The following is a 72,089-nucleotide window of genomic DNA, read 5'->3' as shown; positions in this document are numbered from 1 at the left end:
TTTCTAGGCGCACTACCCACGACCACCATTGACGGGGCCAGCCAAGGCGACACGGAGGCAGAGGATGCGACAGTTGCTGAGGATACCAATGGAGCGGTAGGAGGAGTGCCAGCACCAGTGGCGGGCGGTGGTAAGTTAGATTCATAATACTTATCTATTGTGGACATTACACTCACTGCAAGGGTTGCCCCCGCCAGGCCGCCGACCCTCGTAGGGGCAAACCTCCCATCAACCCTGTAGAAAAGACCCCCGCCATATTACAATGGCTGGGGGGTCCGCGGCGGATAGAAACCGTCCGCCGATTTTCCGCACAGTTGACATGTCGACCGGGCGGAAAAGGTTTCAATATGGTGGCAGTGTCTGAACACACCGCCAGCCATATAATCTGCATTTTGGAATGCCTTTCCGTGGCGGCATTGCCGCCATGGAAAGGCATGCGGAGTATGCTTGGGGTGCCCGTTGCGGGCCCCCATTGAGGGTACCTACCTATGCTATGGTAATCCCTGCCTTTCAAAGCACAATGTGGCAGGCTCCGCGCGGGGCCTGTCATGTTGTGCTTGGAAAAGCACAACATGTATTTTTAGCATTGCGGTGGGCGGTGCTTACGGCACCGCCCACCACAATGTTAAAAATACGGGATATGCCCGCCACTGTGGCAGGCGCATCCTAATTTTCCCCACGGGACCCCCGCCCTTATGGCTGGTGGTCCCTTTTTAGCGTGAGTCCGCCTGCCATCAGATGTCCGAAGTAAGTAAGAATTGTTGTGAACATTTAAAGAGTGAAGAAGACACACTTTAATTGGCATAGGGGCGGGAGTATTGAGTAACCAATGGCCTCATCTATCTTTGTTTTTCAACTCCGCTTTGACAGTTTTATGGAGAAGACTAAAAGTCAGATCAGATCACCAGGTGTTCAACTACAAAGTGAAAGACGGGTGGAAGGAAGAACGGGCGAGATTTCATAAATGTTATGTACTTACTGTGCTTATAGAGCTACCATGCCACTATGTATATAACTATAACTTGTCTTACTGTTTTCCTAAGAGTATATTTTACAATTGTCTTGTTTCGTTTTGATATACAGCTACTCCTTCCAAGGTTGATAGGAAGGAGTTGGCCGCCAAAGCATGCCGCCGGAAACTGGAGGCAATACAGCGGGAATACCGGCAGCTGGTGGTCTTGACAGAGGAGAAGGAGGAGACTGCTGCAACACTTGAAGCCTCCTCCATGCCCCAGGCCCCAGCCATCGTCCTCTAGCAGTACGGCGCCACCGTCTGGTGGCCGCCCGCTGCCCTAGCCACAACACCATCTCTGGTGCCCTCCACCCCTGTTGCTCCTGCTGCCGCATTGTCAAGCTCCGTGTCCGCCGTCTAGAGGGGCAAATGCGTGTCGTCAATTCATGTACCCTAGCACAACGTAAAGTTAATACAGTCTAATTCATTGGATCCCTGGGGGGGGGGAAGCACAGCCTCTAGTAGCGCTACCCAAGATGACTGTTCTATATCATCTACACCCCTAAATTCTTCGATTGCCCTGGTAGAGGCTCTATTGGGACCCTCGATTGAGGCTTCTACAGAATGTAACATCGTTTCGGGGTCCTCTACTCCGTTAATCGCTGTCTCATCCACTCTTTCACCTACTGGTGTGTGTAGCAGGGCAAGCACGGAGCAAGGTCAAGTAGATCAGGGGGAGGTGCAAATACGGGAGGATCCTGGTAGCTTACTGCAGATATCCCTTGATATACCTCCTACAATCGATAGTGGGAGTAAGGCTACATCCACTCCCACTCCCACTCAAACTCTCACTCCAATTCCTTCCTCAGCAGCATGCATCACAGTAGCATCATTGCAGCTTATGTTCTCTACCCTTTCGGCTGACATCAAAAGGGGGTTTGAGGAGTCAGCATTAAACCAAAAAGAAATAGGAAACTACTGTGAATCCTTAGATAGTAAAATAGACGGGCTTACCTCAAGAACTGAAGTCTTGGAAGGGGCAGTCGGCGGGTTTACTCAGGATCTTGAAAAAGTAAAAGACAACATACAGAAAGTCAAGAGGGAGGAATTGGCAATTGCCGAAAGAATGGAGATTTTGGAAAATAATGCAAGGCGCAACAACATCCGAATTTTGAATGTTCCGGAGGGGAGCGAGTGTACCGACATTAAAAGCTTCATCATTCCGCTCTTAAAGCAGTCTCTGAACCTGGATCAGCTTGAGGACGAGATAGCTAAGGACATCCAACGGACACATAGGGATCCTTTCAAGCGGAACCCCCAGAGGACAAAGCCAAGGAAGATCTTAGTGAACTTCCATACGTACACTCTTAAAGAGCAAATCCTCAACCTAGCCCTTAGGCAAAAATCCTTAGCAGGTAAGGGGTTTACCTTTCAAATAAGATCTGACTTATCAAGGGTAACGCTGGAAAAACAATGGGAGCTGGGAAGGAGGATGGATGCCTTTCGGAAGCTTGGCGCTACGGTCCAGATGGGCTTTCCTGCCACCTTAAAAATCATGTTTAAAAACAAGATGCACAATATTCGTTCTGTTCAGGCGGCAGATGAGTTGCTGATGTCTCTTGGGGGGGACAAAGAGGGCTCTGGGTAGAGGGTAGCCATCTCGCCTTAATAGATTAAGGCCTCTCTATTCTAATTTCTTTGTTTGAGGTCTTTTAGCTCTCGGCTCTCCAGTTTTTTCTCTTTTTTTAAATAACTAGGGTGCACTGGAGGGGATTTACTGAGTAAAGTAAAATAAGTTAGACTAACGAATACGAGTCTACATAATAAGGGTAGCTCTCGCATAAGTAAAAAATAAATAAATAAATAAATAAATAAAATGTAAAAATAAAAAATAAAAAGTTTGAGAAAGCACATATAAAAAATAAATAAAATAAATAAATAAATAATAAATGAATAAAGGAAAGAAAAAAAAACTTCAACATGCACTCTACGAGGGCTTGGGTAGGGTAAGGGGTACCATCAACCGGCTCTGCCCCGGTTAGATTGTACATGGGTTTCCTGCGAGCGGGAGGGGGGGTCACAGGGGTGTAGGGGGTAGGGTAAAAAAGCATAAAATATTCCTCATTGCCGTTCTGGGTACTGACAATTGTTTAGATAAAACAAGGGTAGTATATTTAAATTGGAGTGTTCTTTTCCAAGTAGCTAGACTCGGTGTTTTATAGGGTCAAATAGGTTGGCCGACCAATGAGTAACCTTAGGATTCTTTCCTGGAACGTAAATGGCCTGCGCACCAAACCAAGAGCTAATAAGATCATGCAATATTTACGCGATGCGGATGCGCAGGTCATTATACTCAAGGAGACACACCTAATTGAGGCAGAAATGCTCGAGTTGGTCAAGAGGAATAGGTGGATAGACATCTCAATTTCTACCTCCCAAACACTAAATATAAGGGGTGTGACTATTTTTTTTTTTAAAACCTATGAATGTAAGGGTTGTTATGCAAGAGGTGGATCCCGGGGGAAGATGGGTAATCGTCGCGGTTGACATAAGCGGAGTACGATTGACTTTAGTAGGTTATTATGGGCCTAATCGTGACGACCCCACAGCTCTAGAACTTCTTTTTTCTCACCTTTTGCATTTTCCCGAGCCAACTATTATAGCCGGGGACTTTAATATCGTGCTTGATCCCAAGCTAGATAAGACTCCTAGTAGCAGGCAACAAGTTTTTTCAAGGACGAGAGCTTTCTTACTCAATTGTATGAATCAGTATGGATACATAGACATATGGAGGGCAAGAGCAGGATCAGATTCTGGATTTTCTTTTCGTAATTATAAATATCTTCACCAATCCAGAATCGATTTCATTTTAATAAGTCGTAACCTGGTAGACTCTGTAAAAAATGTAAGTTATTTGCCATCACACTTGTCTGATCATTCATCAGTATCCTTGGACCTTGCCGGGGTTATTAAACCTCCCTCTAGATCCTGGTCTTTTGATAGATCTTTCCTCTCGTCATTGGAAGACGTCTCATTTATCAAATCTGAAGCACGGGAGTTCATGCAAGTAAATATAGGCTCTGCTGCGCCCGGCATAGTATGGGATGCATTCAAGTGCTCTCTCCGTGGTATAATCAAGAGTAAGGTAGTGTTTCGAAGGAGGCAGTATACGCAAGAAATAGAGTCCATCGAATCTAATCTGCTTGCAGCACAAGCTAAAATAGATGCTAGCAGCAATGATCCTACTTGCGATGAATCATTGTTATATAGGAATTGGCTTGCATTAAAGGAGAACTTGGCTTCCGTCTTAAATCAAAGTATCCTCCAGAGGTGGGAGGCGAGTAAGCTGGCTCACTTCGAATACGGCGAAGGCGCCGGTAAATTATTGGCCTGGAAATCAAAAAGAGACAGGGCACGTAACACCATAGATTCGGTTACAACTAGCCATGGCACCTTCCGCTCGGACGAGGACATCAGGTCAGCCTTTAAAGACTTCTTCCAGAACATATATCAGGAGGATAGGAACATCACAGAGGATAGTATAGATAGGTGGCTCGACGGTATTTCCCTTCCGTCGCTATCCTCCGAACAGAAGGTCTTCTTAGACAAAGTGATTACTGAGGAAGAGGTCGTGTTGGCTCTTCAGGGCAGTAAGGGGGGTAAGGCTACCGGTCCAGAGGGTTTGCCAGCAGAACTTTATAAAATGTTGGTAACAGAGATCTCTCCCTCTCTTGCTGTCCTGTTCAATCAGATACTACAGGAGGGGGCGCTCCCACCATCATCCTGAAATAGCGCATCTATTTCGCTAATTTTGAAACCGGGTAAGCCTGCTAACAACTGTGGCTCTTATCGTCCCATATCAATCCTCAACGCAGACTATAAAATCTTTGCATCCCTTTTAGCAAATAGATTGGGTCAGGTCGCCCCCGATATTTTGCATCTTAACCATAAGGGTTTCATTAGGGGTCGTCAACTTTACGAATTAACTTACGATCTTATAGGGGCTATGGACATTGCGACTAAGGACTCCATTCCATTGAGCATCCTCACGTTGGATGCCACCAAGGCCTTCGACAGGGTCAATTGGATGTACCTGTTGGAGGCCTTGACTAAGTTCAACTTGGGTGAGGGTTTTCGCAGAGCGGTAAAGCTCTTTTACCATAGCCCAACCGCTTCTGTATTGGTGAACGGGGGTCTCTCAGAATCATTCGCAATCACGAGAGGAACACGGCAGGGCTGCCCATTATCACCTCTGCTTTTCGAACTCTATATTGAGCCGTTTGCTCAAAGATTAAGAGAGGATGATTCCATCAAGCCTTTCATCTATGGAGATTGGGAAAAGAAGGTTGCTCTCTACGCGGACGACGTCATGATAATGACATCGGAGATTAGTACCGCGTTCCCTGCCACCATAAAGCTGGCCTTGGATTTTGGGGAAGTCTCGGGCTACGAGGTGAATGCCTCAAAGACGGAGATAATGGTATGGAACGATGAGGTGAGCGGTTTTAATGAGCAACTGTGTACATCTTTGCGCTACCTAGGGCTAAACATTGTTAAGGATATTAGCCTGATCGCCCCTTCGAACTTTGCATTGGTAGCAAAGGAATGTCGGAAGCTGATGAGAGCATGGCAGCACCTCCCCTTGTCTTTACTAGGTAGAGTCAATCTAGTAAAGATGTCTATCTTACTGAAGATTTCTTTCTTGTTTAATACAATTCCTTTATTTTTTGACCCTACCTTGTTGATTAAATTACAGGGCGAAATCACTTCTTTTATTTGGAACAATAAAAATCCAAGGATAGCCTGGAAAAAGATCAGGCGTCGCATGGAGAAGGGGGGACTGGCAGGCCCAGACTTGCAGATGTATGCGTGGGCATTTCAACTCTCACACGCTAGAATGCTGCTAAAGATGCCAGTACATGGGGGCATTGGAAGTATGTTTGCGGCTTTATTGAATAATGAAGGAATTGCGCAGTCTGGTTACCTGTTTAAATTTGGAGATCCCAAATTTAAAAAAATAAATAAAACTGAAGGTCTTGCAGGGCTTAGCGAGAACATGGGCCAAGGTGAGGTCTTCAATAAAATTGGGATACTACTCCAGCAGATCCCCAATATGGGACCTTCCCTTGGCTCCAGGTTGGGTGGGCGACAGCTTAGCGCTGCCACTTAGAGAGGCCGGGTTAACAGTATGGGGGGATCTATTTACGGAGGGGACCCTGCTCCCATGGGAATATCTGGTACATAAGGTGGGGCCCGGTCTTTCGAGATTTAAATACTTGCAAATATCAAGTTGGGCCCAAGCTGCAACCACTCGAACCCCACGTCGAAACCACTTGCCAATAGGGGGAGGCAGCGAACTTGAATCTCTTCTGCTAGATAAACCACCAGCAAATAAAGAGATATCCCTTTGGTACAATTTGATACTGGAAGAGACTGACGGTGATTTTCATCTTCCTGAATTACTGTGGGGTGACCTGACGCCAAGTTTGAACGTGAAAGATCTTTGGCTAATGTCTTGCAGCGTAATGTGGGACCTAGTCACACCAGCCTGGCTTCGCAGAAACCATCTTTTTACCCTGCACAGGGCGTATTACTCCCCTCAGAGGCTGTCTAAATTTACCCCGGGGGGCCTGGTGGCTTGCCCACGTTGTGGTCTGAAGGAAGCCCCGGACACACATATGTTCTTTCACTGTCCTCACCTAGCACCTTTTTGGGATTCAATCAGCTGTGAACTTTCATCTTCCCTAGGCTTTACAGTAATGATTGACCTATGCCTTGTTATTTTTGGAGTTGGGGACCAGATTCGCAGTCCCGCAAAGAATCTTTTGTTTTATTCTATACTGGCAGCTCATAGAGAAATCTGCAAGCGGTGGTAGGACGTCTCCCCCCCGACTTTCTACGACTGGCTCTCTTCAATCCTTCAAATTTCGAAACTAGATCTCGCCAGGGTTGAAAAGCCAGATAAAAGAGCGTTTTGGCATATGCTTGATTGGCCCCAATGAATGATTGAGCCAGGGTTTTTTTTTCTTTTTTTCCCCGGTTCCAATGATTACGTAGCCATGGTTTACTCTCCTTGCTATACCAGCCTTCTTCTTCTTCGCTCCTTGACTTTTGGCCTGGCAATAGCTATATGGTAATTGGCTATCTGGTTATTATCCGTCTTCTGTGTAACAGGCTGTGAGGATAGGTGTGGATCCAGTCGTTGTTGTTGGGAACGGGTTGCCATCTCCATATCCTCTCCATCCCGACCAGTCTAGGCTGAGGCAGCACGACTGTATTCCATTGCACCCTTCTCCCTTGTTTCACTGTATGGCAGTTGGAAACCAGGAACGTATATGAGGAATCAAAAAAAGAAGAAAAACAAAAAACAAACCCGAGATCACATACAGGAGGGGTTTGTGCCTTAGAAATATCTTGAGTCCTAGTTATTCCACTCCAACTAGGGACCTTGACTGGCTGACAAATCTTTCATTAGATTTTTACAGATGTGGTCGATGCTCAATGTGTAAATGGGCGCAAAACAGAACATTGGAATTTACAGGCCCCATGGGTAAACGATATTCCATCATGACCAATATTAACTGTAGTACAAATGTTGTTGTCTACATATTAGTATGTAGGTGTAAGAAAATGTATGTTGGTAGTACCATTAGACCACTACGAGACAGAATTGGAGAGCACATGAGGGCTGTTAAGCAGAGTGATGTGAGATATCCCATCTCGACACATACCACTGAATACCAATCCCAGGGACTACATAAAGATTTTATGTTTTTTGGCATCGAACACGTGCCAAGACACTCGAGGGGCGGCAACAGGGAGTTACAGTTACAGAGAACGGAAGCAACCTGGATACTCAAACTGTGAGCTACTGAACTGGGGATAAATATTGACCACGAGATGCATTATTTCCTGGGAAAGTAAAGATTTTAGTGGTTATATGCTGCAGGAAAAGTTTGCTGATAATAAGAATGTTGAGATTGGCAAAAATAATCTTCAGTAGATGACTATTTATGAATATAATGAAAGTATAGAGCTTCTGTCATAAATGTATATTTTGGCACAACTGTGGGAATGTCACTTACATATCATAGTCACTGATTGCCTTAGATTCCTAATATAAAGACACACATAGAGACTGAATAATTACTTCGATTTTTTATATCCTTTTCTGTGTGTATATATATGACCTTATTTTAGGTCTCAGATATAAAACAGATATCTAGGAAGGGCAGTCGTTTTTATTAAACAGGCGAATGTGTGGGTTCACCTCTCCTTAGGGGTGTGTCTACACACATGAAATTTGAAATGGAGCGCAACTAAACTAGTTGACCCAATCAAGTTTTAATTAGAACACTATTCAAAGTTTATTATCTTTATTTTATAAATTCTGGACAAATTTACGAGAGCACAGTAAATTATAACTTTACTACGAGAATAAATACACCTCTTTAAGATGGCGCCCTTTTTCTCTACACACACGTGACCACGTATCTGAAGTCACGTGTGTTTTACTGGAGGACTTCATATCCTGCACTTTGGCGCCATCGGGATACTCGCACTTGAGTTTCCGGGCGTGGATGAGAGACAACGCGGATTTGGCATTTGTCCGAGCGTAAACAGGTATGGGGCTGGGGAGCAAAGGGGTTATTTTTCCCACTAGAAACCGAACACCGTATCCGACTGTCCACTGCTTTGAAAACTATTTGTTTGCTTACTTGCCGGGTCGGCTTTCACCTGTAACTATCGCTGACCTTTTGACGAGAACTTCCCGAATTATTATTATTTCGGTTTCTGTGTATCCATGGAAGACAATTGGTTTTTAATTGAAACCATCTATATTTAACTGAATATGTAACTATTCAAGTGTGGGGTTGTGTATGCTATTTTATAACTATGGATTTGGTCATGTCACCTAAACTTAGATCCCCTTTTTAGCTCACCAACTTTTTTAATAGTACTAACAGCTAGAAACCTGGATATTGAACTTGGGGCATTCATTCCATTTTAGATTTTGGAGTGCTGACAGTTGGCCAGTGATTATCATCGCAACATCCTATAAGGATTTAGTGTTTACATGCCACGGGACCGTGTGGCCTGGAATTATCGCCACATGAAAGATAATTTCAACCTTTTTAATAGCTGTCCCAATATATATGAATTGATAGGAAATGTGTTGGCATACTAATTTTAGAATGTGACCAACACAAGTTATTTGTCCTTTTCTCGATACGTTTGCAGAAATATATCAAAGACCTCATATTCAGGTCAGTGTGTGTCTTTTTCTGTTTGGTTTGGGGAATTCTTACATTCCATTCACTGTACTTGGGTTGCTCAAACAACCTAGGGAATCTAAGGTTACTTTGTCTCGTCTATGGAGACGTTGGTCCCCTTTAAGCATGACTCGCTTTTGATCTGCATGACAGGGAGGCTAACATGTATTGTCAATATGGTGTAAACATAATACACATATATATTTTTTCAAAAGCACGTGGTGATTTTCCATGTTATTACTTTAATCATCCTTTAATGCTGCAATATTTGTATTTCTGACCCGTCCTAAGGCCCCCATTTTTGACTATGTTAACTATGAGACAATTAAGGACAACACTGGGTGTTGTGTTTTGCTGCTGGGGCGCACATTATTTGGAACTACTCACAAATGTGCATATCCAAATGAGAAAACTGAATTTCTGACAATGTATCATATATGTTTTAAACCTAGCCGTGAACAAGTCGCATGTTCTAATGTGTACAAAAGGCGACGAAACACGTGTTGGCTTGGCTTGAAAATACATCGACCGAACTCTGGGATGTCAGATTAAACAAAAAAGAAGAGAAAAGAATAAGACTCATCGCTTTTTGTTGTATCTACTTTGTCTGAATTAGACTGTGTTAACTTTACGTTGTGCCAGGGTACATGAATTGTACTTTGTTCTGTTGGTTTCCAATCAGAGGTTTTCGGAGGCAGGTGGTTCTCCTCTACCCTATAGCACCGTTAACAAATAGTATCAGAATACAAGAATAATGATTAGTGTACTGCCCATCAGCGCCTAGCAACGTATCGAATATACCACCCATTTCTGCCAGAATTTAAATGCGTGTCGTCTTCCAATCCCGCCGCCAGTCCCTGTCCTAGTTCTGCCCCTTTTTTAATTCTTGTTTGGGTGTGTGGGAATTGGGCGTTGGGGATTGTTGGACATTTGGACTTCAGTTTCTTTCTTACCGACATTGTTTGGGGTTAGGGAGGGGGTGGGTCAGCTTTTGTGGGTTTCCGTTTTACATAGTTTATTTTTGTTAGTGTAAATTAAATCTATATTTATACTATACATGCAATGTTGTTCATGTTTTGTAGGTGGGGTTAATGTTTTACATCACACTGTTTCCTTGCTGGTGCAGGTCCGCCCATAGCCAGTGTTTGATTTCAATAATTGGCTGACTGTGTAAGACACAAACAGATAGATGCGACACCCCTCACTGATTGAGTTGTCCTACCAGTACTTTGTCTCTCTCTTCTAGTCTATGCATTCTTTATCTGGACTCAAAGGGGTATGTGAATTCATTGAAAACATGTCCATTAATAATTATGCCTCCCCCAAACTTCTCTTACCTTTGCTTGATGTTTAACTTAGGCACAGCGATGGCTGCATGGTGAAGATGGTTTCCTTTTTCTAATCTAACATGCTATGATGGTGGTGGTAGTAGTAGTAGTAGTAGACACTAGCAGGGCAGCAGCATTTACAAAAAAAGAAAATGATACAGTCAGACTGTTCGATGAGTAGACAAGTAGTAGAATGAAGTACAGTACAGAACTTACCGAGCAACAATAATATGCTAAATATTTTACAACTAACCCTAATGGTGGTGGGGATAGCCTACTAGACTTACAAAAACTATAGTTGTGTCGAGTCACTTGACTAGGCCTACAGCGTAACAGTTAGTGCTGTGTATGAGGAAAGCCAACAAATCCAATCACTGCTGAGGTATATGTTCCTTTGTTAAATAAAAACCACCTCTAAAATATACTGATCATGGGTGGGCAAGCAGAAGAAGATCATCGAACTGCCTTGAAATTGAAGTACTGTTGCTTTCGCCACATCCGCCCCAGCAAGCGTGTGATTAATTATTGGTGTCCATTTAATTTAGTCACACCTCAATAAGTCACACAGACCGGGTGAAGAGGGTTAGGGTTTGTTGAATGGATGGGAAGGGGGTTTGGGGGAAGGTTTGACAGGGAAAAACAGTACGCATGGACAAACAAACAACAATCTTTGAAGACTACCATATCCATATCAATATGTTAAGGGAGAAAAAGGAAATGCATGCATGATGATGATTGAAAAGAAGACCCGAATTACATACACTTCTTGTTCAGATGTTCCGGGCTAAATACTTTTACGAATAGCAAATAGTATTTTTAAATATTGGCAGGGATGAATCATAAACAGAGAGCAAACATAATGATAATAACATCAACAAGAAGAACACACTGTTGTAAAGATTGTAGACAAAAAAACGAATCAAGTTATTTAAAAGAAGGTGAAAGTTGATACTGTAACTGTGTTATCCTGGTCAAAAATGTGGACAGGATTTGCATCTCGGCATTCCTCTTGGTCCTCCCGTCCATCAATCTTGGGTGTCGCCACTCGCCACTCGCCAGTCGCCACTGCCCGCCTGGAAAAAAGTTTAGATTTATTGGTAAGGTAAGTGTGCATTGTAATGTTTTCCCAAGTATAGGGCAAGGCCCGGCCTGTAACTGTAGATGGAAACACAAAGGGGATATTGAGAAACAAAGTTGAAACAAATGCTCAAGTTATGGTGTAGTCATAGTGCGACACAAGAACACTTTCCGAGCCGGCATGTATGCATCATTTCTACTCTAGTCTGTTCTGTTTCCAGCATTGACCTTCGACAACAACAGGACAGAACAGGCCCACAGCGACAGGCCTGACGGCACGTTGCTTAGCACATCCTCCATTTAGAGTATTTTTTTTAAGAGTTGGACAAAGGCAAAGCACATATCCATTCCAAACATAGCATTTTACAATTTAGGTTAGTTAATTAAAAGCACCGCAGTCATCCCACCGCTACACTCGACTCCTCTTCTACACAAACATTTGGGTCTGCTGTGGTTGTTGTTGACGAGTTTACCTTTAGGCTTTTATGCCACGCATGAAACGTCCTCCTGGCTTGTTATTATTCCATCAATGATGTCTGATACTTGTACTGACTGACTGTGAAGGTCGGCCTGCAGTAGAAGTAACATTTTGTTATTACACAACAAAAGTAGAACTATTATTGACTTGAGTCACTCTTTAGTGTGTACAGTAAGACTACTAGTACACTTTGACTTCACTTCCTGCACAACAAACAACAAAAAAAAACAATCTCTCAGAGTCAGGTGTCCAATGCATGCCATTCATTTTCATTACCTGTTCCTCCTCATCTAGTTAACAGGCCGTCTTTTTCGCTGTCATCATCATGGACGGTGTTATTGTCATACTCAGTGTGCAGATTGAGTCCCCTTCCTGTATTCAATCAAAAGCAATGTATCAAGCAGAAGTAGAAGTAAAAATTTCTTATTTGCAATAAGGGGAAAATTCACCTTGAGTTACGTTTAGTGTGTAATGTAGAAAGATGATTAGTGCACAATGACATAACTTCATGCACAACAAAAAACAACAAAATCACGCAGTCAGCAACTCTGCTTCCAATGCATGGCATCAATCATCATTACCTGTTCCATCTCATTTTCATGGGCAGTCTCTCTCGGCTCTGAAAGGACGATAGCTATAGTAATCATCATGTTCCACTTCTTTTGGCGGGACTAGGAAAGTTTTTATTTTTTCTTCTATTTTCCATCATCCAATCATCATGAGGGCAATGGATTTAGGCGGGAGATTCAGTATGATGGAGCAGAGGAGCTGGATTTGGAGGACTGTACTGTCAAATGCAGACACCTGAAAGTTGTATATTGAAATAAGAAGAGTAGAAGACGGTGGTAATGGAATGGATTTGTTGTGATTCACAAGTTTGTAACCGGAACGACAGACACACAAAACAAAGGAAAAAAAGGGAGGAAAACAGTAAGTGCAAGCCTAATATTCAGGGAAGTATAGCTCGTCCTCAAACTATGGGGGTTCAGCCAGTAGTAGGTAATCATCATGTGACACACTACTTCCGCTGTCCTCCTCATCTCCGTCCCTTGCTTCATGTATTGTGTAATTCGGTGGTATGAAGTGCTGATTCAGTTTGATCAATGTTAACCTCTCCACGTTTTTGGCGAGAGACTTGTCCTTCTCACTGTTACAATGGAACCAGCAGCACTGAAAAGCCGTTCGGAAGAGACACTTGCGACTGGGCAGGCCAGATAGATTATCGCCAGCCTGCTGAGCAGTGGCCATTCCGACCTTTTCCTATACCAATACTGCAATGGGTTTTGATCAATGTACACCTCTGTTGGGTCGTCCAGATAGACCTGGACCATCCGCTCAATGTTCAGGTGTGCTGCTGCTAACCTTTCGGGCTCTTTTCTCTGTGCATCAGCACTGCGCTTATTAATGCTTAACGGTAAATTCCAATCATCTAACGATTCTACTGGGCCTAATGATGATCCAGGTATTGTTGCTGTTGTCAATAGTGATGGTGAGTGTTGTGATCCAAACGCACCGCCCTCAGCCTCGAAAGTTGCACTTGATGCCTCATGCCCTTCTGCAGTACTTCTTGTGGGTTTATCTTGCGGGCTTTTAATTAACAGCCGTTCATTTTCCAACTTACTCACTGCCTCAGCTATCCAAGTTTTGTAGCGGGCAACATGTATCTCTGAAAAAGAAAGAATGTCTTCAGTCCCAATTTTATCAGTGGATCTAGAATTGTGGCAGAAATGTAATGTTCTTGTGATAAAATTCTATTTTCTATCCTTTTATTTTCCGTTAAGAGACGGACTAAGCTCTCCACCAAGTCAAAGGCTACCTTTTTATCCTCTACACCTTTGTATGATTCAGACACCTTCTTCAGCTGATGGTCTAGCATTTGCAATGATGGGATAGCTTGGCTCATTGTACAGTCGTCCTTTAGGCCTTCTCGTGTGAAGACCTCCAAAGGACGAAGCATCTCAGTCGATCATTTAACTAGGCCCCATTGCTCCAGCTGAAGGGTCATGCCTTTCACAGTAGCATCCCCTCTTTGCATTACATATTCATTGAGTGGCCTGTACTGCTCAAACAGAGGATCAGGCATGTAATACGTTGAGTTCCAACGTGTTGCCACCTCCTGGATGAGTGCTTTGACTGGCATCCTATATTCACGTTGAATGATCCTCAGCTGCTTCCGAGCTTTAAAAGAATGGCTGAAATGAGTGCATATTCTTCGGCAGATGCTCAGTAAGTTGCCGACTATGGGTTCTTTTTTCAGAAAGTCTTGAACTATAATGTTTATGCAGTGCGCCATACACGGAACACTGAAATAGGAACCAAGATCCATGGCCTTAAGTACATTACTGTCATTATCTGTGGCAACAAAATGAATAGTAAGCCCTCTTGGGCACAGCCATTCAGAAACCTTGCTGCAAAACTCTTGCAAAATGTTTACAGCAGTATGAGATTTCTCCATGGATAACATGGCTACAGTTGCATGTTTCCGAGTAGCTCTAAAAATCTCAGCTGTGTCAACAGCACCTCGTTCAGATACCTTATCTCTAACCCCCACAAAAGAGACCGAGTGTGCAGTGATGCACATGTAATCTGTGGCTTAGCAACTGGTCCACATGTCTGTAGTCAGGTGGATATTGTGAACAGCACTCTGCTGCAAAGCTTGTCCAACCAATTCCAGCACCTCATGATGTAGTGCCGGAACAGCAATTCTTGCGAAATAGGAACGGCTGGGAACCTTTCATTTAGGGCAGATGGCTGACACAAATTCAAGGAAACCCACCCCCTCCACAAATGAAAAAGGGAGAAGGTCCAGTGCTAACATTTTAGTGAGCTTTGCATTGTACAACAGTGCCGTTGGGTGGTTGCGTTGGAACTGCCCCTCCAACCTAAGCATGCTCTCAATGGTTGGCTGGATTACTTTCCTTTGTGGTGCTGTTGTTTTCATTAACCCACTTAGGCTCAACGACGCAGTTTGTCTCATTGCGGTACTCGGACGCCGTGGTGTCTCAGCCTGACTCTGAGTATGGCTCTTACTGCGGTGCCACTCAGTTGTTACTGAGGACGATGTGGGCGGTACCACTACACTACTGGAGACAGGGCTAGAAATGCCTCCCGCTCCACCTTCCACCGCAATAATATAATCCCCTGATTCTTCCTGACCAACTTCAATGGGTTGAGTTTTTCTACTTTCTTTTAACTTAAGTAGGTGATTCTCCCACACAATAGTGTGGTGTATTCTGAGATGACTTGCTTGGCCTCCGGTACCATAGTTTGTACCAAGATTACACCTGAGCGACAAATTGAGCATATTGCAATGTTCTCCTCCTTGGTGCTAACAGAAAAAAAGTCCCAAACTGAGGAGAACTTACTGGCACTGCTGGATGTGCCACTTTCAAAACCAGATGAACTGGAGGGTGTGCTTGGAATGTGGCTCTGTGCAGCTACACTGTGACTTTTACTACTACTACCTTCTAAGATGGTTGAGCTGGATGTAGTTCCTTGCCGGGCCTTGGAAAATATGGCAGCTGGAAGTCGTGGTGGTGTAACCTGCGTTGGTGGTATCCGTGCTACATCCTGCACAGTAGCAGCCCTTCTGGATAGGGTGAGAATGTTTGTCTCCATCCCCTTTGGGGCGGGAGTGATGTGCGTGATGACTGGCTCGTCCTCTTCATCAACATCACCCCCCTCTTCTACATCTACCTCCATAACTGTAAGTTTTTCGGGAACCTTCCTTTTCAGAAGCATTGTCTTGTGGCGTGCATCACTCTCAGACTGAGCTGGTGGCTGCCAAGTGGCATCATGGTCATCAGAAGCGGGGCTTGAAGAAGAAGATGATGGACTAAGCCTCCTTTTCCTTCCCTGGGGGAAATAATGAGTATGGGGGGATGGGCCAAGATAAGGTGGTTAAGGGAAACAAAAAGTCTTTTGGAAAAGATTGGTCTAGGGGACTGTTGGTCAACACGCTCAGCCCCTCCAAAAGAAACTGTTAAAGCGCTTTTTTGGAAATGGACTGTGGAGCGCCTAATTGCAAACTCTAACCACTGTAAGTCAACTGTTGCCTTCTTACAAATCAAGGATGTTGTGGCCTTTGAACCCTACCTAGACTTGATTACTCTCCCCTTTGACCGAGCCCTTTATTTTAAATTTAGAGTTGGATCCCTCCCCCTGGGTGCCTTGGTATCAAAATGGTCATTAGTGGCCCGTACCTCTCCCAATTGTGCATGTTGCCCGAGTAGGGTTGAGTCCATTGCACATGTCTTATTTGAGTGTCCGGATTATGCAAGGCCTAGGGCTTTTTGGTTGAAACCTCTTTGCCGGAATTTGGGCACACGTAGCCACTTGGAAGCATTGCGTATTTTAACTACGGACACTTCCCCCTCTATTGTTTGTGGAACAGCAACATTTTTAAAACAGTTTTGGCTTATTCGTTGTAAGAGATTGTCAGTAGCGGTTTAATTCCTTTTTACTTAAATTATCCTCTGGCATTTTTATGCCCTTTTATTCTTTTTAATGTGTTCTAATACTGACTCTTATAGCTAGCTTTTTTATTGTGTGCATTGTTATGTTTGTATTGTAAATGTGCTTATAAGATATCTCTGCATATCGAATAAAAGCTAAATGCTATGCTATGACAATAGATCTTCCAAAACAATGGTTTGCTCCACTTTGTCTGTAGGAAGCTCGATTTCCTGAAATGCCCCTATGTCAGGAGCAACAACTACTATTGTGGGCTGTTCTTGCGGCTGCTGCTGTTCTTGTTCTTGCGGCTGCTGCTGTTGTTCTTCTTGCGGCTGCTGCTGTTGTTGTTCTAGCAGCTGCTGCTGTTGTTGTTCTTGCGGCTGCTGCTGCTGTTGTTCTTGCGGCTGCTGTTGTTCTTGCGGAAGCTGCTGCTGTTGTTCTTGCGGCTGCTGCTGTTGTTGCGGCTGCTGCTGCGGCTGCTGCTGATGCTGTTGTTGTTGCTGCTGCACACTTAGTTGCTGAGTTGCCTGCGTTGATTGTGTACTACTTTGCGATTAAGACATTTCAACATCGCTGCTCGTTAGTAGACTGGCTACCTCTGCGACACTCAAGGGCTTGGGCCTACGTTGGTGGGATTGGACCGCTGGTGCGGAGGTGCTGCTCCCAGCTTGGTTTCCAGACAACGCTGCTGCAGGTGTAACTTTTTTGCTCCCAAAAAAAACATTGACCGGCACACCAGTTGTGGTTAAAGGCACTTCCTTTTTCTGTTCCTTCTTCTCAACAGTAACTTTCTTGGTACTGGACCTGGTACCTTACTTTGGGGCCATCTTCGTCAGATGTCAGGCAGGACGCAGATGCACAACAAGATTTGTTCACACATGGACATGATGCGCAGCAGGACTTCTGTCTGGCTGGCAGTACAACGGGTGATGATGATGATACCTCCTCCTCTGGCTTTTTGTGCACCTAAAAGCAAATAAACAAGGAGAAGAACATCAGTGAAATGTTGCATTTGTTGTTGTGTGGCTAAGTTACTTACTACTGTACAGAATATATAGTCTAGCCATTTCTGAGCCTTTGTCAACAAGGGCTATGTTATTCTACTGTGTATACACACACTACACTCTCAGGAAGGGTAGGAAAGAGAATAAGAACCACAAAATTAAAAAATGCAATGGAAGTGGGGTGGACCCTATTTGCCATTAAATTATTAGAGCATCACATCATTCATGGAGCTGCTGCTGGCAAAGGGAGTGGATGGATGGAAGCAGTAAGCCAATAGGAAAACCATGCAGGCCTATATGCCAAACGCAGGACACTACTAACTCCTAACACAAAGAAAGGCCACCAGCCACATGGCCAGGCCCAACAACTTCAGAAAGCCTACCCCAAAATAACACACTTCCCACCTCAATCCAGTGCCATCCATGCCCTAAATGATGTCTAAATTCAACAAACCACAGACAGAAACACTTGATTAATAAAACTGTGGCTACCTGCTCTGAGCCTTCTGGATGAAAGCAGGCCTGTTGGCAGACAAGGCCAGACAAGCTTGCAGGCCTAGTCTTCAAAATGCCCACCAGCCACATGGCCAGGCCCAACAACATCAGAAAGCCCACCCCAAAAAAACACACTTCCTTCCTCAATCCAGTGCCATCCATGCCCTAAATGATGTCTAAAATACATTCAACAGACCACACACAAAAACACTTGATTAATAAAGCTGTGGCTACCTGCTCTGAGCCTACTAGATGAAAGCAGGCCTGTTGGCAGACAAGGCCAGACAAGCTTGCAGGCCTAGGCTTCAAAATGGCCACCAGCCACATGGCCAGGCTCAACAACATCAGAAATCCCACCCCAAACAAACACGCTTGCCACCTCAATCCAGTGCAATCCATGCCCTAAATGATGTCTAAATTCAACAGGCCACACACAGAAACACTTGATTAATAAAGCTGTGGATACCTGCTCTAAGCCTACTGGATGAAAGCAAGCCTGTTGGCAGACTAGGCCAGACAAGCTTGCGGGCCTAAGCTTCAAAATGGCCATCAACCACATGGCCAGTCCCAACAACATCAGAAAGCCCTTCCCAAAAAAACACACTTCCCATCTCAATCCAGTGCCATCCATGCCCTAAATGATGTCTAAATTCAACAGACCACACACTTGATTAATAAAGCTGTGGCTACCTGCTCTGAGCCTACTGGATGAAAGCAGGCTTGTTGGCAGATACGGCCAGACAAGCTTGCAGGCCTAGGCTTCAAATGGCCACCAGCCACATGGCCAGGAACAACAACATCAGAAAGCCCAACCCCAAAAACACACTTCCCACCTCAATCCAGTGCCATCCATGCCCTAAATGATGTCTAAATTCAACAGACCACGAAGAAAAACACTTGATTAATGAAGCTGTGGCTACCTGCTCTGAGCCTACTGGATGAAAGCAGACCTGTTGGCAGACCAGGTCAGACAAGCTTGCAGGCCTAGGCTTCTAAATGGCCACCAGCCACAAGGCCAGGCCCAACAACAGAAAGTCCACCTCAAAAAACACATTCCCCAACTCAATCCAGTGCCATCCATGCCCTAAATGATGTCTAAAATACATTCAACAGACCACACACAAAAACACTTGATTAATAAAGCTGTGGCTACCTGCTCTAAACCTACTAGATGAAAGCAGGCCTGTTGGCAGACACGGCCAGACAAGCTTGCAGGCCTAGGCTTCAAAATGGCCACCAGCCACATGGCCAGGCTCAACAACATCAGAAATCCCACCCCAAACAAACACGCTTCCCACCTCAATCCAGTGCTATCCATGCCCTAAATGATGTCTAAATTCAACAGACCACACACAGAAACACTTGATTAATAAAGCTGTGGCTACCTGCTCTGAGCCTACTGGATGAAAGCAGGCCTGTTGGCAGACAAGGTCAGACAAGCTTGCAGGCCTAGGCTTCTAAATGGCCACCAGCCACAAGGCCAGGCCCAACAACATCAGAAAGCCCACCCCAAAAAACACATTCCCCAACTCAATCTAATGCCATCCAGGCCCTAAATCATGCTTGAAAATGAAATATATTAAAAAAAAAACTGTCATATAGTTACTGCTTGCCTATATACCGTGTTAAGTTAGCATGAGCTTATTAAATGTTTAAACGCCATTTTACCTTTGGCTGCTTCTGCACACGACACATAATTGTTGTTTTAGCTTTCAGCCTAGAAGAGCATTGTGATTTACACGAGAATAATATGTTATTGCTCTGATATCAGCTTTGCTTAGTAAACTTTGTCTGTACAGTGAGTGCTGAAGCCTTCAAGGATAACTTGACACAGTGTTGTTGTGAGGTCTGATCTTTGCACCTTCCTAGACATACCATAAATGCAGCTGCTGCCAAAATCTGGCTTTAGGCGCATTTTATATTGCTTTGCATAGAACACACTACACACACTTGATGGTGCTTCGCATGCAGAGAGCTGGAGGAAGATGATGTGACCCTCTGCCACTAGGATCTTGAGGTATGGGGCCACCCTGCTAAAACCCAAAGAGACCTTCTTAGATATAATATATTATGCTAGATAGGGAGGGTTAGAATTAGGTGTTGTTAACCCCTATTCATTACAGCATTTTAGTATGTTGTCACCTTTTGCATTCTATAGACTAGTAACTATGCTGATAACTTTGCTTCTTATAATATGTTTGCTTGTATTAGCTAAGATACTGCATTTGAGAACAAGGCATTAGTAAATAAATATTTCAAATGTGCACGCGTCCTTATTTACTCCACGTTCTGGTTTGAAATGATTGTATATCGAAAGAGTTTTCATGTATTCCACGTGACCTGAGGTATTCTAAGTTCATGTTCTGGTTTGTCTAAACATTGGGAGTTTGTAATGACCAATGAGACACTGTAGCTAGCTCGGTAAGGGGATTTTGGGTACTGAGGTGAGTTTTGGCACACCCTAATTCACTGAGGTTCCCAGTCTCTATGCACAGTTCTGTAGGAGAACGGAATCCCTGCTACACAACAAAGGAACAGTTGCTTCATCATGCACACACCCATGAGGCCATGACTAGCTCTGGCCTACTACTGACTAATACTACCCACAACATTTACAAAAAAAAGGAATGATAGTTACCAAAATTAAATTGTAGTTGCAACAACTGCAATGCCCCCAATCAGACACAACAACCACTTAATTGTAAAATATCCAATTCAAAAATGCTCAAATCCAATTGCAATGATGCAGCAGACAAAATAAGTGATCTTTGTAGCTCAAAATCCAAAGGCAGAATGACCAGGAGATGGACAAAGCACTGGGAGGAGCCTGCTGGACAGGAATAGGAAGTTGGAGATTCTGTGGCACTTCCTCCCTCTCCCCACCTTTTAAAAAAAGGACTCCTTGCACAAAAAAGAACAGCCAAATGTCAATCTGAGGAGTTTTTTTCATCCAAATCATCATTTCCAGAAGGATTCATGCTGCTAGAGCTGATATACTTCTCCAAATTGAAAATTTCACATGTTCGAGTTCTCGAGCTTCACATTACTTCCGCTGGCGCATCCAAAATGACTTGATCGCGTTCTCTCGCTCCCTGTTGCATTGGATATGACGTGTTTGGGTTCTCTCGCTCCTTGTGGCGTTCAATATGACGTGTCCGCGTCCTCACGCTTTCTCTTGCAGTGGAGAATGACGTGTTCGAGAACTCAATCATCTCATACTCTCGCGGTGCATGATCGCAAGAAGAAAGACGTGATCAGGCAACGAATGACGTGATCGCGCAAACAATGACGTTAATGCGGGCACAAACTCTCGAGAGATAGTCCAAAATGGCTACCACAATCCAACATCTCTTGGAGAACGCGACCGGATCGGCAAAACTTGTCGCCGATCACGGGGATTCAGGTAAGGCGATCGCCCGCGCGCAAGAATGTAATTTTTTTTTACAGCGCGAGCAAGACAAAAATTTCCGGTAAGATGCGGTTCGCAGAAATGTTGACATTTTCGCGCTCTCAGTGGAACGCGAAAATGTCAAATTATCGCAATTCCCGCGAGCAGAACGGTATTTGCGCCCAAGCCTAGTGACTGCACACATTCCATGTATAAAACTACTACATTTCAGTGGACAACCCTGACTCAAATACATATGCAATTTGCTACATTATTTTTGCCAACATTACAACAAGAAAGTGGCACAATACAACAACAAAGAGGCACAAGGGGCTTGTAAATCTGCCCCAGAGTGTAAGCAGCAGTGTATGTATACTGACTGGGGAATTGTTAAGGGGGAGGTATGAGGAGAGAGGGAGGAGTAAGAGGAGAGAGGAGGGAGTATGAGGAGAAGGGGGAGTATGAGGAGAGAAGGGGAGAATGAGGAGAGAGGAGGAATATGAGAAGAGACGGGGAGTATGAAGACAGAGAGGGGGAGTATGAGGACAGGGGGAATATGAGGAGAAGGGGGAGTATGAGGAGAGAGGGAGGAGTAAGAGGAGAGAGGGGGGAGTATGGCGACAGGGGGGAGTATAAGGAGTAATCCTGGGCACAGTGCTCCGCTCCGCCTACTTCGCGATTCGCAAAGTAGGCGTAGTAGGCAACACTACGCACACTCCATGGTGGAGCAAAGTTGCCTGCTGCCCGCCTCTCTCCCGCCCTCTTCTACATGGCCAATTTAATGTTAAACAGATTAAAAGTAATTAAAAAGGACTTACTTGACATGCGGCGTCCCAGGGCTCCCTCTTCCTGCTGTTGCGCCGACTTCTTCCAGAAAAATGCGCATGCGCGGGCACATGTGCATTTCTCACAAGAAATGCGCAAGCGCAGGTGCCCACGCATGCGCATTTGCGCAGTATGAGGAGAGAGGGGGAGTATGAGGAGAGTTGAGAGTATGATGAGAGAGGAGGGAGTTTGAGGAGAGAGGTGGGAGTATGAGGAGAGAAGGGAGAGAGAGGGGGAGTGTGAGGAGATAGGGGGAGTATAAGGAGAGAGGGGTGTCTATGAGGAAAAAGGGGGAGTATGAGGGAGGCAGGCGGCGCATTTTGGGGCCACGCGAAGTGTGTGAGTGGGCGAGCTTCCTCCCAACTTCGCGGAGCTTCGCGTAGCCCCACTACGCACACTACGCCCACCCCTAATAAGGAGAGAGAGGGGAGAATGAGGAGAGAGTAGGAATATGAGGAGAGAGGGGGGAGTATGAGGAGAGAGAGGGGGAGTATGAGGACAGGGGGGAATATGAGGAGAAGGGGGAGTATGAGTAGAGAGGGAGGAGTAAGAGGAGAGAGGGGGAGTATGAGGACAGAAAGGAGTATGAGGACAGGGGGAGAATGAGGAGAGAGGGACAGTATGAGGAGAGGAGGAAATATGAGGAGAGGGGGAATATGAGGAGAGGGAGGAGTATGAGGGGAGAGGTGGAGTAAGGGCTAGATGTAGGTACATCTATTTTACCACTTCTTAAATACCGAATTTTACCGATTCGGTATTTAAGAAGTGGTAAAATAGAGGGGGGGAGATGTAGGTAATTCCAGATGTGGAATTACCGAATCGGTAATATTCGGTATTTACCGATTTGGTAAATACCGAATCGGTATTTCCTATTGAATAGCCCATAGGAATCAATGGGAAATACTGATTCTGTAATTACAGAATCGGTAAATACCGATTTTAGCAAGGGTGCAGGGGGTTTTACTTTGACACCCTCTGGCACCCCAAAAATTGACATGTGCGCCATGTGGCACACAGACATGCCCTAAGGGCATGTCTGTCTGTCACATGGCATAGGTGTGCATGCACACATGTGCATGCACACCTGAATTCGGTATTTTAACACCCAATTGGATTGGGTGGTAAAATACAGAATTTGTAGGGCCTGTGGGACTCTGAAGAGTCCCACCTACATCTGAGATTTACCGAATCGGTAAAAATACAGATTCGCTATTTTACAGAATCGGTAAATTTACCGAATCGGTAAATTTACCGATTCTGTAAAAAATTGCCCCTACATACCGAAAACCCATTTACCGGTCCGTAACGGCCGAAATCGCCCGTTACCGGTCGGTAAATGGCTCCTACATCTGGCCCTAAGTGAGTATGAGGAGAGAGACAGCAGTAAGAGGAGAGAGGAGGGAGTATGATGGCAGGGGGAGTATGAGGAGAGAGGGGGGAGAATGAGGAGAGAGGGGGCATATGAGGAGAGGGGGAATATGGGGAAAAAGGAGTAGGAGGAGAGAGGGAACAGTAAGAGGCGAGAGAGGGAAGTATGAGCAGACGGGGGAGTATGAGCAGAGAGAGAGGAATATCCGGAGAGAGGAGGGAGCATAAAGAGAGAGAGTGGCAATGGGAGAAGAGAGGGGGGAGTATGAGGAGAGAGAGGAGGAGTATGAGGAGAGAGGGGGGTATGTGAAAAGAGGGGCGAGTATGAGAAAAAAAGAGGAGTATAAGGAGAGAGGGGTGTGTATGGGAAAAGAAGGGAGAGTATGAGAAGAGAGGGGGGAGAATGTGGACAAAAGAAGAGTATAAAAAGAGATGAGGTGTATGAGGAGAGAGGTGGTACTATGAGGAGAGAGGGAGGAGTATGAGGAAATGGGAGAGTATGAGGAGTGAAGGGGGTATGAGGAGAGAGGGGGAGTATGAGAAAAGGGGGAAATATAAGACGAGGGGGGAGTATGAGGAGACAGGGGAGTATGAGGAGAGAGGGGGAGTATGAGGAGAGTTTAGAGTATGATGAGAGAGGAGGGAGTTTGAGGAGAGAGGTGGGAGGTATGAGGAGAGAAGGGAGAGAGAGGGGGAGTGTGAGGAGATAGGGGGAGTATAAGGAGAGAGGGGTGTGTATGAGGAAAATGGGGTAGTATGAGGAGAATTTGGGGAGAATGTGGAAAAAGGGGCGAGTATAATTGCTAAATGCACACAAACGCACATGTAATTCTAGTAAAAAAAATATAAAACCTTGCATTTTACCAAAACACATTTACTAGTCTAGAAAAGGTTAAGTCACTGCACACATTCCATGTATATAGCTACCTCATTTCACTGGACAACCCTGACTCATTTTCTTTTTTTCTTTTTTTTTATTTTTGTCCTCATACGCCAAAAAAGATATTTTCAGTATTGATTATACCGAGAATCTTTATGGATGCTCTTTTTGCAGACACCCAGTATGTATGTATCTCACGGTACCGCCATGTAAACAGTCAGCTCAGTTTCCCAACTTTCCAGACCCTTAAACTGATCTTAGGGTGGTTCATTCCGCAAAAAGGCATAATCATTGGACAAAGTTGTTCAAAGCATATCGAGCCAATTAATGCAAGGAGTCCAAAAATGCTTCCTACTCTTCCAGACCACTTTATCCAAGCTAAGGGTATACCGAATTGCCTTGATCCAATCTACATATGACGGTGCATTCGTGCTCACCCACAGTTTACATATTTCCCTACGAGCTAAAATAATTAAATAAAGAAATAACTTATTAATGTCTTGAGGTACTTCCTCATAATTAGAAGGGATTCCAAAAAACACTTGTTGCGTACTAACCTGTATATCATACCCAAAGAGGGCTTTCATACCTTCTTGTACTTCAAACCAAAATTCTCTAAGCGCAGGACAGGTCATAAACATGTGGAGGTCATCTGCTTTTCCAGATTGCATTTTGGACAACATGGAGTAGGCCCCTTTGAAAATTTAGCCAGCCTAGCTGGAGACCAGTATACTCTATGGAGAGAAAACAGGTGATTCTGCTTTAAATTGGCAGGTGATACCGTAAGATGTAGTAAGTCAAAAGATACTTGCCATAAATTCTACAAGTCGGCGTCCAAGACTAGGTCCCTCCAAAGTTGTTCCGGAAGACCAAACTCTCCATCTTCTCCCTCCAGAATTGTCCAATAAAGCACTGATGTTTTGAGGTTTCTTGTTTTCTTCAATAAGAGTTCCTCCAAAGCAGCCTTGACGCCTTTATCCTCTGTCACAGCCTGGGCCCAGCTTTTAATTTGTAAATACTTAAATTTAGATACGTTTTTAACCGTAAGAACAGAGATGTCCTCCCAGCACAAAAGGTTCCCTTCCGGCATTAACTGGCCCCATAATCTGATATTTGCGCTCTGAAGTGCTATGGATAATAAGTCTTCAGTCCACTCTGGAGAGCCTGGCGAGTCCCAAATTCGAGCCATAGCAGAATAATATGCAATGTTCAGCGCCTTCCTGACTCTGGCCCAGACATATACCATGTCTCTAAGGACCTTTAATCGCACTTTTTAAAAAAAACGCATATCGCCAAACTTAAACATGAATGCATGAGACCCTCCCTGAATCTCAGATAGCATAGTTTGAAACATAAAGTCTGTTTCTGTCCCCCCTAGGGTATCAAATAACCTTATTCCTGCCTTCAATAGTAGGGTCCAAGCATATACTCTCAGATCTGGTGCACAGAGACCACCCTTGCCTTTCTTTCTGCGGAGCTTTTTCCATGAAATTCTTATGCCTTTTGAGGCCCAAATGAATGAGTTCCATTTAGCTTGGATCTTGATTAATCTGGTTTCTTTGAAAGCAAGTGGAATATTCTGGAATATAAATATTATTTTAGGTAACAGCATCATTTTTACGATGTTGATTCTTCAAATTAAGGTCAAGGGAAGAAATGACCAGCTTTTTAAAGATTCCGCCATTTCCTTCTCCATCTTTGCAAGATTTTTTTCTGCAAGTTGGTTTATATCCTGCGTAATTTGAATTCCCAGATATCTGATTTGGTGTTTCAAAATTGGAATAGAAGTTACCTGGGTTATATTCCTACACATACATTCTGATTTAGATTTGCTAATCAGATATCCAGAGACTTGGCCAAACTGCTCTGCTGCACTATATATGAGAGGAATTGATTTGATAGGGTCTGAAGTATACAACATCAAATCATCCGCATATAGAGAGACTTTTTTCACCCAGTTATTATATTTGAATGGTAGGATATTTTGATCTTGTCTGATCTTTTCTGCGAATGATTCCATGTACAAATCAAAGAGCAAGGGTGAAAGCGGAAACCCTTGTTGTCCCTCTTTGGATTTTTATAGGAGGAGATAGGCTTCCGTTTATTAGTAGTCTAGCTATTGGAGCTTGGTAAAAAGCTGCTATCGCCCTACAAAAGTTCCTATCCAAATGAACCTTTTCTAATACTTTAGCCAGGAATTCCCAATTAACGCGGTCAAAAGCCTTGGCGGCATCTAATGTAATAACCGCCAATGGAATTTTGTATAGAGAGGCAACATCAATTGCTCCCACTAAAGCTTGTGTTAGATCTTGTATGGAGCAACCTCTGACAAAACCCTTTTGATCTAGGTGTAATAGGTGGCCTGCTACCCCATTTAATCTCTCCGCTAGTATTTTTGCCATGAGCTTGTAATCTGAATTAAGAAGAGAGATTGGCCTGTATGAGTCACACTGAGATGCCATCTTCATTGGCTTTAAAATAAGGACCACTATAGCATCATTCCAGGAAACGGGAATTTTGCCTCCTTCCTCGTATATAGATGTAAATAGCAACTGCAGGACCAGTATGATTGCTGATGCTAAAACTTTGTAAACCTCAGAAGGTAGCCCATCCGGACCTGGGGCCTTACTTCTCTTAGCGGAATCTATCGCCGAGGCTATTTCAGTCGAGCTAATCTCTCTATTAAGATTGTCCGAGGCCTGGTCATCCAAAGCTTGAACCTGATATTGGTTGAGCCATGACTAAATTAATTCTTGATGTGGAACTAACTCCTCTTTGTAAACTTCATCAAAGTGATGGGAAAAAGCCTGTTCGATATCTGCACTGTTCTCTGAGATCACATCCGTATTCGTCATCTGTACATCTTTAATATCACTCTTCTTAATTTCCTTTTTGTTTTCCAGGCTAAGAGTTATCCACTAGCCTCTCCATATTCAAAGTGAGCCAGTGAGCTTGCCTGCCATCGTTTCCTCAGCCTTCCATCTAATACCTGCTCCATCTGTGATTTGCAAATTATCAGATCTTCTTTACTGTTATCTCTATCTGCGAGACTGGGATCAAATACAGCTCATCAAGGACCTTAATTCTTGCTTCGATCTGTGAGATTTGCGCCTTATATGCTTTATGTTTTGCAACCTGAAATGCTAATAGCCGCCCTCTCAAAAAAGCTTTATATGTATCCCAGACAACCGGGAGTGTAGCTGTACCTAAATTAAGTTTAAAGAACTCATTCGATTCCTCGAGCAATTTTTCTGTTACTTCTTCTTCCAACAGAATGCTCCTATCTATAGTCCATCTCTTGGCCAACTGTGGACCTGACAATTTTAAGGTTAGAGTAACCGCAGAGTGATCAGAAATGTGAGCACCAAGATGTTTTATCTCCTCCACTTGCTGACCTAAGTGTTCTGCAATTTAAAAAACAATCTAATCTAGATTTATGCCGTGATTTCTTGTTGTGGAATGTAAATTCTCTTTCTGTGGCATTTTTTTTCCGCCAGATATCCTTCCAACCAAACTGGTTGATCGCATTAAGTAATACTGCTCTGGTTTTAGGGTTGTGAGAGAACTTTACAGTGGATGACTTATCCATCTGTGGGTCAAGTACTAAATTAAAATCCCCCGCAAAAATCACCGGGTCCTCAAAATCCAAAAGCTCAACAAAAAGTTCTTTGAGAGGAAGTGTGTCATCCAGATTTGGACCGTAATACCCTACGATCGTAAATTTATACGAATAGTGCTTTATTTTTGCTATTACTCATCTCCCCTTTTTATGAGACTTTGACTGTAACAACGTAATCTCAGAATTGGATTTAATCAATATAGCCACCCCTTTAGTAGAGGTTTGTTGCGAGGTAGTTATCACCTGCTGGATCCGTTTTTTCTTTGTACAAATGTCTTTTAACTCTTGTTCGGTGGAGTGGGTCTCTTGTAAAATAAAAATGTTCTCAGGTGTATCCTTTAAAAACTGAAGTATTCTCTCTCTTCTATGCTTAACCCGTAAACCATTTACATTCCACGACAAAATCTTGATATATGATGTAAGAGCTATCCTACCTTGCGCAATTTCTCCTTCCAAAAATATGAACAACTAAATATATGATTTGGCGATTTGGACATTTTTTTTGTTTTTTTTCCCGATGCTCCCCACCCAGTGCCCTTACCTCCCCCCCCCCCGTCCTGACCCTCCCGTGCTCCCCTGGAGAACCCCCGCCTTTTTCTTGGCCTAACTTAGGCCATTGAGCCTCCTCCCCGAGCGTCTGATCAGCGTATGTTAAGAGCGCTAGAAATATGTAGCAGAGAATGTTAATAATGAATAGTAGATAAACTACAATATTTAATAACCTTAATGTTTATTGGCTTGCTCTCTTTTGTTTTCATCAGTGAGTAATTGAAGATATTCTTCTGCCTCATCCAGCCTTTTTAAGACTCTCATTTTATTTTTATACATCACTTTTAATGATGCCGGAAACTTGAGCTGGGCAGTAGCACCAAGTTGTTTGAAAGGCTCAAGTAGTTTACCAAGCTCCCACTGCCTAGACTCAGTAATTGAGGACACACCAGATCAAATCTGATAAGAAAAACCGTCTACCGACAGATCACTGCTTCTTAAAGCTCTATTAAGTATCTCTTCTTTTAAGGTATAAGTCAGAAAATGCACTAAGATCTTCCTAGGTCCGCTTTTATTTGGATTCAGCCTAAATGGGTCCCTGTGAACTCGTTGGATGTCTTTTGTTATTTCTTCTTCTGACATATCAAGCTCATTGGTTTGTTTAATTAGTTTGACCACAAACTCTTTAATATTTCCCCCCTCGGCCCCTTCGGGGACTTTCAAGAGGCGCAAGTTATTTCTCCTCTGTGCATTTTCTAAAGACTCAATTTTTTCTTGAAATCCTTGTTCCCGCTGTCTGAGATCCTCAAGCTTCTTAATGTGTTGAGTGGTCAACACTTTTAAATCCGCTACGGAGGACTCCAGTTCGGTGGTTCTGCCCGCTAGTCAATCAAATTTTTCCTTTATCTCTTGCTGATTGATTAGTGTCGCTTCAAAACCACTTTTTACCTCATGACTCAGGGCTTGTAGCATTAGTATGACGAACTGATCTGTGGCTGATATATTTGAGGGAGTTGCAGATATGTCATCCTCCCTATTAGTATTCATTGGTGGAGTTGATACTACCCCTTCCAACTCAGATTCCTTAGTCTCAAAACTTTGCATTGTATTATATTTTAAAGTTTTTACCAGCTCAAGACCTTGCTCCACCTCAAAGTCCGCCTCTAAGCCATCCAGAGGATGAAATTTATTGGCAATTTGTAGCCCCCTTAAAGACACTCCGGCAGAGGACCCCTCCGACAATTTAAGTTCCAAAACTGAAGGCACAATTTTAAAATAAGCCTTCAGAGACGGAGGTGGTTTAGCCTTTGCAACTTGCTTCTGTGCTTTAGTGGGTTTTTTGCCGGTTTTCTTTAAAGATTTTGCCTTGGATTTAGCTGAAAAAGGGGTATCTATGGAACCATTTAATGCAGGTTGCTTTCCTCCCTTGCTTCTGAGCATATACCCGGAAGCCTGGGTCCCTTGAGCCTCTCTTTCTGACATACGCGATGAAGGAACTGAGGGCACTATTTCAGCAAAAGTCTTTCTTAGCCCATTGCATTGTGGTTTAGGTGGTTTTGATTGAGTAATTTCTAAATCTCCCCTTCAACAGAAAAACCTGTATCCGGCTCTTCTCCCTTTCCTAAGCTCATACGCTGCTTTTGTCCATCGAGTCAGCCCCTGTCCTAAGACATTTTGCAGTCCTACCTTGGGAATGCAGAGAGAAGTTCGTGGTATAAGGGAAGTTACGGCTTCCGCCGTCTCTATGCAGGTATTATGCTCCAGACTGCCTTGGCCACAGGATATTAACTAGAAAAATATGGAGCGCCAAACAGCCGGGACCTGTCTCCCTCCATCTTTACACCGCAACGCTGGTACTCAGCCCGCTGCCGCTGCCGCCGTGAACTGCTTGTACTACGGGCTAACAGCCCCACCTTCCTTCCTCCTCCTCGGATTGTTTGCTGCCGTGGCAGCCGATTACACTGTAGATCACCTGCGTTGAAACGAAAACGAACAGGTATCTAATAGCTATCTGCTCGTGCTATTCTCCTGCCCTCAATGAAAAGTATTAAAGGCTTTTCGAGGCATATTCCGTTTTGCCACTGCACTCACATCCCGCGAAGTCGACCAGACACCCGAGTCTCCGGAGCCTCCCGACTAGCCACGCCTGCTAGCCGCCATGTTCTCCCCTGACTCATTTTGCAAATACATAAGCAATTTGCTGCATTTATTTTGGTAACATTACATCAAAAAAGTGACACAATAGAACAGCAAAAAGGCGCAAGGGGCTTGTAAATCTGCCCCAGAGTGTACGCAGCAGTGTATGTATACTAACTGGTAAATTGTAGATTTAGAACACAAATCTGATTCTAGACAAACAACACTATTAATTACTCTTGAAGGGCTAATATCACTGCACGCATTACAGAAATATAATTATTGCATTTTATTGTACAGCCATGAGTCATTTTGCAAATACAAAACCAATAACCAGTTTTTAATTCTATCAAAAACTAGAAAAAAGGATAGCTTTATAAGCACTTTTGTATCTGTAAACACAAAACATACAAAAATGCTTCTCTCAGAACAATTCCTAAATGCACACAGACGCACAGTGTGATTCTGGACAAAAAAATATTACACCTTGCATTTTACCAAAACACATTTACTAGTCTAGAAACAGTTAAGTGACTGCACACATTCCATGTATATAACTACTACATTTCCGTGGACAACCCTGACTCATTTTGCAAATACATAAGCAAATTGATGCATTTCTTGTGCCAACATTACATCACAAAAGTGACACAATTCAAAAACAAAGAGGCACAAGAGGATTGTAAATCTGTCCCAGAGTGCATGCAGCACTGTATGTATTCTGAATGGGAAATTGTAGATTTAAAAAACAAGTCTGATTCTAGACAAAACGCACAATTAACCCCTCCCACGCTCATGACGAGCTCAGCTCATCATGAGCCACGGTTCTCATGTGCTCATGACGAGCTGAGATCGTCATGACCGTTAGAACGATCGCACGCTGGGCAAATTCCCCTGCTGTGCGAGCGTTCTAATTAAACGGGTGTGGTCATGACGAGCTGAGCTCGTCATGAGCACACGACCACCGTGGCTCATGACGAGCTGAGCTCATAATGAGCACCGGGGCGCTGTGCGCGTCCCCCCTCCCCCCAGCACGGCAGGGGAATGACCCCAGCAGCCAAGGGGTTAATTACTCTTGAAGGGCTAATATGACTGCACACATTACAGAAATATAACTACTGAATTGTACTGCACAACCATAAATCATTTTGCAAATATATAAACAATTTGCTGCATTATTTGTGTGAACATTGCATCATAAAAGTAACGCAATGGCAGCACAAAGACGCACAAGAGGCTTGTAAATATATCAGAGAATTTACAGTAGTGTATGTATACTGACTAGAAAACTGCAGATTTAAAACACAAGCTTAATTCTAAACAAGCAACACTATTAACTACTCTACAACTGAAAAAGTGACTGCACATATTCTAAATTTTTTAGTACTGCACTTCACTGCACAAAGCTGATTCACTAAACACATTAACTTACCAAATGGTTTTATCACAATATTTATCCAAATGCAGAGAAACTCAGAATGTGATTCTACACACTTTAGAAGGACAAACACATTACTCGTACTAAAAACAAAATGCATCACATACATTCCCTTACAAGTTATCAACTCACCTTTCAAATTGATTTGTAGATTAAGAAAAATGCCACTCACACAGCAGATATTCTTATACAGAATCTCTCTACTTCAGTGTTCAGCAAAACCAGAAAATGGCACAGTTTCCCTCTCAATTTACACATATATACATGGTAATAACAAATCCAATAGCTTCACACATTATTTCAAAACCAAACACACATTTCTATTGGTTGAACATTTGAACCCTTTCCAACTGATATAACTTTGAACCCTACCCGCAACAGATCATGCAAAAGTCAACTGTCCACAGAGGTCAAAAGTTCAGCACACTGTAAAACACTCCTCCTCAACAAGTTTAGACTCTGCAAATGATAATTACTTATAAGTACCAATAAAGAGAAAACCTCTTGTTAGAACCAACCAACATCTAAACACATAAGCTTGATAGATATCTGTAAAACATATTTTTTTATTCTTTTTTTCTTGCTTAGGTACGCGTACGGGATGACTTAGGAACCTCGCACCATATGTTGTACGACCGCGCTTGGTACGCGTACTGTAAATTTACCGTAAAAAAAATAGCCCCTATCGCTAATTTTTATTATCCCCAGGGACCCCATCCCCGGGGCTCAAATACAACGATGGGGACTGTGGGGGGAGCCCCAATGCCCCCACAGTCCCATCCGGCTCCCCGAATCCTTCGGGAGCAGGCATTGCTTTTCGTCAGAGAGAGCAGCCTAAATGCTGCTCCCCCTGGCGAAAAGCAATATGCTTTCCTATTTGAAAGAGAGAGCAGGTTTCCTGCTCTCTCTTCCACATAGGGAAGCAGTTTGCTATGATAGGGCAGGAACTGCGAGGCTCCCGCCCTACCATAGCAAACTACAGTGTCCCAGGGTAGGCACCCCGGGACACTGCAGGAGCCAGCCCTGGGGGGTGATGGTCTCCAGGGCCACCACAAGTCTCCAGGAGGGGGGCCGCGCAGCCCCCCTCCCAACATTTAAAAGCCCCAGGGGGTGGTTGTCCCCGGGGCTGGGGGGTTCATCACAGACCCCCTATTTTGAATATTAGAGCCCCGGGAGGTGGCGGTCCCCGGGGCGTGTGGGGGGGTTTAAGCCCCCACACAGGGTTTTAAAAAAACATTTTTTTAAAAAGAAGCCCCGGGGGGTGGCAGTCCCCGGGGCTGCGGGGGGGCCGGGAGCCCCCCGCATACATATTGTTAAAGTCCCAGGGGTGGCGGTCCCCAGGGCTCCCCATTATGAATCAAAACATTGCCCCCGGGATTTGGCCCCCCGACGGCTAATTAACAATAAAGCGGGCTTCATTTTGTTTCTTTTTCACAGCGTACACTTACCCTACGCGTATCCGGCAATTCTAAAAAAAAATGTCCTGAGCAGCCCTTGGGAGTCAGGAAGTCCTATGGCAAATAGCTAACTTTTCCTGTCAATCTACACACATATACATATAAATAACAAATCACATTTCTTCCCACATTAATTCAAAAGCAAACACACATTTCTATTGCTTGAACATTTGAACCCTTTCCATCTGACATAACTTTCTACCCTACCCCCATTCTGCCTTCTGCCTGTTACCATAGAAACACTTCATGAAACACCTAACTGAGAACACAGGTCAAAAGTTCATCAAACATCGTTGCAAATCAAAACAGCAAGTGTGCTTGACTTGTCAATATACCAGCTAATCTTATGTAACGTTCTTTTCTATCAGTTTTGGTTAACCAATAAAAATCAGGCTTCCAAAAACCAGAAACATGCACCCTAGTTTTCAGTGTAGAATGTTCTCAAACAACCAATCATTTATTTTATTTTTTCAAAACTGCATGTTATCCACCATTTTAGAAAAATCTTACTTTTGAAACTGCCACTTAATTTACAGAGACCATCTGAGTACATTCAGACCTCCCTCCAAGATGCTTAGAGTGTGGATTGTGGGACACGGCTATATTTTCTTATTTTCTGCAGCCAAAGGTATGCAGAACAGAAAGGAAATCACAAAGACCTAGGTTTACAAAATGCAGACATTAAATGGATTGGACAGAGAGGGTTAAAGTGCACCAATTGATTCCATTGATGACATTCTTTTTGCATCTCCAACACCCTGACCTCATAATTGTGCACTGTGGTGGCAATGACCTAGGCACTTTGACAGGGGTAGGTCTGGAAATGTTTATGAAGGACACCTTTACACAACTGATGTCACCTTTCCCCTAACTACCTTTGTCTGTTCTAATATATGCCAAAGGCAGAAATGGAACTGGTCCAATCAATTTTGACCACAGATTGAGAAATCTAGGAAACATATGAATAACTTTGTTTCTGCTTTTCTCCGAGTCTATAGAATGGGGTCCATTTACCACAACAATCTGGTTTCAATATGCATGGCATCTATAGGAGAGATGGTGTACATTTTACAGATAAGGGGAGGGGAGTCTTCCTCTTGAAATTTAGACTCTGCATCGGTACTTACTTGTGTAGGTACTAAAATCTCCCAATAAACACATGGGCACTTTTTAGAGCAATCCCACATCTAAACACATGAACTTGATAGATATCTGAAAAATATTTTTCTTTTTCGTGTACAGGACGACTTAGGCAACTCGCACCATATGTCGTACGGCCGCGCTTCGTACGCGTACTGGAAATTTAACGTAAAAATGAAATAGCCCCTATCACTAATTTTTCACTAATTTTTATTATCCCCTGGGACCCCATCCCCCGGGGCTCAAATACAACATTGGGGACCGTGGGGGGGGAGCCCCAATGCCCCCACAGTCCCAGCCGGCTCCCCGAATCCTTCGGGAGCAGGCATTGCTTTTCATCAGAGAGAGCAGCCTAAATGCTGCTCCCCCTGGCGAAAAGCAATATGCTTTCCTATTTGAAAGAGAGAGCAGGTTTCCTGCTCTCTCTTCCAAATAGCAAAGCAGTTTGCTATGGTAGGGTGGGAACCACGAGCCTCCCACCCTACAATAGCAAACTACAGTGTCCCAGGGCCACCACAAGGCTCCAGGCGGCCCCCCTCCCAACATTTAAAAGCCCTAGGGGTGGTGGTCCCCGGGGCTGGGGGGTCCGTCACGGATCTCCCTATTCTCAATATTAGAGCCGTGGGGAGGTGGCAGTCCCCGGGGCATGTGGGGGGGGCTTGAGACCCCCCCACACAGGTTTTTTAAAAAAAAATTGGCCCCCTCGGGGGCTAATTAACAAAAAAATCGGCTTTGGGGTATTTGTTTTCACGGGACACGTGTACCGATGTGTATCGTGCAATTTGTTTGGCCTTGGGGGTCCTTGTGGGACCCCCTAAACAGGCCTTGCGGGTCAAGGTGTTTCTACCCTGCCCCCTTTGCGTGTTGTTCACGGTTCTTTCACTGCTTTCTTGTGCCTCGGTTCTACTGAGGCACAAGATGGCTGCCAACACTTCCTGATTTGGAGTGTTGACAGCCAATTAGCATTCAGCTCGTCCATGGGAGGGTACGCGTACCATACGCGTACCGTACTATGTCTATAGATATATTTATGATTTTACTTTTGATTTTATCAGGGACTACTGAACGGATTTACACCATTTAACAAAAAGCCTAATCTGCAAACCAAACTCTACCTTTTTGGCAATTTTGGTGTAATTCCGTTCAGCAGTTCGGGCTGTAGCCTCACCTAAAGGTCCCTATGGACAATTGCATGGGAAAAACACGATTTGGGACTCCCTTTTTTCTCAGCCCCCGCTTCACGAATCACCCCAAAACTTTCGGTCCTAATTATAACTACCTACTGGCAACCGCCAGTAGGTAATATATATATATATATATATATATATATATATATATATATATATATATGTATATATATTACCTACTGGCGGTCGCCAGTAGGTATATATAGTTAGGATTTTTTCTCTATGGGATTTTTGAAAATTCTATGTCTAATAACTTTGGCGTTTGTGGACGGAATTGGCTGAAACTTTCAGGAAAATGGCACATTTTGTTTCTGAGCAGCCCCTGAAAATTTTGGGGGGGTTCGTCAAGGGGGGGCCGAGAAAAAAGGGGGGTCCCAAAACGCGTTTTTCCCATGTTAATTTCCATAGGGCGGTTGGCCTCACTTTTAGCCCGAACGGCTGAATGGATTTGCACGAAACTTGGCAAAATTGTAGGGACTGGTAGCCCGATGTGCCTTTTGTAGGTCTCAATATATGTGCTACAGTGGATTTTGAGAAATTAACATTTAAAAAAAGATATATATCTGTAACAGCGGACCGGGCAGCGCTCCAGTACGCGTACTTTTTGGGCAACGGAGCTTTGTGAAGCGAAGCTGATTGGTTCTCCGGCGTCTGTAAACATTCCAAACAGTCCGTAGCGGCCGCCATCTTGTCTCTCGGTAGGATCGAGAGACAAGAGGAGGCCAAAGCGAAGGGGCAAATGACCATAAGGGGGTATAGTAGATTGTCGCTGACCCCCTCGGTTTGATGTGGAGGTTTTAAAAGGGCCCCGCGGGGCAAAAAAAAAAATAATAATAATAATCGAACGGCTGAATGGATTTGCACGAAACTTGGCAAAATTGTAGGGACTGGTAGCCCGATGTGCCTTTGCTAGGTCTCAATATATGTGCTCCAGTGGATTTTGAGAAATTAACGTTCAAAAAAAGATATATATCTGTAACAGCGCTCCGCTTCGCGTACTTTTCGCGTTACGGAGGTTTGCGAAGCTGATTGGTTCTTCGGCGTCTGTAAACATTCCAAACAGTCCGTAGCGGCCACCATCTTGTCTCTCGGTAGGATCGAGAGACAAGAGGAGGCCAAAGCGAAGGGGCAAATGACCATAAGGGGGCATAGTAGATCGTCCCTGACCCCCTAGGTTTGATGTGGAGGCTTTGAAAGGGTCTCGCAGGGCAAAAAAAAATATACAGTTTTTTTAGTTTTTTTGCGTGGAGTGCGCCCGGTTCGCGAACCGGGAAGCGTTCTGGGGAGCGTACTTTCTTGAAAATTAGTGAAAAAAGTTAGAGTAAAATAATAATTGTGAGTGATCAGATGTAGGGTAGCTCTGAGAAGAGCTTTTGGGTTTATGGTACATTTAGGTACTTATAAGTAGGTACCAATGCACAGTCTTAAATTCAAAATGAAAACTCTGTTGCCCTCATCTGAGAAGTGAACTCCATCTCCTCTGTAGATATCTTGCATGTAGTAACGCAAGTTATTGTTGTACAGGGAGCCCATTCCATGGTCTCTCATGTAAGCTGAAACAGATTTGTTTACATGCTTCCTCGACTTCTCAATTTGTGGACAAAATTGGTTTGACCACCTCCATTTCTGTCTTTGGCATATATTTGAATATACCAAGGCAGTCTGAGGAAAAAGTGCCATCAATTGCTCAAAGGTGTCCTTTAAAAGCATTTCCAGACCTACCCCAGTCAAAGTGCCCAAATCATTACCTCCACAGTGCACAATTAACCGGTCAGGTTTTGGCAAATGCATAAAGGTTTTCACCAATGGTATCAATTGGTGACATTTTAATCCTCTGTGGCCAAACCACTTAATTTCCACATCTTGTAAATTGAGGTTAGGTAAATTCCTGTTTTCAGCGTACCTTTGAGCCCAATAGATATAACTATGTCCAACAATCCAGACAGAAAACATGGCGAGAGAAGGTTCTGCTGCAGTCAGATGAAGTGTGGCAATGAAATGGCAGTTGAAAAAATGAGAGTGTAAAATGAAAAAAACTGAGGAGTTTCTGTGTTAATGAAGCAGTAAGAGTGATTGGTGGATTTTGATTGCTGAAAACAGAAAGTTAGTGTGCATGGATGAGTTCGTTGAAAGAGGTATTTTGAGTGGCGAAGAAAAAATCATTAAATGAAAGAATGCTCTGGATATGCAGGTGCACAAGGAGTTCAGAGTTCAATTGCAACATTGTTGTGTGAACTTTGAAACACCAGAGGTCTTGCAAGAGGTGGTTGCCTCTGCAGAAAAAGCAGAGAGGGGCAGAGGGGGGAAGGGTTTTGCTTTGAAAAAAAGTGAGGGAAGAGTTTTGATTGGGTGAAATGAGAGATATGTGTGAGGAATTACAGCATTTCTGTGCTTTTGATAGCTGCAGACTGTGGAGTGCATACCTTTTGCTGTGCTGAAGACAAATTGGTGTGTTTCTGAGACTGTTTTGAAACTCAAAGTATTTGCTAAGGTGAGAAAAGATTTCTTTAATTTAGATCGAAAATAGTGTGCTTTAAGGAGAAAATTATGAAGAAAGTTGTGTTTTTCAAATGTTGCTTTGTCTCAAGTGTTTTACAAATAGATTTTGTTTCTTTGAGAAATTGTAATTGGAGAAAATGTGAAGTATTAGTACTGACAGGGCTTTTATGTGCATAGGAGCTGTGGAGTGTTTTCAAATTATGACTTGTAAATCGTTTTTGAGAAAAAGCAATGGTTTTAATATTGATGAGAAGGACATAATGGTGTCTGCTTCTTTATAAGGTAATTGAGAGTCTCTGATGTTATTTTTCCCATTTCAATGTAAGAAGTTTGTCTGTGGAGCAAATTGCTTGTAAATATGCTCCCACCTGTGCATGGCAAATTTAGATTTTGAATGTTTGCGTTACATAGGCATGTTAAAGGTGACTGAAACATGGTGCAAAGGCAATCAAAAAACGCTTTTATGTGTCTTAAGGACATTTTAAGTCATTTACCCATGTGCAGTGTTTTCAAATTATGAGTTGAAAATCGTTTTTGAGGTAAAGGAATGTTTTCAAAATTTATGTGCGCCATATGCCCCCAAATTTCTTTTTCAGGGGTGCAGCAGGGTGTTCTTGAGACACCCCTGCACCCTCGGAAAAATTCGTAATTTGCGATGAGGTAATTGCTAATCGCAAATTGCACCTTCATTCCTATGGGCCTCCTGCTGCATGGAAATGAATGGGTAATTTGTAATTAGCAAATAGCTCATCGCAAACTAGGAATGGTAAAGAATCGCTATTTATTCCTTAAAGTTCGCTATTTAGGAAATGCAAAAAACTTTGATGATACATATGGCGGTTCATCTCTAACAAGATAAGAAGCATAGGGATAGATTTATGATGACTGGCGCATCACCAGGGATGTGTTAGTCATTCTGTGCCGCTGTTCCGTCACCTATGGTGTGCTGCATTTACAATGTGGCGCATCATGGGGCAAAAACAGCACAGATGCGTGACGTATCTGTGCCGTAAAGGTGGCGCATTGCTGAAGTTGTATCGCAAATGTGATGAAGCTCCAGCAAGGCTCAGGGGTGCCCCTGTCGCAGGGTTTCTGTTCTCACACAGAACTGTGGACAGAGGATTGGAACCTCGGCGAATTAGGGTGTCCTAAAACTCACCTTAGTAATCAAAACCCCTTAGCAAGCTAGGTACAGTGTCACATTGGATATAACAAACTCTCAATGTTTAGACAATCCAGAATATGAACTTATAGTACCTCAGGATACGTGGAACTCATGAACAGTCGGTCGTTATATAGTTCTTAGAAACCAGAACATGGAGTTAAGAAGAACACATGTGTATTTGAAATGTTTATTTACTAATGCCGTCTTCTCAGGCGTAGTATCTTAGATAATACAAGTACACATATTATCAGTAGCAAAATTATCAGCATAGTTAGTAGTACATAAAAAGCGAATGGTGACAGTATGTTAACATGCTGTAAATGAATAAGAGTTAGCAACACTTATAAGCAGCCGCGGGCCGTGGAGGGAGTTACGGTGGGGCAGGGAGGCGGGGAGGGGGAGGGGCAGGGTGGAGAGGGCTCCACCCTGCCCCTCCCCCTCCCCGCCTCCCTGCCCCACCGTAACTCTCTCCACGGCCCGCGGCTGCTTATATCTCACCCTCCCTAATACACATAATATATTATTTGCTAAGAAGGTCTCTTTGTGTTGGTTTAGGGCGTGCCGATACTTTAGTGTCTTAGATTTGAAGGAATCACATCAGCATACACCAGCTCTCTCTTCATGTGAACCGCATCAAGTGTTGTGTATGTGTGTTCGGCAAAGCAATATAAAACCCGCCTCATGCCCAGAATTGGCAGAAGCTGCACTTATGTTATGAGTATGAAGTCGTGGAGATCAGACCTCATAACAATTCTGTATCGTGTTGTTCTTGAAACTTCAGCACTCGCTGTACAGATATAGTTTAACAAGTAAAGCAGATAGTAGAGCAATAACATATTATTGTCATGTAAATCACGATGAACTATTAGGTTGAAAGCTAAAGCAACAACTAAGTGTCGTGTGCAGAAGTTGCAAAAAAGGAAAAAATGGCGTTTAAACCGGTAATGAGTCCATGCTAACTTAACACGGTGTAAAGATATCCAGGACCTAGATGACACCTCCCCATGATCCGGAAACGAACTGAATAAGATAATAGAAGTGCCATCTCATGAGAGCAGATTGCAAGTTTATATGTGGACGGTCCGCAAGGTAAAACATTAAAAACTAGGAAAATTTAATGCTAAAGAAAAATAAAACAGCCAAGTACTTTATCGAGTCTTAAGCCAATAGGCAAGCTAAATAATAAAAACTTGACAAATAAGTCAATGAATTGTCAATGAAATGCTAGTACTCAGCATATCAAACATGAAAAAGGTCTATGACATAACTGTGTATGCAAAATAAGCTGCAACAGCCTCCAATAGGAAGTCACCGTCTTCATCCGAAAAGAGTTCAGCCATCCAATTTAAAAGCGGAAAAGAACATACGTGCTCTCCCAGCACCGGATCCTCTATCAACATCAGAGGACAGCTCGGTGGGTTTTCAAGAAAGCTCTGTTCCAAGAAAGACTGTGTTGCCGCCAGTAAATTCCAGGGACCAATTAGTCCATGCATCAATGCCACAGCCATAATCCTTTCGCCAGGACAAACCAACTCGTGAGTAATGATTGGACCAATTAGTCCATGCATCAATGCCACAGCCATAATCCTTTCGCCAGGACAAACCAACTCGTGAGTAATGATAGGAGTCATCAGCTGATTAAAGTCGACGTCAGGAGAAACCGGTCCGCAGAGACACAAATCAATGGCCCAATCGAAATCACAGGTCAGGCAGTGAAATACAGGCTGGACACAGGTCAAGTAGGAGAATCGAAAAGATAATCCATATGCCGTGCTTAATATCGCCAACGGCATTGTGCCATAATATTCTAGCATGCGATTGCGGAACAGTGTCAGCAGCTGCAGGGCGGGAGCTTGCACAGGAGGGACATCCATATTTAAAAATGTAAAAAAGCACAAGAGCGTCCGCTGGTAATGCAAGTAAAAATGGGAATACACAAAGCAGAGTGGAAAAAATAGAATGAAAGAAAGCAGGGATGACTCCAAAGATTTTCTCAAATGAAGTCACGAGACCACTGGTAACAACTTTAAAAAAGTGCGCCAGGCCCTTTGTGGAGGACGCGTTAGAGATAGTCCGAACCATCTTGCTGAAATGGAAAGGCGAATCTGTATTTAAAAGGGTCTGCACCTCTGTACGGGTGTTCGCTATGTGAAGCACGAAAGTTTCACGGGCCGAAGTCAAGGCCACCTCTCTCTGAGACAAAAGAGCTCTTATTCTTGGCATGCCGTTGAAATGTGCTCCCAAGGTTGGTATTTGTGGCCAGATTGAAAACTCCCTATGTTCATGTGTGGGAGGAAATAGAACATTTCTGCAGCAAATAACCCGTTCATTTACTGTTACGATAAAAGGAATACTTTTAATTAACCCAGAACAATCTTCATTATTGAGCATCAAATAACTACCATTTTCCAAGAACTTGAACGTGGGGATGATAGCAGGAACTGGTGTGCCTTGCAACACGCAAGCCATATTTGGTCGGTGTTTGTTGCATGAACCGTGTAACTGTATGTGCCTACACATTAGTGAATGATCTGGCGTCTCAGTGCATTCCTCTCCATTCAGATAAACTTCTTGATCATCTTTGAAAATCTGTATGTGTATGGAAGCGACCAGACCTCATGAAGAAAACCACTACCTAAAGGTTAATAACGACCTATTGGTATATATTTCATACAATTTGAAAACTTATATAAAGCAAAAGGCAGCGTTATTAAACCGTGGATAAGGCACGTTGCCAAAGCAGTCAACCTTTTGGATTTATACTGGAAATGTTAAAGGAAGAATTACGGAGTAGGGCCTGTAAATCTTTAATGGACAACGAGTAAAATTACTCCAACCATCATATTCCTCTAACTCCGGGATAGTAGGGGTGTTTAATTTTTTAGAAGTAGCCAATCCAAAGCATTTGGTCTGGGAAATTGTTTCATTCACAAACAACATATGATTTGGGATGAGACATGCACGGTGGAAAGCCTCAGTGCCTTGTACCTGCCAGGTTTGTGAACCCCAAACTGATGTAGATCCTGGATATTTTTACTCTGTGTTAAGTTAGCATGGGCTCATTACTGGTTTAAACGCCATTTTTCCTTTTTTTGTAACTTCTGCACACGACACTTAGTTGTTGCTTTAGCTTTCAGCCTACCTGCGTCAAGATCTATGCCTGCTTCAAGCAGGCGCAGGGTTTTGATGTAGCTTTGTCCTATCTGATTGTAAATGCGGCACACCGTGGGTGGCAGAGCAGCGGTGCACGTTAACTGGTGCATCCCTGGGGATGTGCTAGTTAATATAAATCTGCCCCTTTACATTTAATTATGTGCAGGGGACACAGAGTAGGTGAGGTTTATCCAAGGTTAAGAAGAGATGAGTCCTGTTCAGTGAAAAATTGGAGATAGGCTTCAGTATATTATATACTTAAGTAGTGTGTTAAGTTTTTGATGACTGTTATTAATTTACTGTTGGGTAATAGTGGTTAATAACATTTTTTATTATATTTTACCACAGATTCAACTGCAGATTATTTCGAGATTTTAGGATGCCAAGCAAAGAAAGAGTGAGAAAGGCTGCAAAACGTCAAAGACAGCAGGACCATGGAATAATGCAGCAGTCCTCTAAAAAAAGATTTGTCAAGTCACCAAGAAAGCACTGGGTAAGAGTCCAAAAACAGTCATAAGAAATATGTCTAGTAAAAAAAATATTACTACAGAAAATGTTTCAGTCCAGAAAAGGAGAAACAATTCAAATGGTAAGGAAAGGCCAATGAGAAATGTTACTGCTAGAGTAAGAGATAACTCTATGCATGAAAGTAGAAGGAAACAACAGTTTAGGGACATTCGTAAACGAATGTTCCGCAACAGGATAATTGGGAATTTGTTAAAAAATATTAAGAAAGGTCAACAGAAAGTGGTTTTTTATAAGAGAAAAAAAATAGTTGAGAAAGTTATTGATCAGGCATTTGAAATTAAACGTAAGTTATTTATTTTGACAATCAATAGAATTAGGAAGCTAAACAAGGCAATTTATGATTTCAAAAGAAATAGTAGATGGAAGAGAATAGTTAATCGTAGTAATTTTTGTGAAGTTTTTTCTGGAGAATGGATGCATAGTTCAAGCTCTGAGGCATTTTTTAATGAGGAGAGTTATTTCCAGGATAATGATTTGGTGCATGCAGTTGACACCAGTGGTCGAGCTTATGAAGTGAAAGATGGTTGTCCAGTTGAAAAAGAAAAACTTGTGAGAACAGAGATAGAAGAGGTGTTAGGTAAGGAGGTTTTAGGGAGACGTCCTAAGGGTCCTGTGTACACCTGGAAGTTGAGTAGTATTTGCAGTGTACGACAGGATTCCATCAATTTGCTTTGTGATTTTATACGGTCATTTAATAAGAAAAGTTTGAAGCAGAAAATGAAGTTGTTGCAAGAATTAGATCCTTGCAGAGTGAGAGAAGTGATAGGTTTGCATGGTCATTCACTGGCTTGTCTTTCCAGGAGAGTATGCCAGAGTGTTTTTCATCATTTCAGGATGCTAGCAGTGCATCATAATAAAGTGAGGAAATTAGTTAGAATGTTGTATTATGCTAAGAGTCCAGCAATTATGCTTAAACAATTATGCGCTGCTCTTTTGCATGGTTCTGAAATAGATGTGAAGAATATATGTGAAGAAATTGAGTTTTGTTACTTTGGAAGTAAAGAGGAGAATGTTGAAATTGACCAAGAAGAAGAGAGTAATGTGGAAGATAGTGTACAGGTTTCCAGTACAGATAATTTCCAGAGGGAAATTGCGACGTTTGAGGTGAAATCAAGTGAGAGGCCAAATTTCACTTGTGTGTGTTGTCGACGCACTTATTATAAGAATCAGACTAAGTTAGTGGATTTATATGGAAAAAGTGAAAGGGAAAATAATAGTGAATGGAAGGATTTTACAACATACTTGATGGTAGAAAATTGTTTTGATTTGGGATTGGATCAACGTGTGTGTACTTATTGTTGTAACAAATTAAATCAAAACCAGATGCCTGCTAGAGCAGTTCATAATAATCTGGAATTGGTTGAGATTCCTTCTGAATTGAAGGATTTAAATACTTATGAATCTATTTTGATTCAAAGTATCCATCCCTTTCAGGCTATTGTAAGAATGGAGCCAAAGACAGGGAAATTGCCTCCATCAGATTTACAGAGAGGATTAAAGGGAAGAGTTGTTTATTTGCCTCTAGATTTGAAGAAAAACATTAACACAATTGGAGTAGAAAAAGTGGAAGAGGAACCTCTTGTTATCTTAGTTAATGGGGTTCCGACAAAGAATAAGAAAATATGGCAAGATTTAGTAGATGTTAGGAAAGTCAAAAGGGCAACATTGTATTTGAAAAAATATAATAAATACTATAAAAATGTATATGTTGCAGAAGAGGAAGTAAGTGAGGAAGAGGATAGCGATTTGTGTGCTGGTCAAATTGAGAAAGTAGAACCCTGTACTAGTGAAGAAATATATGAACATTATAGTGTTCATCCTTTGCATTCCAAGGAAGTCATGGGGAATGCTATTGAGTTGTTTCAAATGAAACAAGCGAAAGGGAGTCCCATTAGTGTTTGGGAGGAAAGTTTGGAAGCTCGGTGTTTGCAACAGCTTTTTCCAACAGGTCAGGGAGGAAGATATGATGAGCGACCTCATCAAATTCCTGCTTCTGAATACCGGACTTTGCGATTGTATGCAGGAGATCCTAGGTTTCGACAATGCATTCCTTATTTGTTTCATCTCCTGTTTGAAAGCGATCTGTCTGGACTGTCATATGCAGTGAACCACATCTTGAAAAGTGGTATACACATGCAAAACATCTCGGCAAGTGACTTTATGGATAAAGTCAATGTCCAAGACAGTATTTTGGATTCTCACCTGATTAATCTCATGGCGGGTCAGCGTGGTACTAATGAGTACTGGTACCGTCGTCATGGTGATTTAAAATGTATGCTGAGGAACTTAGGAACTCCCACATGGTTCCTTACTTTGAGCTGTGCTGAGTATGGCTGGGAAGACTTACTTGAATTTCTACGAGAGGCAAATGCTAACGTAGAAAACATCGAATTCAAGACACCCGGAGAACTGTGCTCTTTGCATCCAGTCAATGTATGTAGGTACTTCAATCATAGATTTGAAGGTATGATGTCTTTCATCATGAATAAGAAGAATCCACCTCTTGGAGAGGTGTTGGATTTCTTCTGGAGGAAGGAGTACCAAGCAAGAGGTGCTCCTCATATACATATGTTGCTGTGGATCAAGGATGCACCTAAATTTGGAACGGATGCAGAAGACTCAGTGATGAGTTTCATAGAACAGTATTCTACGTGTGCTGTTCCAAACGCAAAGGAGAAAAAAAGCCTAAGAGAAAAAGTTCTACGTTTCCAAAGCCATCAATGTGGAAAGTACTGTTGTCGTAAATTCCGGAACAAAGACAAGTTCTACACCAAATGTCGTTTCGGCTTTCCACGACCGGTGATTTCTAAAGGAAGAGTGAACAGTTTGATGTCTTCGCTGCGACATAATGTGATGAAGAAATCACCTAAAAACACATACAATTTGAAGAGGAACGAAGAGTCTAAGTACATCAACGACTACAACCCGGCTGTGGCTCGGTATGTGACATCTTACATCACCAAAAAAGAGAAGACAGAATTGAAGGATATGTGGGAAGACATATCCCATGAAAAGAGCCTCAGCAAGAAGTTGTACAGTTTCAGTCTGAAGATGTTGTCGCATCGAGAAATCGGAGCTTACGAATGTTCTGACCGGTTGTCTTCAGCAAGTCTCTATGCCAAGTCCAGGAGTATCGTTTGGGTGAGTGTTGGTCTTGCTGCAACGCGTAATCGAGTTCTGAAACCTGTGCGGGAAATTGAGTATTTGGCGGAAAAGGAGCCAAACAGTACCGACATTTTGAAGAGCAACATGTTGGATACATATTATCCAAATCGAAGCAGTCACCTCGAGAATGTTTGTCTGTATGAGGTTCTGCAAAATTACATATTCAAGAGGAACATCAAAGAAGATACTGAGAAAGGAGTGTATGCTGTAATAGGAAGTGAGGGATGTCTGGTCAAGCAAAGAAAATGCCACTTGATAAACCATCGAAAATTGAGTGGCGAATCTCCTGAAAAAAAGGAGTTTTTCTATTTAGCACTTTTGCAACTTTTTAAGCCTTGGCGTGCACAAGAGGAACTGCTTGGAGATTTCCTTTGTTACGAAGACTCATTCAATGCTGCCAAGGAGACCATAGAATGTCCTGCTTTTCCCAAATATGTAGAAATGTTGAATGTGGAAATTGAGCAGGAAGCAACGATTGCAGCCGAGATTGCCAGAGACAGTTCTCAGGACAGTCAGAGTTCTGCTTCATTGAGTCAGGATCCACTAGGAGGACCTCTTATCGAAAATGAAGCTGCCACTGCTATGAATGAAGTGGAAAGAGCCATGGCACATGCTCAGGAGGATGCGGTTAACTTAGAAGAGTTGGAAAGACAACTCAACGTTGAGCAGAGGAAAATATATGACGAACTTACCATGCAAATTGATCATGGATTAAGTCATGACAAGAAAGAGTGCTCATGTACGTCGTTGAAGCCTGTCCGACTGTACGTGAGTGGAGAAGCGGGAACTGGAAAAAGTTTCCTTATTAAAGCAATTTCATGTTATTTGCAGGAAAGGACAGAGTCATCGCTGTCTTGTGTTGTCACCGCTCCAACTGGACTGGCAGCACATAACATTAAAGGGATTACTTTACATCGTTTACTGATGCTGCCAGTGGAGCATGACAACAAATTAGAATATCACAAGCTATCTGGAGATGCTTGTTTTGAAGTTTCAAGAGTCTTGAGGAAAATGAAACTTCTTATCATTGACGAAGTAAGCATGGTTTCCAATGTCATGCTTGCCTTTGTGCATTTGAGAATGCAAGAAGTTCTCAAAACAGAGTATGATGTGTTATTTGGTGGCAAACACATCATTGTTTTCAGAGATCTTCTGCAGCTGACACCAGTGAAAGGGCAACCTGTGTTCAAAATGCTCACGCATGAAGATACCAGGAAGTGCTTAGGGAGCATTGGCAACGTCAATATATGGTTAAACTTCAATTATGCTGAACTGCATGAAAATATGCGTCAGGCAAAGGATGAAGTTTACAAGACTATTCTACAAGATGTTAGAATTGGAAAAGTGACCGAGCATGGGAAAGAAGCTTTACATGCACGATTACTGACAAATTTATATCCAGACGAAGATGTTGTGCCTGAGAATATTTTTCAGAAAGTTACTGAGAAAAAATCTGGAATATGTTTGATGCCAACTCTTGCAGAATGTGCCAAATTCAACAACAAAATGTTGCATTTAGAAAAGCAAGAGATTGTGAAACTGGAAGCTATTGACAGAGTAGAGCATATGGGATCAACAATTATTTTGTCTGAGAATCTGAAAACAAAATTGGATTCATTAGAGAAGAGTATATCTAAAACTGCGGGTTTTGAAAAGACTCTGAATGTGTGCTTCAACTGCCGTATAATTTTAAGAAGGAATTTACATGTTGAAAGAGGTCTGGTAAATGGATCAATGGGTAATGTTGTTGATTTTGTGAAATACAGAAATAGAGATGGAATTGAATTTTTAAAAATTAAATTTGATGGCATTGAGGAAGTACAGCTAATTGCTCGTTGTTCTGCTAGATTTTTGCTTGTAAAAGACTTATATGTTCGTCGTAAGCAGTTTCCTGTTTGCTTGGCATATGCGGTGACAATCCATAAATCGCAAGGTTTAAGTGTAGACTGTGCATTGGTGAATATTGGCAGTTCTGTGTTCAAGGAGGGTATGGCATATGTGGCATTGTCATGAGTTAGGATATTATCGGGATTGTACTTGATTGAGTGTGATGTCACAAACATTTGTGCGGATCTAGATTGTGTTAAGGAATACAATAGGTTGAGAAGAGAGTATGCGCCACATTTGCCTCAGTATCCTTTGTTTGAGAAACGTGTGGTAGGCCGGAAACGAAGAAATGTGACCAATACTGGGGAGGTTGTAGCAAAAAGACGAAAAGTCGATGAACCTGAAATTATAAGCAGAAACAAAAAGGATTCTGTTGAAGATGTTGTTGGTTTTCAATTTGAAAACAGTTCTGGTGTCAACTGCTATGCTAATGTAGTGGTTAATGTTTTGTTTTCTCTAGAAAATGTAAAAGAAGAGATTGTGGTCAATTCTGATCAAAGATTTTGCAGTTTGTTAAATTCTGTGTTAGAGAAATGTAGCACTGATAGAACAAACATAGAAAGTGTGTCTGAAATTCGAAATCTGTTAGACAGATGTTCAGGCCAAACACAATTCTCTCAAAATAGTCAGCAAGATTGTCAGGAGTTTTTAATGTATATGCTTGATGTATTGCATGATGAAGGTGTAGATGTAGATCACCTGTTTGGGCTTTCTTATCAATGGCAGCATGACTGCGAGAACTGTAGGGTATCAAGTACTACTAGTGTAGACTCAGAAAGATTTATATATTTAACTTTGCCAGACAGTAAATCAGTCTCTTTTAATAAGCTAGTAAAAGCAGCTGATCACAACATGGAGTGTAGCCAATGTAAATCTGAAATGATGTCCATATTATTTATACGAACATATGGCCAGTATGTCATTTTAATGTTCCAACGATGTAGGCCTGATGGAACAAAATTGACAACTTTAATTAAAAATGTTGTGGCTTCACAGTTGTCAATATCAGGAAGGACTTTTGTAACTGTAGCAATTATATATCATGATGGTCCTTCAATAACATCAGGACATTATACAGCTTATTTAAAGTGTAGAAATGGCTGGTCATTCTGCAATGATTCTGTTTTAATTTTCAAAAAAAAATTGCCATATGACCTTAAAAACTCTTACCTGGTGTTTTTAAAACCAAAATTTTAGGGAAAGAATCTCGGGATGTGCTCTGAGGAATTTCAAGAAGTTCTCATGGCTCCTACACTATTTGGCCTTGAGGATAAGTGTAGTACAGAGACATAACTTCTTACCATAACACTGGACGTCATGGAGAAATACGTGCACTTTGAATGAGTTCAGAAAAACTATTTCTTTTTATAAGCTAATTGAAGCAGCCAATCAAAACATGGAGTAGAGGGAATGTAAGTCTGCAATGCTATCTACTGTTTTACATTGCTTTGTGATTAAAAGTGATGTAGAGAATTAAATAATTGTACTAGTCATAAAGGTAGTGTAAGTCTGCTTCATAGTAAGCAGTATCAGTGTGATAGGAAATGTAGAACATGATTGAGCAAGAAGGGGAAGATATTACTAGTCCAGGATTGTGTAAATGATCTTCAACATTTTAATTCTGAAAGTTGCGGAAATGCGAAAAGACGGGATTGGCTTACAAGAAATCCAAGAGTTATAAATGGGTCTGACAAGATTTGGCCTTGTGGAAACTTGTGGTAGAGAGCAAGAAGTCATTTATTGTATGTAACATGTTTTTGAAAACGATGGAGGTTTTCTTTCAGAAAGTGGCGGGTTGAAAGTAATAACAGCACAACAGAGTGTAAGCTGTTCATAGGACATCCTTGGCCGTCATGGAAAGTAAGTTAACTTTAAGGAGTTCTGAATTCTGATTTGTTATGTTGTATGGGTTTTTTAAACACAATCATTTTGATTGTGTTTTTTTTTCCCCGCTGTTATATGATGAATACCTTCAAGTCACTGTTTTTAGTGAAATTTGATACATTCTGAGAACAGCAAAAATAAACCATTTAACATGTATAATTAATTCTGTTCTGTTTGCATTTATGATGTACATGTAGAACTGTGTAGGAGGCATGGAGAAGGTGAGGCTTCTGTAAGTGTCAAAGTTGTTGCATACAGTGAACACATTCACACATCGGTCCACTCTTCCTTGGATGTGGTGGAGGTGGTGGGGAAGCACCAGCTGAAGCTACTAAAGAAGCCATTGCTCACTGGTAACAAAGGGTCTTTCTCTCACAATGATGAAAGTCAGAGTGAGGAAAGAAAGAGGGATTTTCATCATTTGGGAAGAACAATAGTTCTCAACCAATGAAAAGTGTTCATTTTAGATTATATGACGTAGTCTTACATCATTAGGAAACCAAAAGTGAAATGAACCAATGAAAAGTGTTATTACCAAGTCACATGACCTGCTGTGTTTACGTTACACGCTTTGCAGGGCCTCCCGGTTTGCTTCCAGAAACCTGTGCTTTGCGACTCGGTAAGCGTACCAGTTCGCTAACGTAGTACGTCATATGACGTATCACGCGACAACGCGAAACGTCATGCGGACGGGAGGCGTCACGATGTTGTTTTCTAACGCGGCAGTTGCGGTAAAGAAACGTTTACCGGCTCGCGGTCTATTTCGCGGCATCAAGGTCAGCTAACGGGAAGCTTCCCGATTCGCGAAGCGGGAACGAAGAAAAAAAAATATTTAAAAAAAAAATTATTCATAAACATATAAAATATATTTTTGGATTTAAAGAAGAATACATTTTACAGCTACAGATATTAGCTGTTAAAAAACCAATGAAATTCACTGAAAAAACCATAGGTTATAGACCATATATAGTTAGGAATTAGCATTTACAAAACCTTGAAAATTCACTGAAAAAACCATAGGTTATAGACCATATATAGTTAGGAATTAGCATTTACAAAACCTTATTTTACTCACACAAAACCATTGAAATTCCATATATAGTTAGTTGCACTAACTATATATCGCGCACCCGCAATCCACTGCTGATGATGTCACATATTACATCATTCATGACATGGTCAGTGACATCACTGATGACATCACTGATGACATCTCAAATGACATCACTGATGACATCACTGATGACATCTCATTTGACATCAATGACCACATCACTGATGATATCATTCATGTGACAATACAATGCATCTCCTCACATTTTAATATATCCTCTGTTTCACCCAGTGTTAAATACAGAGTATAATTTTTGAAACCATTGACACACCAATACTAGTTACTACATACGCACTCACTGATTCCTATGTCTACACACACATTCACTCATTCACCCATACAATCATTCATACATACAATCACTCATCTTTACAACACTATCATATGCACTCATACACCTATACAGACACTCACAGTCTGCCACTCATCCATGGAGTTACTCACACACCTAGTCAGTCCTGTAAAGAATCAATGACACTTCCATTTTCTTGTCTATACAGTTAAACATAGAGCACCTTACATTTTCAAACATATACTAACACATACTTACCTTCTTATACAATCATTGATACAAGTACACATTGATCTGCACAGAGTCACACACCTCCCAGCCAGCCACACACACACTCAGTCTCCCATACAAATACTTGGACAATCAATCAGTAACCCATATAGTTAATCATATAGCTACTGATCAACACATGCAGCAGTTTACAGAACAACAGACATAATGATGCACAAATTAAGACAGTTTAGTCACTAACCCATGCACTCAGTGAGACACATTTAATCACTCACTCATACATTCAGTCATGCACCTACTAAATCCTTTGTCCAGACACTTATACTTCCACTCATTCTTCAATATGTAAGACACATTTTAACTTTACAGAAACATACAGTCACTGGATGTTGTCATCAGTGATGTCATCAGTGATGTCATCAGTGATGTCATTTGAGATGTCATCAGTGATGTCATCAGTGATGTCACTGACCATGTCATGAATGATGTAATATGTGACATCATCAGCAGTGGATTGCGGTTGCGCGATATATAGTTAGTGCAACTAACTATATATGGAATTTCAATGGTTTTGTGTGAGTAAAATAAGGTTTTGTAAATGCTAATTCCTAACTATATATGGTCTATAACCTATGGTTTTTTCAGTGAATTTTCAAGGTTTTGTAAATGCTAATTCCTAACTATATATGGTCTATAACCTATGGTTTTTTCAGTGAATATATATATATATATATATTACCTACTGGCGGTCGCCAGTAGGTATATATAGTTAGGATTTTTTCTCTATGGGATTTTTGAAAATTCTATGTCTAATAACTTTGGCGTTTGTGGACGGAATTGGCTGAAATTTTCAGGAAAATGGCACATTTTGTTTCTGAGCAGCCCTTGAAAATTTGGGGGGGGTTCGTCAAGGGGGGGCCGAGAAAAAAGGGGGGTCCCAAAACGTGTTTTTAACATTGAGTTTTCCATAGGGCGGTTGGCCTCACTTTTAGCCCGAACGGCTGAATGGATTTGCACGAAACTTGGCAAAATTGTAGGGACTGGTAGCCCGATGTGCCTTTTGTAGGTCTCAATATATGTGCTACAGTGGATTTTGAGAAATTAACGTTTAAAAAAAGATATATATCTGTAACAGCGGACCGGGCAGCGCTCCAGGACGCGTACATTTCGCGCAACGGAGCTTTGTGAAGCGAAGCTGATTGGTTCTCCGGCGTCTGTAAACATTCCAAACAGTCCGTAGCGGCCGCCATCTTGTCTCTCGGTAGGATCGAGAGAGAAGAGGAGGCCAAAGCGAAGGGGCATAGTAGATCCTCGCTGACCCCCTAGGTTTGATGTGGAGGTTTTAAAAGGGCCCCGCGGGGCAAAAAAATAAAAATAATAATAATAATCGAACGGCTGAATGGATTTGCACGAAACTTGGTAAAATATTAGGGACTGGTAGCCCGATGTGCCTTTGCTAGGTCTCAATATATGTGCTCCAGTGGATTTTGAGAAATTAACGTTCAAAAAAAGATATATATCTGTAATAGCGCTCCGCTTCGTGTACTTTTCGCGTTACGGAGGTTTGCGAAGCTGATTGGTTCTTCGGCGTCTGTAAACATTCCAAACAGTCCGTAGCGGCCGCCATCTTGTCTCTTGGTAGGATCGAGAGACAAGAGGAGGCCAAAGCGAAGGGGCAAATGACCATAAGGGGGCATAGTAGATCGTCCCTGACCCCCTAGGTTTGATGTGGAGGCTTTGAAAGGGTCTCGCAGGGCAAAAAAAAAATATACAGTTTTTTTTGTTTTTTTGCGTGGAGTGCGCCCGGTTCGCGAACCGGGAAGCGTTCTGGGGAGCGTACTTTCTTGAAAATTAGTGAAAAAAGTTAGAGTAAAATAATAATTGTGAGTGATCAGATGTAGGGTAGCTCTGAGAAGAGCTTTTGGGTTTATGGTACATTTAGGTACTTATAAGTAGGTACCAATGCACAGTCTTAAATTCAGAGTGAAAATTCTGTTGCCCTCATCTGAGAAGTGAACTCCATCTCCTCTGTAGATATCTTGCATGTAGTAACGCAAGTTATTGTTGTACAGGGAGCCCATTCCATGGTCTCTCATGTAAGCTGAAACACATTTGTTTACATGCTTCCTCGATTTCTCAATTTGTGGACAAAATTGGTTCGACCACCTCCATTTTTGTCTTTGGCATATATTTGAATATACCAAGGCAGTCTGAGGAAAAAGTGCCATCAATTGCTCAAAGGTGTCCTTTAAAAGCATTTCCAGACCTACCCCAGTCAAAGTGCCCAAATCATTACCTCCACAGTGCACAATTAACAGGTCAGGTTTTGGCAAATGCATAAAGGTTTTCACCAATGGTATCAATTGGTGACATTTTAATCCTCTGTGGCCAAACCACTTAATTTCCACATCTTGTAAATTGAGGTTAGGTAAATTCCTGTTTTCAGCGTACCTTTGAGCCCAATAGATATAACTATGTCCAACAATCCAGACAGAAAACATGGCGAGAGAAGGTTCTGCTGCAGTCAGATGAAGTGTGGCAATGAAATGGCAGTTGAAAAAATGAGAGTGTAAAATGAAAAAAACTGAGGAGTTTCTGTGTTAATGAAGCAGTAAGAGTGATTGGTGGATTTTGATTGCTGAAAACAGAAAGTTAGTGTGCATGGATGAGTTCGTTGAAAGATGTATTTTGAGTGGCGAAGAAAAAATCATTAAATGAAAGAATGCTCTGGATATGCAGGTGCACTGAGAGTTCAGAGTTCAATTGCAACATTGTTGTGTGAACTTGGAAACACCAGAGGTTTTGCAAGAGGTGGTTGCTATGCAGAAAAAGCAGAGAGGGGGCAGGGTTTTGCTTTGAAAAAAAGTGAGGGAAGAGTTTTGATTGGTGTGACATGAGAGATATGTGTGAGGAATTACAGCATTTCTGTGCTTTTGATAGCTGCAGACTCTGGAGTGCATACCTTTTGCTCTGCTGAAGACAAATTGGTGTGTTTCTGAGACTGTTTTGAAACTCAAAGTATGAATATATAAAAAAAAAGAAAATCGTTTTTGAGGTAAAGGAATGTTTTCAAAATTTATGTGCGCCATATGCCCCCAAATTTCTTTTTCGGGGGTGCAGCAGGGTGTTCTTGAGACACCCCTGCACCCTCGGAAAAATTCGTAATTTGCGATGAGGTAATTGCTAATCGCAAATTGCATCTTCATTCCTATGGGCCTCCTGCTGCATGGAAATGAATGGGTAATTTGTAATTAGCAAATAGGTCATCGCAAACTAGGAATGGTAAAGAATCGCTATTTATTCCTTAAAGTTCGCTATTTAGGAAATGCAAAAAACTTTGATGATACATATGGCGGTTCATCTCTAACAAGATAAGAAGCATAGGGATAGATTTATGATGACTGGCGCATCACCAGAGATGTGTTAGTCATTCTGTGCCGCTGTTCCGTCACCTATGGTGTGCTGCATTTACAATGCGGCGCATCATGGGGCAAAAACAGCACAGATGCGTGACGTATCTGTGCCGTAAAGGTGGCGCATTGCTGGAGTTGTATCGCAAGTGTGATGAAGCTCCAGCAAGGCTCAGGGGTGCCCCTGTCGCAGGGTTTCTGTTCTCACACAGAACTGTGGACAGAGGATTGGAACCTCGGCGAATTAAAGTGTCCCAGAACTCACCTTAGTAATCAAAACCCCTTAGCAAGCTAGGTACAGTGTCACATTGGATATAACAAACTCTCAATGTTTAGACAATCCAGAATATGAACTTATAGTACCTCAGGATACGTGGAACTCATGAACAGTCGGTCGTTATATATTTCTTAGAAACCAGAACATGGAGTTAAGAAGAACACATGTGTATTTGAAATGTTTATTTACTAATGCCGTCTTCTCAGGCGTAGTATGTTAGATAATACAAGTACACATATTATCAGTAGCAAAATTACCAGCATAGTTACTAGTACATAAAAAGCGAATGGTGACTGTATGTTAACATGCTGTAAATGAATAAGAGTTAGCAACACTTATAAGCAGCCGCGGGCCGTGGAGGGAGTTACGGTGGGGCAGGGAGGCGGGGAGGGGGAGGGGCAGGGTGGAGAGGGCTCCACCCTGCCCTTCCCCCTCCCCGCCTCCCTGCCCCACCGTAACTCCCTCCACGGCCCGCGGCTGCTTATATCTCACCCTCCCTAATACACATATTATATTATTTGCTAAGAAGGTCTCTTTGTGTTGGTTTAGGGCATGCCCATACTTTAGTGTCTTAGATTTGAAGGAATCACATCAGCATACACCAGCTCTCTCTTCATGTGAACCGCATCAACTGTTGTGTATGTGTGTTCGGCAAAGCAATATAAAACCCGCCTCATGCCCAGAATTGGCAGAAGTTGCACTTATGTTATGAGTATGAAGTCGTGGAGATCAGACCTCATAACAATTCTGTATCGTGTTGTTCTTGAAACTTCAGCACTCGCTGTACAGATATAGTTTAACAAGCAAAGCAGATAGTAGAGCAAGAACATATTATTCTCATGTAAACCACGATGAACTACTAGGTTGAAAGCTAAAGCAACAACTAAGTGTCGTGTGCAGAAGTTGCAAAAAAGGAAAAATGGCGTTTAAACCGGTAATGAGCCCATGCTAACTTAACACGGTGTAAAGATATCCAGGACCTAGATGACACCTCCCCATGATCCGGAAACGAACTGAATAAGATAATAGAAGTGCCATCTCATGAGAGCAGATTGCAAGTTTATATGTGGACGGTCCGCAAGGTAAAGCATTAAAAACTAGGAAAATTTAATGCTAAAGAAAAATAAAACAGCCAAGTACTTTATCGAGTCTTAAGCCAATAGGCAAGCTAAATAATAAAAACTTGACAAATAAGTCAATGAATTGTCAATGAAATGCTAGTACTCAGCATATCAAACATGAAAAAGGTCTATGACATAACTGTGTATGCAAAATAAGCTGCAACAGCCTCCAATAGGAAGTCACCGTCTTCATCCGAAAAGAGTTCAGCCATCCAATTTAAAAGCGGAAAAGAACATACGTGCTCTCCCAGCACCGGATCCTCTATCACCATCAGAGGACAGCTCGGTGGGTTTTCAAGAAAGCTCTGTTCCAAGAAAGACTGTGTTGCCGCCAGTAAATTCCAGGGACCAATTAGTCCATGCATCAATGCCACAGCCATAATCCTTTCGCCAGGACAAACCAACTCGTGAGTAATGATAGGAGTCATCAGCTGATTAAAGTCGACGTCAGGAGAAACCGGTCCGCAGAGACACAAATCAATGGCCCAATCGAAATCACAGGTCAGGCAGTGAAATACAGGCTGGACACAGGTGAAGTAGGAGAATCGAAAAGATAATCCATATGCCGTGCTTAATATCGCCAACGGCATTGTGCCATAATATTCTAGCATGCGATTGCGGAACAGTGTCAGCAGCTGCAGGGCGGGAGCTTGCACAGGAGGGACATCCATATTTAAAAATGTAAAAAAGCACAAGAGCGTCCGCTGGTAATGCAAGTAAAAATGGGAATCCACGAAGCAGAGTGGAAAAAATAGAATGAAAGAAAGCAGGGATGACTCCAAAGATTTTCTCAAATGAAGTCACGAGACCACTGGTAACAACTTTAAAAAAGTGCGCCAGGGCCTTTGTGGAGGACGCGTTAAAGATAGTCCGAACCATCTTGCTGAAATGGAAAGGCAAATCTGTATTGAAAAGGGTCTGCACCTCTGTACGGGTGTTCGCTATGTGAAGCACGAAAGTTTCACGGGCCGAACTCAAGGCCACCTCTCTCTGAGACAAAAGAGCTCTTATTCTTGCCATGCCGTTGAAATCTGCTCCCAAGGTTGGTATTTGTGGCGAGATTGAAAACTCCCTATGTTCATGTGTGGGAGGAAATAGAACATTTCTGCAGCAAATAACCCGTTCACTTACTGTTACGATAAAAGGAATACTTTTAATTAACCCAGAACAATCTTCATTATTGAGCATCAAATAACTACCATTTTCCAACAACTTGAACGTGGGGATGATAGCAGGAACTGGCGTGCCTTGCAACACGCAAGCCATATTTGGTCGGTGTTTGTTGCATGAACCGTGTAACTGTATGTGCCTACACATTAGTGAATGATGTGGCGTCTCAGTGCATTCCTCTCCATTCAGATAAACTTCTTGATCATCTTTGAAACATCTGTATGTGTATGGAAGCGACCAGACCTCATGAAGAAAAGCACTACCTAAAGGTTCATAACGACCTATTGGTATATATTTCATACAATTTGAAAACTTATATAAAGCAAAAGGCAGCGTTATTAAACCGTGGATAAGGCACGTTGCCAAAAAACCCGCAATCCTCTGCTGATGATGTCACTGAGCATGTCATGAATGATGTAATATGTGACATCATCAGCAGTGGATTACGGGTAATAGTATCTCTAGTTTACTCCCTTATAGCTGTCTTTCTTTTAACATAAGTGTCTGTTTCCTTCCCTTATACTTACTGTTCTTTTTTTAAAAAAAAAAATTTGTTTCACTTCCGGTTCGCGTACCGGCGAGCGAACTGGGAAGCGAACTACGAGAAATAGAGGTTGGCACAGTTCCAAATATTGTACCAATTTTTTAATAACGGGGAGGTAGTTCTGAAAAGAACTTTTTTTTTTATTGTTTTTGTTGTTTTATATTTTTTTTATTATTTTTCTGAACATTTTTTTACTTTTTTTGAATTTTTCTGAAGTTTTATATTTTTTTGGGTTTTTCTTGGAGGGGGCAATGAAAACGATTCATTGTAAAGGGCTCAACAGGAGCAACAAAACAAAAAAAAAATATTTATTATTTTGGGCGTTTCATACAAACTTGCATATGATAGTCAATAGCTCTGTTGATCAGAGTGATGCTTCTTTCTCCGTAGCAAATGAATCCATCGCAATGTACGCAGACGTGTTTTACTTCACCAAATCTCATTTGTATATTTGGCACTATCTCCCTGCCCTCTGGTCCCGTTACTTCCGGTACAACAGATCTTCTGGCCATAATAGGGAGATTATCTAGGTCGTTCCGAAACTGTGCAGCACTGTAGTTGTTAGGATGCCACCTAGTCATATGGCGATGCATTGTGTAGTTTCCGAAACTGTATTTTTTCTCGGTCCCTCTGGACAGTCTATCTTGACATATAAGGCAAGTTACGTATCTTGCATTTACTTTTTTCTGACCTTTGGGAATTTTAAAAAATTGCCAAATGAAGTTTTCTTTCCGGTGAGACGTCCTGGGCTCCTCAGGCAAAAACTGCCTCTCTTCGTGCTCGTCGTCCTGTTCCTCTTCTTCCTCTTCTTGTTGAATTATAACTTGAGCAGGTGGTCCACTCTTCCTTGGATGTGGTGGAGGTGGTGGGGAAGCACCAGCTGAAGCTACTAAAGAAGCCATTGCTCACTGGTAACAAAGGGTCTTTCTATCACAAAGATGAAAGTCAGAGTGAGGAAAGAAGGAGGGATTTTCATCATTTGGGAAAAACAAGAGTTCTCAACCAATGAAAAGTGTTCATTTTATATTATATGACCTAGTCTTACATCATTAGGAAACCAAAAGTGAAATGAACCAATGAAAAGTGTTATTACCAAGTCACATGACCTGCTGTGTTTACGTTAAGCGCTTTGCAGGGCCTCCCGGTTTGCTTCCAGAAACCTGCGCTTTGCAACTCGCATCGCGTACCAGTTCGCTAACGTAGCACGTCATATGACGTATCACGCGACAACGTGAAACGTCATGCGGACGGGAGGCGTCACGATGTTGTTTTCTAACGCGGCAGTTGCGGTAAAGAAACGTTTACCGGCTCGCGGTCTATTTCGCGGCATCAAGGTCAGCTAACGGGAAGCTTCCCGATTCGCGAAGCGGGAACGAAGAAAAAAAAATATTAAAAAAAAAAAATTATTCATAAACATATAAAATATATTTTTGGATTTAAAGAAGAATACATTTTACAGCTACAGATATTAGCTGTTAAAAAACCAATGAAATTCACTGAAAAAACCATAGGTTATAGACCATATATAGTTAGGAATTAGCATTTACAAAACCTTGAAAATTCACTGAAAAAACCATAGGTTATAGACCATATATAGTTAGGAATTAGCATTTACAAAACCTTATTTTACTCACACAAAACCATTGAAATTCCATATATAGTTAGTTGCACTAACTATATATCGCGCACCCGCAATCCACTGCTGATGATGTCACATATTACATCATTCATGACATGGTCAGTGACATCACTGATGACATCACTGATGACATCTCAAATGACATCACTGATGACATCTCATTTGACATCAATGACCACATCACTGATGATATCATTCATGTGACAATACAATGCATCTCCTCACATTTTAATATAACCTCTGTTTCACCCAGTGTTAAATACAGAGTATAATTTTTGAAACCATTGACACACCAATACTAGTTACTACATACACACTCACTGATTCCTATGTCTACACACTCATTCACTCATTCACCCATACAATCATTCATACATACAATCACTCATCTTTACAACACTATCATATGCACTCATACACCTATACAGACACTCACAGTCTGCCACTCATCCATGGAGTTACTCACACACCTAGTCAGTCCTGTAAAGAATCAATGACACTTCCATTTTCTTGTCTATACAGTTAAACATAGAGCACCTTACATTTTCAAACATATACTAACACATACTTACCTTCTTATACAATCATTGATACAAGTACACATTGATCTGCACAGAGTCACACACCTCCCAGCCAGCCACACACACACTCAGTCTCCCATACAAATACTTGGACAATCAATCAGTAACCCATATAGTTAATCATATAGCTACTGATCAACACATGCAGCAGTTTACAGAACAACAGACATAATGATGCACAAATTAAGACAGTTTAGTCACTAACCCATGCACTCAGTGAGACACATTTAATCACTCACTCATACATTCAGTCATGCACCTACTAAATCCTTTGTCCAGACACTTATACTTCCACTCATTCTTCAATATGTAAGACACATTTTAACTTTACAGAAACATACAGTCACTGTATGTTGTCATCAGTGATGTCATCAGTGATGTCATCAGTGATGTCATTTGAGATGTCATCAGTGATGTCATCAGTGATGTCACTGACCATGTCATGAATGATGTAATATGTGACATCATCAGCAGTGGATTGCGGGTGCGCGATATATAGTTAGTGCAACTAACTATATATGGAATTTCAATGGTTTTGTGTGAGTAAAATAAGGTTTTGTAAATGCTAATTCCTAACTATATATGGTCTATAACCTATGGTTTTTTCAGTGAATTTTCAAGGTTTTGTAAATGCTAATTCCTAACTATATATGGTCTATAACCTATGGTTTTTTCAGTGAATATATATATATATATATTCACTGAAAAAACATCGGTTTCAGGGACGTTATAGTTAGTTGGACATTTCACACGTACAAAACCATAGAAATTCCGCCTTTATAGTTAGTTGAGCTAACTATAACTCACGCCCCCGCAATGCACTGCGGATGACGTCACATATTACATCATTCATGACACGGTCAGTGTTGGACTTGGGCCTTCTGGCAGGGTCACCCCTGAACTTTTTGCCTTGAAATTATAGTGATTTCTGGTCTTTGCGCACTTTGACACTGTGGCGCAGTGTAAAATGCGTGCTCTCCCTGAGTGCGTGTGTGAGATTGGCCTGCCCTCCCATAGGAATGCATGGGGAATGTCTGTGTCCCTGGTAGTTCCTGGTGCGTGAGGTGTGCATGGTCAAGTTTGGTATGTGTGAACTCGGGGGAGTGAATGCTGCGAGATGGTGTATGCAGCATGTATGTGTCTAGTAGGGAAGCGCCATTTCTAGACATGGCTGTACGTGTGCTGTGAGGGTGCTGGCGTGTGATTGGCTGGAGCTGGCTGGGATGCCAGGCTCCAGGAAGTCTGGATGGGTCTGCCCGGTGGTGAGTGTGAGATTAGCATGAGTGATGTGTGGGAGGAGTGTACCTGTGTCCTGGATGGGCTGGGTTTTCCCCACACAATGCTGGCTCCGCCCCCCTGTGGTGTGTCTGATGACCCTAGCCCTGCCTGTGAATAGAATGGGTGGTTGGGCCATCAACAGTGCTCCAGAACCAGCTGCGACTGGTTCTGCCCCCACCCTGCACCTAAAGACAAAGGGAAAAGGTGTATAAAAGAGGGGCTGTGACCCCATGAAAATGTTCTTGTTCCCAACTTGAATCTTGCCAGGGGCGTGCTGCTGCTTGGGGCTCAGGGGAAGGCTTGCCTCCCTGAGCCCTGCCCAGCCCCTGGACTACTGATGCCCTGGAGGACTTTTCTCTGCTGTGCTTGTTCCTGGACTTGTGGGGCTTCTCCAGAGGGACTTTTGCTGGACCTTTGGTTGCCATAGTGCTTGGGAGCACTGTATTTACCCTCCAAGCGCCTGAAAGTCCTTTCTTTCCCCTCCTAGCGCAAGGAGCGCTTTTATTCTGCCTCTAGCGCTTGAAAGCGCTGTGTTGTTCCCTAGCGCTCGGAGCGCTTTATTTTTACTTTTGCCCGTATTTTCAGCATGGTTTCATTTATGGGTGCCACCCCTTTTGTCTGCCCCATTGGCGAGTGCCTACCTCGCTGTGACGTTGGTTCTGCCTACGGAGGGTGCCACCCCTCATTTGCCGACCTGGAAATCACCGCCGCGGCCCGAGCGCCGCAAAACAGGAAGTCAGGCACTACGGTGCCTGACGCGGGGCGGGACTTCCGGTTTTCCGGAGGAAGTCCCGCCCGCCGCCGCGCTGGGATTGGCCAGCGCCGTCAGGGAGACTGAGCCTGGGGCTGAGTCCCGGTCCCGAGATGGGGGACCGGGTGAAGACGAAGGAGAGAGCGGGCGGGGCTCCCATGAGGTGAGGGAGAGCCCCGCTCCTGCCAGAAGATGCCTGATGTCTGCCGAGGCCCCCGTGAGCGAGGGAGAGCCCCGGCAGACTGCTGAAAGAAGATGGTGTCCCCCGCCGCCTCCGGAGAGCAGCCGGTGAGTAGAGCTGCCCGGGGGGGCGGGGGGGGCGGGAGACCTGGTCGGTGCTTCCTTTCCAGGGCAGCCCCGCTTGATAGAGGGCTGCCCCAACGGTTGTCCACTGCAGAGCCCCAGTGAAGGGGGCTCTATGTTGTCGGTGCCTTCAAGGCACAGTCCTAATGCACTGAGCGGCCCCCGATGGCAGCGGGCCGCTCCCACATTTCGGGGTGTCAGTATTTAGGAGCCCGTTAATTCTAGAGCCAGAGGGCTCCAACGATGGGCCAGTGTTTGTGCCTAGTAGGCTCCCAGCTTGCGCAGCATTTGTGGTGGAGGAGCCAGAGTGCTCCAAGGGGCCCCGTTCTTCAAGAGCCTAGAGGGCTCCCACGTCTTGGCGCATCTTTGTCCCAGAGGGCTAGTAAGAGCCCTGTCGCAGTTCTGTTTTCAGCTGCCCAGCAAGTAGTGGGCAGCTGCACCGTTTAGGTCTTTCTCTTTTAGGGACATGTACTTTGGACTTTAGGAGTGAGGCGCACTCCTTCATCCCTGGCCTTCCCCCAGCTGCGCAGCACTTAGTGCCAGCTGCAGCGTTTAGGCCCCCTGTTCTGTCCCTCAGCTGCCCAGCAAGTAGTGGGCAGCTGCTACGTTTAGGTTCTGGCGCAGTGGCGCAACCTGGACTTTGTGAGTTCTGCGCTAAAGGTTTAGATGCTGTTATGATCTATGTCCTATTGCTTTGGGGTGTTAGGAAATGTACAATGTGTAGTATGTTTTGCGCACCCTGTGTTCTGCACCTCTGAATGTGTTGTTGATACATTATGTGCCCTGTTCCTTACACCGCTGAACGTGTGTTGATGCGTCATGTGTTCCTTACACCGCTGAATGTAGGTTCTGCATCATGTGTTTTGTCCCCAGGTCTATGCCCCTATGTGTATTGTGATACTGAGGTGGTTGTTCTTGCTAGTGCAGGTGGTGCTAGTAAGGTCCTGGTTCCCTGCGTGACCTGTTCCTAGGGTGGTTAGGATTGCGTAGGGGGGACTTACCAGTTACCAGGGAGTACTGGTTTTGTGCTTTATGTCCTATTTTGTGTTACAGTGATCTTCTGTTATAAGTGATCCCAAGGGCTTGATACTGAGCTTGCCCCCTGACCAGAGTCCCAGGACCAGTGGACTCTATGGTGCCTTCCCTGCCAAATTGATGGGACTTGTCTGATCTCCCTGGGCCCCTGGGGCCTCGCTGAAGTGTGCCTCGCTCGTTCCCCTCGGCAGCTCGTGCCGGCAGCCCGTCCAAGCCTCGAGCCGCGCCGCTTCGCTAGGTCGCCCGCATCCTGCCTCCCCCCTCCTCTTCTGAGCCGCACACATTGGTCGCCCCAGAGAAACGCTTGTACCATGCCGGCAGCCCGTCCAAGCCTCGAGCAGCGCCGCTCTCCCCTGAGCCGCGCCGCTTCGCTGGGTCGCCCGCTCAAGCTTACTAAGGAGGTCACTCGCATTATCCCGTGCAACCAGGACGGAAGGTACTGTCTGATAGGCTATGTTCTAAGTTCTAGGCCTACAAGTATTGTATTGTTACTTCTAAAAGTGCTGATTCCTGACAGTGGTCCAGGTGGCCCTGTCTTGTACATAATCCCTTGTAAATTCTGCCCGTGCCTCTGGCACATTGTAAAGTGTGTTTTATCTAATGTGTTTTGGTGTAATACAAAGGCTATTTTTATATAACCTTGTGTGGAGTTTCCTTTGTGGTGGGCTCCACGCCCTCCGCCTGGGACGACTCCTGGTGGCCCCCCGCCCTGGGCACCGCACCCAAACCGACGGACCACGCACGCAACCTGGGCTTCATCCTGGACTCCTCCCTCTCCATGACCAGACAAGTCAACGCCGTCTCCTCGTCATGCTTCAACATCCTGCGCATGCTACGTAAGATCTTCCGGTGGATCCCCACCGAGACGAGGAAGACGGTCACCCAAGCCCTCGTCACCAGCCGACTGGACTACGGCAACGCCCTCTACGCCGGAACCACTGCCAAACTCCAGAAGAGACTCCAGCGGATCCAGAACGCCTCGGCGAGACTCATCCTCGACATCCCCCGACGCAGCCACATCTCCGGACACCTGAGAGATCTGCACTGGCTCCCGGTCAACAAGAGAATCACCTTCCGGCTCCTCACCCACGCGCACAAAGCCCTACACGACCAAGGCCCGAGCTACCTCAACAACCGGATCACCTTCTACACCCCCAAGCGCCTCCTCAGATCAACCAACCACGCCCTCGCCGCCGTCCCCCGCATCCGAAGAGCGACAACAGGAGGAAGATCCTTCTCCTACCTGGCCGCCAAGACCTGGAACTCACTTCCGACCAATCTGCGCCTGACCCAAGACCACCTCTCCTTCAGGAAGAAGCTCAAGACCTGGCTGTTCGAGCAGTAGCGGCACCCCCCCCCTCCCAGCGCCTTGAGACCCTACGGGTGAGTAGTGCGCTCTACAAATGAACTGATTGATTGATTGATTGATTTGGGTGTTGTTGCTGGGGTGCGTGCGCAAATACTTAACTTACATCGCCTCCAAGTTTAGCCTTGCTGCTCGCGCCACGTTACCTAGAGGGTGAGTAGGGGTTATCTTGGCGTGTAACTCCCTTGCCCTGACTTGGGTGTGGTGGTCTCTGACTGACTTTGGCGAAAGCCTTGGCCAGCCGGAGATCCCATTTCCAACATTGGCGGCAAGCGGTGGGATAAGGATTTGTGTTTGCGTTGTACCTTAGTAGCAGCTGGCTGCACCACAAAACTCTGCATTTTAGATAAAAACATTTTGGGGATTATTGTATGGAGTTTGCTAAAAATGTCATTTCTGTGGAAATGTGTTTCTTGTGCACTTTGAGTTAGGTGTCCCTAGCTCGGGAGGGTAGATCATCCCCCTAAGTGCAGTGTGTTTTCTGGATTCACCAGAAGGGTGGGATCCAGTGGTGGCAGCATAAGTGTGTCCAGTGCATGTGTCCCCCGTCCCTGCCCTGGAGTAATGGTACCTGTGTCAAGTGTGGTCAGGTTGAGAAGTCAGGGGTGGTAGAAACTGCCTTACCAGTCTGGGGAGGGGTGTGTGTGGATGAATGGTGTGTGGCACTGGATGTGTTTGTGAGTTCTCTGGATGGGGAGCTTGCTGAATGCTAGTTTTGTTCAGATACCTAAGTCCTGTGTGTTGAACTTTTCCCAAGAACGTCTGCAGATAGTGGAGCCTGCTTTTTGATTTCTGTGGTCTGTTGAGAGACAGAATTTTGGAGTTGGTAATGTTCTGGGAGGAGAGAGGCATAGGGGATGGAGTGATTCCAAAAGGAGTGTCTGAGGTGTCTTCCAGCCCAGCGTGGTGGAAGAGGTTCAGTGTAGCCCAGCTAGGTCTCGGTGTAGGGGCTCACGTCCTGTCTCAAGAGGAGAAGGAGTGGGTGGGACTGCATGTCTCCAGGTGCCCGAAACCCAGTGTCAGGGCCTGGAGTGTTTCTGAAGGGAACATCAGGTCGGGGGCCTAGGCTGTACCAATAGGTCATTTGAGGAGGATCTTCCAGAGTGTCTGGAGAACGTGGAACCTCTGTAACCAGGGTTCCAGTAGTTCTGGTGTCTGGCAGTACCGCTCCAGTTGGGAGGGTGCAGAAGTCCAGATGGAGGGGTGCGAGGGGGATAGGTTCCTCAGTGGAAGAGCCAGTGGGTCAGGGACCAGCCAGAAGGGTTGTGTCGCCAGTGAGTGACCATGGTGATGCCACTTCTGTCCTGAGTGTCAGGCAGACTTGTACACGACACATTAGTTGTGTCACCCTCAAGGAAGTCCTGGTGCGCCAGGCATCTGACCAAAGAGGTACGTCCCTTGGTTGGGGAGCCAGTAGCCGGTGTTTCCGGATCTGGACGTCAGGGCAACTGTATGTAGTGTCCTGAAGTTACAAGAGGGAACTCCTGCCTGAAGAGAAGGAACCGGGTAAGCTGTATGGGGTATTGACCTGCAGTGGTTGCCTTGCTGCTGAAGGAGGAGAGAAAGTCTTAGATTTTTGTTTTCAACTTGTAGAAGTCCTGGTGCGCCAGGCATCTAACCAAAGGGTAGCGTCCCTAGGTTAGGGAGCCAGGGTCAGTGTTGCCTGTCCTGGACGGCAGGGCGACTGTAGCCAGTGTCCTGGCCGGTTTGTCTTCTAGGGGTACCCCTGTGAACACAGGTGGGGCTCATCTTAAGTGAAGAGACCCTGTGTTTCCCAGAAGGGGTGGTACAGGCCTAGCAGGGATCTTTAGGGTTCTTGGCTGAGTGTTGTGGTACTACCCTGGGAGCAGGTGGGGCCTACCCTAAGTGGAGGGACCCTGTTCTACAGTGGGAGGGTGCAGAACTCTGGAAGGGGGTCAGAGGAAGTCTGACCCCTGTGCATCCGGTGAATTTGAATCCCAGGTGGTAGACCAGTTAAGGGAGCTGTGACTCTGTCATGACCAGCCTGGTGTCCTGTAGGCACCGCACTGAGCCGCGTCTGCCTTCGGCCGCGCAGTCTATGCCGCTCGCCGTCCCCGTCTCGACGCGGTCCGCGGGCCGCCGCCTGCGCCGCATCTGGCAACCCGCAAAGTGCAACGCCTTACTACACCGTTCTTGTGCTGGTCTGACTGTGGTCACTGCTGCTGAGGAAGTCAGGTCCTAAACTGGTGGGAGAGTTGTGTTCTGGAGGGTGCTTCAGAAGTGGAGGTAGGGTGGGGCATTCTTGCCCGTGACCTCTGGTCAGCCTGAGGGTGCGGACCCTAGGTTGAAGGATCAGTGGTAGTTTGGAACTACACTGAGAGGGAGTGGAGAATGGCTAGTGCAGGCCAGGGGTTACTACCCCCCACTCTGTGGATTGACAAGGACCAGTGGTATCTAGGTGGCCTAGGGCCTGGTCCTAGCCGTGGACAACTAAGGAGTACCAGGGGGGTAGCCTAGTTGGGCCTGTCTTTTTTAAGTATGTGCTTGTCTTATGGATTAACTTGGCGTAGAACCGGAGGGTGTCCCTGCAGTGCGGGCCCGCGTCCGTGTTCTATCGCCCCAAGCAGGGAAGTCCATCACGGTGGTGATTGGCCTACCCTGCGTTTTGGCTGGAAGGGGGTCGTGTTGGACTTGGGCCTTCTGGCAGGGTCACCCCTGAACTTTTTGCCTTGAAATTATAGTGATTTCTGGTCTTTGCGCACTTTGACACTGTGGCGCAGTGTAAAATGCGTGCTCTCCCTGAGTGCGTGTGTGAGATTGGCCTGCCCTCCCATAGGAATGCATGGGGAATGTCTGTGTCCCTGGTAGTTCCTGGTGCGTGAGGTGTGCATGGTCAAGTTTGGTATGTGTGAACTCGGGGGAGTGAATGCTGCGAGATGGTGTATGCAGCATGTATGTGTCTAGTAGGGAAGCGCCATTTCTAGACATGGCTGTACGTGTGCTGTGAGGGTGCTGGCGTGTGATTGGCTGGAGCTGGCTGGGATGCCAGGCTCCAGGAAGTCTGGATGGGTCTGCCCGGTGGTGAGTGTGAGATTAGCATGAGTGATGTGTGGGAGGAGTGTACCTGTGTCCTGGATGGGCTGGGTTTTCCCCACACAATGCTGGCTCCGCCCCCCTGTGGTGTGTCTGATGACCCTAGCCCTGCCTGTGAATAGAATGGGTGGTTGGGCCATCAACAGTGCTCCAGAACCAGCTGCGACTGGTTCTGCCCCCACCCTGCACCTAAAGACAAAGGGAAAAGGTGTATAAAAGAGGGGCTGTGACCCCATGAAAATGTTCTTGTTCCCAACTTGAATCTTGCCAGGGGCGTGCTGCTGCTTGGGGCTCAGGGGAAGGCTTGCCTCCCTGAGCCCTGCCCAGCCCCTGGACTACTGATGCCCTGGAGGACTTTTCTCTGCTGTGCTTGTTCCTGGACTTGTGGGGCTTCTCCAGAGGGACTTTTGCTGGACCTTTGGTTGCCATAGTGCTTGGGAGCACTGTATTTACCCTCCAAGCGCCTGAAAGTCCTTTCTTTCCCCTCCTAGCGCAAGGAGCGCTTTTATTCTGCCTCTAGCGCTTGAAAGCGCTGTGTTGTTCCCTAGCGCTCGGAGCGCTTTATTTTTACTTTTGCCCGTATTTTCAGCATGGTTTCATTTATGGGTGCCACCCCTTTTGTCTGCCCCATTGGCGAGTGCCTACCTCGCTGTGACGTTGGTTCTGCCTACGGAGGGTGCCACCCCTCATTTGCCGACCTGGAAATCACCTCCGCGGCCCGAGCGCCGCAAAACAGGAAGTCAGGCACTACGGTGCCTGACGCGGGGCGGGACTTCCGGTTTTCCGGAGGAAGTCCCGCCCGCCGCCGCGCTGGGATTGGCCAGCGCCGTCAGGGAGACTGAGCCTGGGGCTGAGTCCCGGTCCCGAGATGGGGGACCGGGTGAAGACGAAGGAGAGAGCGGGCGGGGCTCCCATGAGGTGAGGGAGAGCCCCGCTCCTGCCAGAAGATGCCTGATGTCTGCCGAGGCCCCCGTGAGCGAGGGAGAGCCCCGGCAGACTGCTGAAAGAAGATGGTGTCCCCCGCCGCCTCCGGAGAGCAGCCGGTGAGTAGAGCTGCCCGGGGGGGCGGGGGGGGCGGGAGACCTGGTCGGTGCTTCCTTTCCAGGGCAGCCCCGCTTGATAGAGGGCTGCCCCAACGGTTGTCCACTGCAGAGCCCCAGTGAAGGGGGCTCTATGTTGTCGGTGCCTTCAAGGCACAGTCCTAATGCACTGAGCGGCCCCCGATGGCAGCGGGCCGCTCCCACATTTCGGGGTGTCAGTATTTAGGAGCCCGTTAATTCTAGAGCCAGAGGGCTCCAACGATGGGCCAGTGTTTGTGCCTAGTAGGCTCCCAGCTTGCGCAGCATTTGTGGTGGAGGAGCCAGAGTGCTCCAAGGGGCCCCGTTCTTCAAGAGCCTAGAGGGCTCCCACGTCTTGGCGCATCTTTGTCCCAGAGGGCTAGTAAGAGCCCTGTCGCAGTTCTGTTTTCAGCTGCCCAGCAAGTAGTGGGCAGCTGCACCGTTTAGGTCTTTCTCTTTTAGGGACATGTACTTTGGACTTTAGGAGTGAGGCGCACTCCTTCATCCCTGGCCTTCCCCCAGCTGCGCAGCACTTAGTGCCAGCTGCAGCGTTTAGGCCCCCTGTTCTGTCCCTCAGCTGCCCAGCAAGTAGTGGGCAGCTGCTACGTTTAGGTTCTGGCGCAGTGGCGCATCCTGGACTTTGTGAGTTCTGCGCTAAAGGTTTAGATGCTGTTATGATCTATGTCCTATTGCTTTGGGGTGTTAGGAAATGTACAATGTGTAGTATGTTTTGCGCACCCTGTGTTCTGCACCTCTGAATGTGTTGTTGATACATTATGTGCCCTGTTCCTTACACCGCTGAACGTGTGTTGATGCGTCATGTGTTCCTTACACCGCTGAATGTAGGTTCTGCATCATGTGTTTTGTCCCCAGGTCTATGCCCCTATGTGTATTGTGATACTGAGGTGGTTGTTCTTGCTAGTGCAGGTGGTGCTAGTAAGGTCCTGGTTCCCTGCGTGACCTGTTCCTAGGGTGGTTAGGATTGCGTAGGGGGGACTTACCAGTTACCAGGGGGTACTGGTTTTGTGCTTTATGTCCTATTTTGTGTTACAGTGATCTTCTGTTATAAGTGATCCCAAGGGCTTGATACTGAGCTTGCCCCCTGACCAGAGTCCCAGGACCAGTGGACTCTATGGTGCCTTCCCTGCCAAATTGATGGGACTTGTCTGATCTCCCTGGGCCCCTGGGGCCTCGCTGAAGTGTGCCTCGCTCGTTCCCCTCGGCAGCTCGTGCCGGCAGCCCGTCCAAGCCTCGAGCCGCGCCGCTTCGCTAGGTCGCCCGCATCCTGCCTCCCCCCTCCTCTTCTGAGCCGCACACATTGGTCGCCCCAGAGAAACGCTTGTACCATGCCGGCAGCCCGTCCAAGCCTCGAGCAGCGCCGCTCTCCCCTGAGCCGCGCCGCTTCGCTGGGTCGCCCGCTCAAGCTTACTAAGGAGGTCACTCGCATTATCCCGTGCAACCAGGACGGAAGGTACTGTCTGATAGGCTATGTTCTAAGTTCTAGGCCTACAAGTATTGTATTGTTACTTCTAAAAGTGCTGATTCCTGACAGTGGTCCAGGTGGCCCTGTCTTGTACATAATCCCTTGTAAATTCTGCCCGTGCCTCTGGCACATTGTAAAGTGTGTTTTATCTAATGTGTTTTGGTGTAATACAAAGGCTATTTTTATATAACCTTGTGTGGAGTTTCCTTTGTGGTGGGCCTTTGGGTGTTGTTGCTGGGGTGCGTGCGCAAATACTTAACTTACATCGCCTCCAAGTTTAGCCTTGCTGCTCGCGCCACGTTACCTAGAGGGTGAGTAGGGGTTATCTTGGCGTGTAACTCCCTTGCCCTGACTTGGGTGTGGTGGTCTCTGACTGACTTTGGCGAAAGCCTTGGCCAGCCGGAGATCCCATTTCCAACAGTCAGTGACCTCACTGATGACATCATTGATGACTACTCAAATGACATCAATGATGACATCATTCAGTGACTGTGTGTTTCTATAAAGTTTAAATATGTATTATATATATAACAAGGTGTATTGAAGAATGAGTGGGTGTATAAGTGTTTGGATGGAGGATTTAGTAGGTGCATCAATGACTGTTTAAGTGAGTTATTTCATGTATCTTATTAAATACATGGGTTAGTGAATAAACTGTGTGAATGTCTGTATCAGTCTGTATGCTGTTGTATAGGATGCTCCATTGGTTGGTTGGTAGCTACATGAGTATCTATATGGGTTAATGATTGGTTGCCAGAGTATTTATAAGGGTGCCTGAGTGTGTGTGTGGGTGTGTGGGAGGTGTGTGACTCTGTGCATTCATGTTTGAGTGATTGGTTCACTGGCTGTATGGGTTCAATAGTAGTTGTGGAAACAGATGTATGGGTGGGTCAGTGTGTGTATGGGTGTGTTACCGAGTGAATGGATCTCTCAGTGGTACATGTCCAAGTAACTACATATGTAAAAGGCAGTGCATGTGAGAGTTGAAGTATATAAATGACTATATGTGAGAGTCAGTGATTGTGTGAGTGGCAGTATAGATGAGTGTTTATTTGTATCAGTGATTGTATAAGAGAGTAATTATGTGTTTGTTGCTGTTTTAATAAGTGATC

The sequence above is a fragment of the Lissotriton helveticus genome, chromosome 6 (assembly GCF_964261635.1).
Source record: "Lissotriton helveticus chromosome 6, aLisHel1.1, whole genome shotgun sequence".
NCBI classification, from domain to species: Eukaryota; Metazoa; Chordata; class Amphibia; order Caudata; family Salamandridae; genus Lissotriton; species Lissotriton helveticus.
Note: the sequence above shows the minus strand (reverse complement) of the source record.